The 60,948-nt window shown below is 42.8% G+C and overlaps 2 protein-coding genes and 1 long non-coding RNA gene across 7 annotated transcripts; 1 reads left to right on the forward strand and 2 right to left on the reverse strand.

Moving 5' to 3' along the window:
- Window positions 1–11,730: 11,730 nt before the first annotated feature.
- Window positions 11,731–13,941, reverse strand: LOC133886525 (protein FAR1-RELATED SEQUENCE 5-like). The gene is made up of 2 exons (XM_062326200.1): window positions 12,269–13,941; window positions 11,731–12,193 (listed from the first exon to the last, which is right to left on the reverse strand). Exons 1-2 carry the CDS (start codon window positions 13,939–13,941, stop codon window positions 11,731–11,733), a joined length of 2,136 nt encoding a protein of 711 aa, XP_062182184.1.
- Window positions 13,942–25,723: 11,782 nt separating this feature from the next.
- Window positions 25,724–54,094, forward strand: LOC133886898 (uncharacterized). Of its 5 annotated transcripts, none has more exons than XM_062326806.1 (12): window positions 25,724–25,863; window positions 25,980–26,121; window positions 26,288–26,394; window positions 26,725–26,785; window positions 26,894–26,985; window positions 28,546–28,717; window positions 28,827–28,918; window positions 30,313–30,484; window positions 30,591–30,682; window positions 50,366–50,436; window positions 50,676–50,752; window positions 53,164–54,094. In XM_062326806.1, the coding sequence occupies exons 2-12, from the start codon at window positions 26,044–26,046 to the stop codon at window positions 53,971–53,973; spliced, it is 1,824 nt and encodes a 607-aa protein (XP_062182790.1). In that variant the 5' UTR covers window positions 25,724–25,863; window positions 25,980–26,043; the 3' UTR covers window positions 53,974–54,094. The 5 variants fall into 5 exon arrangements, with proteins under 5 accessions (XP_062182790.1, XP_062182793.1, XP_062182795.1 ...); XM_062326809.1 differs by having other exon boundaries at window positions 53,167–54,094; XM_062326811.1 differs by lacking the exon at window positions 53,164–54,094 and adding an exon at window positions 50,879–50,974.
- Window positions 54,095–56,607: 2,513 nt separating this feature from the next.
- Window positions 56,608–59,416, reverse strand: LOC133887405 (uncharacterized). The gene is made up of 2 exons (XR_009903552.1): window positions 58,954–59,416; window positions 56,608–56,849 (listed from the first exon to the last, which is right to left on the reverse strand). It is a non-coding gene; the product is annotated as an uncharacterized LOC133887405 (long non-coding RNA).
- Window positions 59,417–60,948: the final 1,532 nt, after the last annotated feature.

Genomic DNA, 60,948 nt, shown 5'->3' on the forward strand with positions numbered 1-60,948 from the left:
GTCATTCATGTTATGTAATTTAATTTCTAATGTGATTATTGATTCCCAAAAGTGACAAAAAATGACATATTGTGTTGTGTTATTTTACTCGAAATATATCCACAGTCAAGGACCGCCTCAAACATCGTTAGAAAGCTAATTGAATATTGTATCAAAATATTCCAATGTGATTATTGATCTCCAAAAGTGACAAAAATGACATTGATTAGTAGATTTGTCAAAAATATTTTTTTAAAATGATTTCCACAGGCGGTTCGCTAAGACAACCGCATGTGGAAATGCATTTCCACATGCGGTTTGTTACGTCAGCCTCCTGTGGAAATCAAGGTTTATATATAGCACGCGTGAGCCCCTTGGAACCCTAGACCCCATTGACTGCCTCTCCTCTACGCCTCCTCCAAGCCCGGCCTCCTCGTCACCGAGCCCGACCTCCTCTTCCCAAGCCCGACCTCCTCCTCGTCCCCGAGCCCGGCCTCCTCCCATCACGGATCCATGCTGCCATGAGCCCGGCCTCCCCGTCCCCGAGCACCGCCACCACTGACCCCGTCTGCCACCGCCGACGCGGATGGCCTCTCCCTCCGACCCCGTCCGCCACTGCTGACGCTGACGGCCTCTCCCTCCGACCCCGTCCGCCACCGCCGACGCCAATGGCCTCTCCCTTCGACACCATCTGCCACCATCGACATCGACGCCCTCTCCCTCCGACCCCGTCCACCTCACCGCCGACGCCCCGGAGTGGTGAGTAGCCATCCCCCCTTTATACCCGGCCGAGCCGTCGTAGCCGGTGCTCCGGCCGAGCCTTGGTCCTTTCTTCTGCTCTGTGTGACGCCCGGCCATCATGTCTCCGTGCTCTGTGTGATGCCCGGCCATCGTGCTGCTGAGGGAAAACTGGTGTGGGTGTTTGTGCCGCTGAGCAAGTTTTACATTGTGCCTATGGGGTGTTTGTACAGATGCGGTTTACATGTTGCCAAATCACAAGCTATGATGTGGGTGTTTGGGGAAACATAAGTATAGCCAAGAACATGGATGGCCAAATCAGTATCCAATAACTCTACTTTTGTGTACAAACTTAACTTAGATTTTTCATTGGTCCAAACATAGTATGGAATGGGGGCTTTTCTGTCACCGGACTCTGTCCAGTCGAAACTTAGATTAACTTAGATGTATGTTATAACTTTTTTGGCAGTGGAATACAAGCACAATTTGGCACGTGCATTGGTATGTTCATTTGTCTGGTCTGGTGCGTTATGAATGACAAGAGCCATGCATGTGCGTTGTATTTTCTCGTATTTGTAACATGCATGCTATATATATATATGGTAGTAGTTCACGTTCATGTTCTTGTTCATGTCTAGAGAGAGTATCTGATCTGCGACTCTCCGATCCCGTCGATGGATCTATGGGTCTGGATGGATCTAGCAGTCGTGATGCCATGCCGCTCATGCTATGTATTCTCTCGATCTCTGTCAAAGCTAAGTGCATGTCACGGAAAGTATTGCCTGCCTTTTCCTCCCCTGCTGCACCTTATCTAGCTGCAGGTACACGAATACATATACTAGCACGGTTCAATTCATGTTACAGCTAGGCCAAGGCTAGATCAAGGTTCTAGCTACTAGTCTTAATTAGTAGTAATTACATGTTACGTGGGGATATTGTGTACAGTATTTTCCATATATAGGTGGTCTCTCAATTAATTTTTTGTTAGCTAAAGCTAACCATGCCCCCATTCCAACTCTGTCCAGCAGGCTACTGTCATCATCGGGTTGATCCTATACAACTAGGCACTGTCACTACTAGAGAAAAGGTTTGTACAGACGGTTCGTAACCCCGGTGCGGGACACTTTTTCGAACCGTTTGTGGAAAAGAGTGTACAAATCAGATTTGTACAGACGGGTTTTTGTACCGTCTGTACAAGAAACCCGTCTGTACAAAAACTTGTACAGACAGCTCCAATCTCGAGCCGTCTGTGATATATTAACAGTACAGACGGCTCCAATCAAGAGCCGTCTGTACTCCTTAATATCACAGACGGCTCGGACATACAAGCCGTCTGTGATATAGTAATAGTACCGACGGCTCCAATCAAGAGCCGTCTGTACTGTGTAATATCACAGACGGCTCGTAGCTCCAAACCGTCTGTGATATAGTAACAGTACAGACGGCTCGTTATTTCTCCACTGGGGAGAATCGTGTCGAAGCAAACCTTATATTCCTTGGTTCTACACCAAAGTTATCAAAGATCGTGTCGATATTTCTCCACTGGGGAGAATCGGCAGGGTGCCTTAGCTTTCCATCTTGCTTGTGGCCCTCCGAGTGCCAGCTCAAAAATTTGGCCTCTTTTCGATTCTCAAACAGACGCTTAAGACGCGGAATTATTGGCAGATACCACACCACCTTAGCAGGAATCCCTTTCTGCACCTCGTCGTCGTCTGATTGACTCTTACGCTTGTATCGGGATGCTTTGCACACTGGACATGACTGCAAGTCTGATAGATCTTTACGATAGAGGATACAGTCGTTCGGACATGCATGTATCCTTTCTACATCCATCCCCAATGGACAAAGAACCTGCTTTGCTTCGTATGTGCTTTTGGGCAGCTTGTTTCCATCTGGAAGCATGTCCGATAAGAGTACTAATAGCGCCGTGAAACTCTTGTCCGACCAACCATTGCTTGCTTTCAATTTAAGCAGTTCAAGCACGGATGACAACTTTGTGTATTCCGGTTTGCATCCAGGGAACAACGGCTTCTCCGAGTCCTCGACCAACCACATGAATCTGTTAAAGTCTCTCTGAGTCCTCAAGTTCACGTCTGCATTGGCCAGCATCTGATCCAACCTATCATCGTCGCCTGCAGCACCATAGTCATCATCATCTGCACCAAATTCCTCGTCATCTTCTCTTCTTACGTCGACTTCAGATTCTACGACGATACCAACGTCTTCATGTAACACATTCTGCTCTTCACCATGTTTGTGTTGGGGAACGGGTAGGCTACGCTAGCACAAAATAAATTTTCTCTACCGCATTCAACCAGGAAGCCATGCGAGTAGGGGATCATGGATCGTTACCACTTGACGAGCAGTGCAGCGAAAGAAGAGTTGGAGCAGACCAATCCAACGTCTTGCGCGTCAAGTAGTTGAACGTCAACCTCGTCCCGAGCACGTCCTGAGCACCTTCCGAGTACTCGCGAGTACGTCCTGAGTACTCCCGAGCACAACCCGAGTACCTCCGAGCACGTCCCGAGTACCCCCGAGCAGGATCCGAGCACCTCCGAGCATGTCCCGAGTACGCCCCGAGTACACCCGAGCACGACCCGAGTACGCCCGAGCACGTCCCGAGTACGCCCGAGCACGTCCCGAGTAGATCAGCACCGCAATAGTAGCAGTGCCTCTACGGTATCCACACGTACAGGGATGGAATCGTCGTACACCGGTGTGCTAGCACCGCGCGCTCGGCTAGGGTTTTGAAGGGAGTTCGGGAATAGGAGGCGGCCAGGGTTTTGGTGGCGAGATTTGTTCCAGAAAAACTCTATGCGCCCTTGGCCCTTGCCTATTCTTATATAGAGCACGCTAATGGGCCTTTAATCAACATTAAAGCCCATTATGACTCTAAACCCTAATGGACCTTTAATCAATATTAAAGCCCATTAGCAGATCCAATCCGCAAACTCGATCGCCTCTAGGGCATACACCAACAGTTTGGTCCAACATGTGTAGTCCGGTTTGAAGCCCCTGATAATCAAGTGTGCTTGGATCTGTAGGGCTGGGTTCTGTCTAAGAAAGGATCTTTCATTTCTACAATCGCAGCAAAGGACAATATATAAATTCAACACCCTTCTCCAATTGATCCTCCTCGGCAGCTTCCAGAAAAGCTGTCACACCATCAAGGTACCCTTGGTTCGTACGGGAACTGTACATCCAGCCACGATCCATCTACAATGTACGAAGTAAATTAATATCAAATCAACCTAATAAAATAGAGCGACCAATATTTTCGTCAAAAAAATGGAGTTGCCAATAACCTAATAAACAAATGCATGCATTAATGTACGAACTAAATTAATGCATGCATGAATCAACCATACAAATGACAATTAATTTGAAAATAATTAATGATTATTTTTATGTTTATATACCAAAAATCCAAAATTTATCTACATTAAATCTAGCCATTTATACTATCACGTAATTAAACCCTTCATCTATACTTTGAGCTTCATATATACCTAGAACAACTAATATATTTTAGATCATCATGAAAAAAAATCTAAGTCTAGATGTACATATAGTTGATCTCTAAAGACTAAATTAGAACACAAATCTAATATGGAAAAAATCTAGATCTAAATCTAGATCTATATATATCTAGCTAGCTCTCCAAACCAAAATCTAGACCATCTAAATCAAAATAGAGCATATATAATGCTTACCTTGGAGTAACAAATGCCAATGAATCTTCAAGTTTCCACCGTAATCTAACAAATTTTTTTGGTCAAAATCACTGTCTGGGCGCCATTGGTCTGCTTCGAACAAACAGTACTTCACTGTCCGGGCGCTACTGGTCTGCTTCGATCCAGAGGTTGAAGATGATGTACTGGTAATAATACAGACAACTTTAAGTTTGGAGCCGTCTGTACTAAAAAGTGTCCCAACTCCCCCAGCTATTTTCTCAGACGGCTCCAAATATGAGTCGTCTGTAATATTAATACGGACGGCTCATGTTTGAAGCCGTCTGTGCTATTCTTTTTAGTACAGACGGCTCCAAATATGAGCCGTCTGTATTAATATTACAGACGGCTCATATTTCGAGCCGTCTGTGATATTTGTTTTTCTACAGACGGCTCTAAATATGAGCCATCTGTAATATTAATACAGATGGTTACCAACAGGAACAGTCTGTAATAAAAGTGTCCCACCACTCCCGGAGGGGTCTCCTCATTATCACAGATGGTTACTTTTAGAGTCGTCTGAGATTATCTTTTCACGGATGGCTCCAAGGAAACCGTCTGTACATGGGCGTCCCACCAAATCGTTTTTGTAGTAGTGTGTGTGAAAGTTAAAAGCCCCCATTATACTTATTCAGTGTCTTTTTTTTTTGTTCTTTTTTGCTCATAACTCAGTGACTTTTGTTACATACACAGTAACAGGATAGCCTTTTGAAGCCTTTGAATGTATTTGCTGTTGTTAGATATCAGGTGTTTCAATGTAATCTAGTATTTGAATTGGTGGAAAATTAACATATTCTACATGGTAGAAAATCAAAGTTTTGTTCTATTAGTTGAAACTTATCATTTAATTCATCGGGTCCCTATTTACATGGCACTGTCGATCTTAATTTTTTCTAGGCAACAATAATCTAGTGGTCGATTAAGTATAATGGGGCAGAAGAAGACAGTAACCCCTAAGAAACACAGAGGATCCTCACAATAGAGGGCGCCCAGGCACAGAGGCCGCTCACAATAGAGGGCGCCCCAGCATAGAGGACGCTCACAATAGAGGGCGCCCCAGCATAGAGGACGCTCGCAATAGAGGTGCCCCAGCACAGAGGGTGCTCACAATAGAGGGCGCCCTGGCACAAGATGGGGCAGATGCAAGTAGGAGGTTGGATAGGAGCCCAAACCCGCACCGGCCGTCCTCCTTCAACAGTAGCGGAAGCTCGCGGGTTCGTATCACAGCCCGAGCCATGTTCTGTGTGAGCGGGAGAGCCGACGTTGGGAAAGTAGCCCCGAATACGATCCCGCCGAAGAGGTATTTAGTTGAGTCAATACACGCAAGTCAATGTTGAAGGGGAGCCTATTGCACCTCATGAGGCCCGTGCCGAATTCCGCAACAGTTGCGAATTTCTTGTCAAGGAGTACGTCCCAATCACAATAACTGATTGGCGGTTGCTGCCAGCTGAGACGAAGGAGTTCCTGTGGGAAACATTGCAGAGAACCATCCGATTCCCCTCGGGAACAGAGGAAGCCGCCAATTAGAATGCATTGAAAACTATGGGAAAGAGCTTTCGAGGCTGGAAGAGTGAGCTGAATAAGGACTTCGTGAAGAAGAACTTGGTACGCTTTAATAAATACGGAAAGATTACGCCAAACCAATGGACGGAGTTTGTTAGGCAGAAGACCACACCTGAGGCCATCAAACTGGGTGAATCGTTCAAGCACCTTGCGAAGAAGAACAAGTACCACCATCACCTGGGCTCTTCTGGGTACGCCCCCAAAATTTCTGACTGGAGGGGGAAAGAAGAAGAGGCTGCCCAAGCTGGGAAACCCAACCCTTTAGAAAATTGTGACGAGCGAAGCAGGAACTGGGTCTACGCTCGGTCAGAACGAACTGAGTCTGGGGACTTAGCCTTCAAAAGCCTTGAGACCATGGAGGTGACCCAGACCATTCAAGGGATTGCTAACGAAGGGTCTCTAGAGCCAAACAGGGAGAATGACCTGCTTACCAAGGCCCTAGAGAACAAGGAACACGCGGGTCGCACTCGAGGCATCGGATCAAAAGTGGGCTGGAAGCATGGGTTCCCAGATGCCGCGGGCGAGTACAAGACCCGTAATAGATATAAGAAGACCCTAGCGAAAGAGATACAAGAACAAGTTAATGAAAATGTGGAATGAAAAGGAGAAGGAAAGAGCAGCATTAATGATGATAGAGCAACCAACCAGCCCAGGCTTTCGGAGCAGCGTCGGAACCACATAGGTCGATAACCAGGGATATCATGTGGATGATATCACAGAGGCTACCCCTTGCATGCTACATGTTCTGGTCGGCAAGGGAGACTTCACTGTCGAGGCTGCCACGGGCTAGGCCATTCCAGACCGTGTGTTTCACAATCAAGACATTCCGGCCGGTTACGCCAAGGTACAAGTGGACTCAGTACAACCACTTTTCATGAAGTATAAGCTAGACATCAGCACACCTGAGGGTATCGAGATTCTTGATGAGGCTGTTGGTAACTTCATTCTGTGGCCCAGAAGGGATATCATATTTAGCCGTCAGCAGTCATAATCGCCCGCGTCATGGCCACCCCCGCACCCAACATCTCTGCCTTAGGCACTTCCGCCCCAGTGTCAAGCCTCTCCGCCTCAGGAAACTTCGCCCCTACGCCCAGTATCTCTGCCTCAGGAATCTTTGCATCGTGCTTCACCGTCTGCGACTCTGGCACCTCTGCCTCCAGCTTCTACGACTCCGGCATCTCCGCCTCCAGCATCTGCGCCTCCGGCGCATTCACTTGAGCATCGGAGAGTCCCTATCATGGTTACCCCATACGAAAAGACTCTAACATCTCCGGTGAAGAGGTGGATTATGTCCTCAAAAGCAAAGGCATCATCCGCTCAGGAATCTCAAGCAAAGGGCGATCTAGCGAAAGAGACCGGCAAAACATTAAGTACCCCTCAGTTGGAATTCTTGCCTACACTAGATGTTCCTAAGAAATATGAGAATGGCAAGCCATTTCTGCCATTGTTTCAACTCCAAGAAGGTCAATGGGAGATGAGGAGATTTCATGAATGGTACATAAGGGCATGTCACACAGGGTTCTCCATAATCAAAGCTTTTGTCCCCGCTAACATTTTTCTAAGCGGAGACTCCTATCTCATGGTGGATTTAAGGACAAGCACGCTTTGTTTCGCCACGACAAACTCGATATCAATCTCATAAGCGTGTGGTGCCTTTAAGTGCCTACAATCTACCCCTATGTTCATATATCTACCAATGTATGCTATAGAAGCTAATGACTAGTGACTTGTTCTGTAGGATACAATTTAACGATGCGGAAAACTTGAAGTTATCGGTCGGATTCATTAATCCGCAATGAATTTCCCAGCCCAACTTGGTCGTGAAGTTGAGGACTGATGACCCCCAGATTAAGGGGAGGAGTAACAAGGAGAAAGCAAGGGTCATAAGAGAAATGACCAAATCACGCAGGCTTGAAATGTCAACCTACATAGGAAGGGCTATGCTAGAAATGCAAGACAAGGACTACATCATAGCTCCCTACAACTTTAAGTAAGTGTGATACGTCAAGAACCTAACATAAGTATTCAACTTAATTGGTCGATCAAGAACCTAACATAAAAATTCATGTAGCGACCACTTTATTTGTATAATGTTGATGCCGAAGTCGAGCAGACTCGTGATCCTTGACTCAGCCGATCTCCTCCAAAAATCCTACCAAGGTCTCATCGACGTTATACAGAGGTAAAGAAAATACCTATACATAAAATTCTTATAAATCATTTATGAATTGATAATTACTTATTGGCATTCGAATATGGCATACAAGTGGTACGTAACGAAAGGTGGGATACACGATACGGCCAAGCCGGATGTGATTGCGGTCCGTACACACTTTCCAGTAACAACACACCTCTAATGCTTGTATCTCACTATTTATGATGAATAGCCTTATTGAACTAACGAATATGTTGTGTTTTTATTTGAAGTACCACAAGCAAGGTTTCGATACCGTTCTTTGTGGATATTATGTTTGTCAGTTTATTAGGGTAAACGGGAGGTACAAAACAAACCCCGAGGACGTAAGTCATCATTGCGCTTGCACATTCTTATTTGGTTATATTTCCATTGTCAGTAGTGTTTTAACTCTTTTAGTTGTGTTTTCATTTCAGGCATGGACGATCGAATGTACCCACACCTCGCTCAAAGACGAAGATATCCAAAACGTCCAACGTGACATGTGCCGGTTCATCCTTCACAAAGTCATTCACAAGAGTGGCAGATTCTTTGACATCGGAGGTGAATTAGCTAGCCATCCGAGGCTTTGTGAGTGGGAGAGGAAAAACTTTTAGCAATGTTAGCTTGTGATGTAAATTGACTTGTGATGTAAAAATATTGTACTTGTGTTAAATATTGGACTTGTGTTGATGCAAATGCTGTTGAAATCTTTGATGTTGAAATCAATCTTGAAAATATGTTAAATCTGGAGGGAATAAAATATATGCTAATTATTAGTTTTTGAATGAAATACATACCATAGGCGGGTCCTTATGTCAGTCGTCTGTGGAAATCTATCTATCTAAAGGCGAATGCTAAAGTGCGTCGCCTGTGAAAAATATTTTCACAGGTGGTTCACTTAAGGAACCACCTGTGGAAATAGTTTTCCACAGGCGGTTCCTTAAGAGAACAGCCTGTGAAAACCATTTTCACATGTGGTTCCTTAAGTGAACCGCATGTGGAAATAGATTTTCACAGACAGCCTATATTGCGCATGTGGAAATCGTTCATTCATTTCCACATGCCTTCAATCACAGACGGTTATGCTAAACGCCTGTGAAAACGGGTTACGAACCGCCTTTGAAAATAGTTTCTGTAGTAGTGTCTATATCTATCACATGCATGGAACACATGCAAAGACGGTGTTCTTATTTGATACTATTATTGACTGATTAATTAAAGTCGAGCGATTTTTGAAAAAATGGAGGTTGAATTATATTGCAAAAAGAAAAGTGTTCTTATTTGATACTATTATTGACTGATTAATTAAAGTCGAGCGATTTTTGAAAAAATGGAGGTTGAATTATATTGCAAAAAGAAAAGTGTTCTTATTTGATACTATTATTGACTGATTAATTAAAGTCGAGCGATTTTTGAAAAAATGGAGGTTGAATTATATTGCAAAAAGAAAAGGCCTAAACATGGAGATTAATTATTGGGTCACTTAATTACTGCGTAAGCTAGGCCATGTTCGATGCAGTTGGGAATGTCAAAAGTATCATCGGAATCGGTGCTACTTAAGGGCAACATATCCTGTGAATCCGGGGAGACCGCTGCATCCCTGCATCCGTTGGGCGTGAGCGCTCCGATGGAAATCCAACGTACCGGCAGCGCTGTGGTGTTTCCCGAGCCCCTCACGCCCGAGCGCGCACGCCCTAGGCTCACGCCGTCAGCCAAACGGAGCGCCCAACCGGCCCCGTCACGCGCAGTAGCTCTCACGCCCAGACCCCAACCGGTGCTGCCCTCGTCGGCGCCGCTTCCGACGCTGCCTCCGCCTCCCCCGCCGCCGCCGCCGCTTAGCCCCACCCCGACCACAAGGTCCTGGACGACCAACTCCTCCTCGATCTCTGCGTCCGCGTTCTTGCCCCCTCCGCCCTTCGTCGCCGCCTCCAATGTCGTCGAGCTGGGACTTCTGGGACCCCTTTGCGCCCTCCTTTTCTCGCTCTGCCAATGAGGATGCCGACTGGGACGCCGCCGCCAGCAGCGTCGTCGACGCCCCCAACGCGCCTCTCTCTTCTCCCCTCGTCTCATGGTTTTTGCTTGGTTGATGGATGTGTGAGCTCACATTTCTGCCAATGGATGCATGTTCAGACAAAGAAAATGTGGACCGGCGATGGTAGACTTGTTTTCGTCCATTTAAAGTGTTGAATTCAATTCTGTGTTAGTGAAGATTCATTGACTTATTTGTTGAACTGCAGATTTGAAGATGTAATTTGTCTGGTTCAGATTGTTGGCAATGGCCAAGTGGTTTCTACTGCATTGCCTGAGAGCAAGATCTCTGAGCAAGTGTCTGCTGCTGTTAAGGCTTTCATGACAGCTAACCTTCCTCATGAACTGATCGAGCTTCTCTTGGATAACATCTGAAGCATATATAGAAAGAGCTGAAGAGTTTGCATTCCGTGTTGAAGAAGATGCTGTTTAGAGCCAGGTTGCTAAGGCCCTGTTACGTGAAGGTTTAGTCAGTGAAGCAATTGAGTCCTTCATTCGCACAGATGATGCAGCACATTTCCTTGATGTCATTTGTGCTGCTGAGGAAGCCAATATGTACAATGATTTAGTTAAGTACCTTCTGATGGTAAGGCAAAAGGCAAGAGAGCCCAAATCTTGTAGAGTGAAGTGTCGAGGGAGAAACTGCTTGATGTAGCTGATAGCCGAAATGTTGTGTCTGTTTGCTGTCTGTAGCCTTCATAATATTTGTATGCTCATGTCATGTATCCGAATAACTATTGCTATCTTTGTATGTTAAATTTCCGTGATGTTGTGTTGAAATAAGAAAAAGGATATTGAATCATCTGGGTGTCGATAATGTTTTGATTTGTTGTATCAGTTTCTCTGGAGCCCGGAGTTCCTTTTTGTGATTTAATTCTAGTTGCAAGATATAAGCATGGAGGCTGTTGCAAGATATAAACTGAACATATAACAGAGAAAGCAGTGTTTGAAGTTGTCTAATGGACATCTTGTCCTTAATGCCAAGAAGAATGGAAATGGAACTATTAAAGCCAAGTATCCAGTTTTGTCATCGTATATTTACAATCAAGTTGTGTAATCCTTTTAGAGAAAATGAAAAACTTGGTTTAAATTGGTTTCAGAAATATTTTATGGAGATCATGACAACCTTATTCTACACCATGTTTCAAACATGCCTTCAGATTTTGTAAAAGAGCTTTTCTGACCCAAACACACTCGAGGTTATAAATTTGCAAATCAGAGCAGCTCACATCATTCTGACCCAAACAAATATGTGTGTTTCAGATTTTGTAAAAGAGCAGCTGAGAGCTGCCCCCTTGTACTGGTGTACTATAAGCTTATAGTATAAAATATTGGATTGAAGTACCAACCATGTACATCATAATAAAACTCAAAATAGGACTGCAGCTTCTAGTCACAGCTTCTACTCATCATTTCATACAAAAGCTTTCAAACGCACTAGTAAAGACACTTCCACCACATCAAAATTAACCTAGCCAAAAGCGCAAAATGGCAGGTATCATGAAACCCCAATTATCATTCTTGTTTTTCTTTGCTTGGACAGGTGCGGGTATCATGAAACCCCACTTGCTTGCATGTCTTGCATTGGCGTGCCACTCTTTTGTTAGCTTCTTTCTTCTTATTTCTTTGAACACCTTGATTCATCTCCTTCGCCCTCTTAATTCTCTTGCTTCTCCCCCTCGAATTAATATCATTTGGTGGGTGTATGTTGACTTCGGTAGGAATGTTGCATCCAATAAAAGCCTCGTATTCCTCTTGCCTAGTTTGCTTAATAGCCGGAACCATATGTTGTAGAGGTGCCTCAAGGTTGAACACACTCGAGGTTAAGAACTCAATTCCTTCAATTGAGTGCCTAGCCATTTGAATGAGATCTTCGAACTTATTGCGAACAGTCGAAATCTTCTTTCTCATTGCCGCATCCAATGGATCAGTGGGCTTCTCTTCTAGTGGATTGCCTTGGTCATCATAAATACTCTCCCTACAAAGGAAATAAGTGCCATCAGTCAAATTAATTTCAGATGTCTATGCAACAATTTGTTAAGCTTATTTGTACCTTTTACACCTTTTTCCCCATCTTTTCATAATGTAGTACGCGGGAAGCTCGTTTTGATTTTCACCTCTCAGTACTAGAATAATATGGCGACATGGGATACCTTTTGACTGAAATAACTTGCATGAACAATCAGCTAGCATGGTTTCCTTTTCGTAACGGACCTCCCTAACCTTAGTAGGGCCATCTCTAAGGGACACAACTTTTACATTGTCATCATGTGAAATACCTTGAACACAACAGCTGTCTCTTGCGGCAATAACTTCACGCTGAAATTGCTCAAACACTGCATATGTGAATACTACACTTCCTTGTTTCTCAATTGCCCACGGTGTTATAAGTTGAGGTGTCGTATGAATGCTAGTGTTATCCGCCATCAACTCCTCCTGTCGTTGGCATTCTAAAGCTGTATCAAATCTAAGCCAGAACTCAACAAAAGCAAGCTTGCGATGAATGAAACGGTTAAAAAACGAATTTGCACTTTCCGACCGTGACGTGGTTCGGAGAATGCCTGCCAAAGATATGTCCATAAAATAAGCTGGTATCCATGACTCTCGAATGTCAAATCTATTAGCAAACCACTCGTTCCCCTCTAGCCCAAATTCTGAAATGATAGAACTCCACTGTGACTCAAACTCAGCCGGGGTTTCTGATCCCCAAACACACAAGTTTATCCTATTCCAAAACTCAGGGTCTTCTCTAACTGCCGGACCAACCTTTTCGGGCACTTTTTCCATGATATGCCACATGCATAACCTATGAACCGTGCTTGGAAGAACTGCAACAATAGCATTTGCTATGCTCTTAGCTTCATCGGTGATTATGAGTCTAGGTGCTACCCCTCCCATTGCTCTAAGGAATGTCTCAAACAACCAAATGTATGAATCAGTCTGCTCATTTGCTAAGAATGCAGCACCAAAAAACACACTTTGCAAGTGGTGGTTGACTCCCGTAAATGGTGCAAAAATCATGTTGTACTGATTAGTGGTGTATGTAGAATCAAAGGATAATATATTACCGAAGTGACTGTAGTTTTTCCTACTTGTTGCATCTGCCCAGAACACATGCACCAACTTACCCTGATCATCTACGACAAAGTCATAGAAAAAAGCTGGATTGACTTCTTGCTTTCTAGCTAGCTGGGCCACAAACATTTGAGCATCTGCGTTCTTAATTTTATACCTTAAGTCACGGTAATAATTCTGTAAGTCCCTCTTTGTGCATCCGACATTCTCGAACCCACCCTCGCTGACTTGAAGGAGCCTGTATGCCTGGGAGGTGCCTATGCTTGCTTTGTGGCATGTGTATAGTGTATTCTTTGCCCTCTCACTGACTTCACGATTTGATCTAATCAAATGAAGTTTATCGGGAGACACAAGACCATGGTTATGCTGTTCAACCCATGAGTCTATCTTGTAAGTGTTATCACCGCACAACCTGACGAAGATATGCGCTTGACATCCACATCTACTGGACTTCATCTTATGCCTTTTCTTCGAGGGATCAACATTCTCATTACCCTTTTCTTTGAATCCTTCCCTATTGCACAAGAAGCGCTTGGTTCGTACCACTGCATTTTGTAACTTCTTTTGCTGCCCAACACGGACTCCAAAACCCACACGGTGTGCATAGGACTTGTAGAATTCCTCCACAGCCTCAATACCTTCAAATGCCATACCTACTTTAGGCTTAAATTCCTCGTCACATTCGGGTACATAAGATGAACACTGCAACATAACAAATGAATTGCAATAAGCACATCTTGCATAATTCACTAAATCAAAGAACATATGAAAAATCATAACACTTACACAAAGAGGAATGCTCCCTGTCTTTTTGGGTGAACTTAATCCATCCTCATTCATTAGATGCATTTGCAAGGATTCGACTGATTCCATCACTACACATTTAGGCACACGATAAGCGATTTAAAACGGCAACCACGGAGTATCTTTCACACTTACAAATACCTTTGTGAAAAAATTTGATATGTACAAACTGTCACTGAATTAGGGCATGCCCAGAATTAGAATTACCTCTAATGGCTCACTGAATTAGAAACTTGAATAGGTAGAAACAAAGAGGCTCCTTTTGCCGTCCGATCGCCAGCACCACCAGCCGCTGTAGGGTTTCCCGCTTCGGGTCCTCGAACGACCAGCACCACCGGGCGATCGCCTTGACGCTGTGCGCCGAGGCTCCGATGCCGCTCGTTGATCGCAGTCCCCAATCACCACTAATCGCGCGCCAATCTCCGTCCCCAATCGGCGCCGAACGCCCAGCGCCGGTCAGGAACGAAAGGGCGCCCTCGGGAAGAGTACGAGGCCAGGGACTCGAGCGCGTCTGGGCGTGAGCGCTCGTCCGTTTGGCTGATGGCTGCACCGGTTGGGGGCTCCGTTTGGCATTGGCTGACGGCGTGAGCACCGAGCGCTCGGGCGTGAGGGGCTCGGGAAACACCACAACGCTGCCGGTACGTTGGATTTCCATCGGAGCGCTCACGCCCAACGGATGCAGGGATGCAGCGGTCTCCCCGGATTCACAGGATATGTTGCCCTACTTAAGCTATTTGATGCAGTTGCACACTTGCACCGTAGCTAATTAAGCTACCCGTTAAAAGCTCGCTTGGAACACATGAACTCCATGAAACTTTACAGCTGCAGATCTAAAGCTACAGGCGCACTTGCCATTGATCCCCCACTAGAGGTTGTTTGTACTAGCACTATCTCTCTCTCTCTCTCTCTGAATCGTACGAGCGCTACAGCTGATCACACAAACGGGCCTTTTGCAGTTATTTTTTTTCAATTTTCCTAAAAGAGGAGAATGCATGGGAGGCTCTATCTAGTAAACGTAGCGAACACCCACTACCAGATTTTGAGATTTTGCCGTGTGCTAAAGCCTAAAAACACTCGGCAAAGTGTTTACCGAGTGTAACACTCGGCAAAGCACTGTCGGTATATACAGTGCCGACAAACAGCTGTTTGCCGAGTGTTTTATATCGCGCACTCGGCAAATATGAGCCAAATACGACACTCGGCAAAAAAAGCGACCTAACGGTGCCAGGGCCTTAACGGCCTCTTTGCCGAGTGTCTAAGGGATACACTCGGCAAACACGAGGACACGTGGTGCTCGCACATCGTCCCTTTTTTGAGCAGTTTGTCGACATTGCCGAGTGTCCGTGGAATACACTCGGCAAATCACGGCACGTTTGCCGAGTGTATTGGAGGGTACTCGGCAAAGTGAGCACAGAATAGCACCCAGATAGCACAGTTTGGCGACACGTGGCACTCTTTGCCGAGTGTATTGGAGCACACTCGGCAAACTGGCATCCAAAATGCCAGATTGAACAGCCTTGCGACACGTGTCACGTTTGCCGAGTGTTACACTCGGCATAGCCTTGTTTACCGAGTGTTACACTCGGCAAACTGTTATATACCAGATTGCCAATTGATCCATACCAGATTCAAAACTGTCGCTGCAATTCAAAACAATTTATATATATTTCACAGATTAGCACCTTCACATAAACATCGCATATTACACAAACATCACATAAACCGTCGTATAAACATCACATATGCCACAAACATCGCATAAACTATCGCAAGTGACACAAACATCACAAATTGTCGTGACAAGATAGCAAAACATAGTCCAAACAAAAAGAAAATGTAGCAGGCCGTATGGATATGGGGTTACAAAAGTAAGTTTTCAAAGTGAGGAGAACAAACCAAAGTGAGGTGGAGTACCAAAGTGCGAACCTCCAACTCCAGGCGTATTCGATCCCTCTGATGGATACTGCACAAAGGAGGAGATAGTTAGCACAACACTCTATGGATGTAGGAATGGCAATAATGGTGATTACAAGGTTATAAACTAACTCACAGGAGTGTGTGGAGCCTGTGGAGCAAGTGGACGAGAAGGGGTTGGTATCGGTGGCGGAGTTTGGCCCATTGCAGCATAAAGGGGCGTCATCATCGCATACCACTGGGATCGTTCTGCCGCCATCCTCTCCTCGAACGATCTCTCTAATTCCTGCCGGAGCCTCCTTTCTTCATCCAGCTGGGCCTACAGTATGTCATCGCAATCTCATCATCGTTCCAATGCAAAGCATGTAAAGATCGTGGAGGATGAATGAAATAGAACTAACCTGGATTTCGTTCATCGCAATCCGTGTAGCCTCTGGGCGTATACCCGGACCTGAGCTCGTGCTCTGAGCTCTAAGATGAGAGAGAGAGGGGGTGGTGGCCGTATCGAGTGTGCCATGGCCAATCTAGAACCGGCCATGTTTCTTGCCTCCTCCCGCCCTCATAACCACTTCCCCATCAAGATCAGGCTCGCTCGGATCAAAGTCTGGGTCGTGGACCTCCTTTGCCATCGATGTGTATCCATCCAGGCGAGCCTTGACGTTCTCATTGGTGTACGCTGAGGTCGGGTCATTCGGGTCATAAGCAACCCTGTGCACCGCCTTTGACTTATCAGCCAAAGCATAAGCCTTGAACTGGGAGAGAGGCTGACCATCATTTTTTGCCGACTGCAATAGAAAAGCAATAACATTCACAAAGGGGGCGCCCGCACAGAAATTAAGGAGAACTGAGCTTGGGAACAACAGATGCTATTGCATACCCATCTAGCCGCGAAACCAGTCGGCTGAGGTTGCCTTGATGGTGTGGCGTGCCAGGCATCAACAATCGCCTTTCCCGGCAAGCATTGTGACTCTCCTCCCACTCGGGAGCATACCACTTGTCCACGATCACCGTCCAGCACGGAAGGTCTCCGACGCACCACCCCGGAGGCACCTAAATAATCAAGTACATGATATATAAGAAGAAGAAATTAAGTGTTAGTAATCTAAGGAATAATAAGCTTTAATGTACTTTACCTGCAAGTATTGCTCTCGGGTCAGAGATATGGTCCCAGCGTCTTTTTTTGTCACCTTCGCTCCAAGGTGTTCCGCGTGAAATTTGATCACGGCCTGGACGCGCGCCTCATAGTGCATATCCTTAACAAGCTTCTTGGCAGCTTTGTCGACGACAGCAGCTACCCTAGCCTCCAAGCCCGGCTCGCATCTAAAAAAATCCTGCATATAGAAGCGACGGATCCACTCATTAGTTAAATAATTTCCATGCGATTAGTATTGACTAATGTAGTGCGAAAGAAACTTACCCACAGCTCGGCCTTCACCCGCTCGGCTCTATTGGGAAACACCCTTCCCTCCCGGTCACGGGCGTCCGGCGTGGCTGCATAGTGGGCCCATGTGTATGCCGGCTCGGTTACTCCGCCCAAAGTAACCATGCCAGGGAACTTCTCCTTGATCAAAAGTCCAAGGTGCCGTTTACATGGTGTGAGTGGTCACCCTCTCCAACCTTCAGCCAGTTCCTGCACAAGTGTAAAGGCAAATTATTAGTATGTGTTGAAATATTGAAGATACAAAAGCAAACAAATAGTGAGAGTAGAGAGAGCCATTTACTTCTCTCCATCTGGTCGAATGAGCGGGCATCTAGCCATTGGCACCGGTCACCTCGGGAGGCTAGAAGGACCACGCAGCCACACACGAAAAGAAGTAGAGCTAGAGCTACCCCCCTGGTCTACCTGCTCCTCCTCTACCTGCTCCTCCTCATCCCCAGACTGAGTCGCAGCCGTAGGTATAGGCGAGTCAGACTCAGACTCAGCCGCACCTAGAGGTGGCTCAGTCTCCTCCTCAACAGCAGGTATAGAAGCACCTCCTCCACCCTTGCCTCCGCCTCTCGGCCTTCCTGGAGGTCTTCCCCAAGGTCTCTTTCCGGACCCGTCACCTGCATCCGTGGCTTTCCCCGTTGCATTTTTGTATAGCGACGTTAACTTCCTCATACCGCCCACCATGCTTCAAGCACCTGCTATGAGAAAGAGTAAACCAATTAATACGGATGATACAACTTGATCTAAATAGATGAAGCATACTAAAAAACCCATGCTATGAGAACGAGTAAACCAATTAGTACGGATGTTACAACTTGATGTAAATAAATGAAGCATACTAAAAAAAACATGCTATGAGAAAGAATAATTCAATTAGTACGGATCATACAGTTGTTAGAAATAAACATACAGTTATTAGAAATAATCATCATCATTGGGATTAGCTGGATCATAAGTCTCATCATCACTATTGGGATCATCATCATGGGCCGTTTCCATGCTCTACTCCAATCCGAGACAGAATTTCGGCAGCACCTCCCTGCTGTTCTCCAAATACACGTCTCGACAACAAGCCAAGAGAATGTGTATCCGGAGAACAACGGGGAGACGCTGCCGAAACTCTGTCTCGGATCGGAGTAGAGCATTGAAACGAACCCAATCTACACATCCTCGGGCTGTCCAAAAAACGTGGACAATTTGAAACAGTTACGGTTATAGATATGCAAAGACTTGCATATTTATAACCATAACTCTTTCGAACAGGAGACGCATAGGTTACGCGACATGCACATCCTAAAGCCTAAATTAGCCAAAATTCAAAATTTCGGCGGCACCTCCTTTGTAATAAATAGCAAAACTGGCATAACAACACAGGCATAACAACACAAGCATGACAAATATGGAGGATACAACCATCTAAAGACTAATTAGAGGACAACCCAGACTGAAATCTGAATCAACTTTCATAACCCATTCCCTGAATAGTATTGCCACGAGGACTCCATATGATCTACTTCATGTGCTACCAGCAACACATGCCCACAATGACATGAGTCACATATGAAGTCCTCATGGCAATACTGTCCGGAGGAGGGGGGTGACCGGAGGAGGGAGGAGCACATGGCTTCAACGGCGCATGGCATGTGGCGGTACCTTGTACCCCGGGCGTCGGAGGGGGGCGGCGTGGGGCGGCGCTGGCCGGCGCGGGGCGAGGCGGCGTCGGGCAGCGCGGGGCGGCAAGGGTCGGCGTCGGAGGGGTGGCGTCGGAGCGGGGCGGCGCGGGGTGAGGCGGCGTCGGGTAGCGCGGGGCGGCGCGGGGTGGTGTCGGAGGGGGGCGGCGCTGGTCGGCGCGGGGCGAGGTGGCGTCGGGCGGCGCGGGGCGGCGTCTGGATCCGGGCGACGCTGGGCGGGGCGGCGGCGGCGGAGGCGGAGGTGGGAGGAGGGGGAGGGGGCGCTGGCGGCGGCGGCAGAGGGGGGGCGCGGGAGGCGGCGGCGGCAGCCAGGGAGAAGGCAGGAGGGGAGAGGCACGCGGGATAGTTTTAAATCTGTCCCCGCACACGGTGTGGGGAAACCCTATATTCGGTAAATTGCTGAGTGTCGTTTTTTGCCGAGTTTCAAATCTAGAACACTCGGCAAAGCCCAGGTTTGCCCAGTGCCAAATTACGGACACTCGGCAAAGCACTTGTTTGCCGAGTGTGAAAGCAAGAACACTCGGCAAAGCACTTGTTTGTCGAGTGTGAAAGCAAGAACACTCGGCAAACACCTGAATTTTTTTTTTGCTACAAATGCACTTAATGAATTAAAAATAGCAAACGGACCCACAAAAATGCCAAATTTTAACATCGAATATGCTATATTGTATGTTGAGTGTAGAAAAAGTTTCAAGGTCAAACGACGATTCAACCGTCACTTCAGCTTCAAACCTGATCCGTTCCCTCTCGAAACCACGATTCTTTCTCGGAGATGCTTCGGTTTCTAAGCATCGTACGTGATAGCTTTTGCGAAACCTTCTCAAATTTTTACCACAGCCTCTACGTATCATATCATGACACCATGGCAAGTCTCATGTTTTTCTACCCATTTTTGTTCGTTATTTTATGTACTTGCAGATCAAATTTGACTTATATCCATCAAATCATTTCTTATGCAAAAGAGTTGTCCATAAAGTTGGATTTCAATGGAACATAGCAAACATTTATCCATCCAAGAATCGCCAAATGAAGTCGCTTTTTTGTTCCACCACTTCTCACTATGCTACCAGCTACCTTCTCTGATGCACTTAACGATGAACCAAGCAAAACCCATAGATCAGAAGGGCAGCTTGGTGTGTCAAGCTGATCTGCTTTTGCTTCTTCCACTTGGCAAGCATTGAAAATTCCTTATTTGTCTGGATGACAGCTGGAATGATAGTATATAGCAGAGAAATTCCTTTTTTAAGGCAAGGAAGAAGAATTGTCATTCTCCTTTGTTTGTAAGCTCAGCTCATCACACGGTAGCATCTTTGACACATGTTCAGAGCACAACTGATTCCAAGGGCCGCTCCCAGGAGTCCACATCTGCTGCATCTCAATCTTGAAGCACGACTAAATTCTAACTCCAAGTTCATAACAATATCATCCTTAAACCATACTGCAGTAGTACCGGAATCGATGTGTGGCGGCCCTTGGTTGGTTGTTATTATGAGAAAGAAAAGAGAACAAAAGGAAACCCAAAAGGAAACCAAAAAGAAAATAAAGAAAAAATAATAATTTGCCAAGTGCTTAATATCGGGCACTCGGCAAACATTTATGTTAGACTACACTCGGCAAAGGGGCGACTCGCCGTCAGCCGCCGAACGGAGGGACACGTGGCACGTTGTTTGCCGAGTGCCTGAATTCGCCGAGTGTTTTTTCTCTATTTTGCCGAGTGCTATTGTTTACCGAGTGTTTTTTGAGGTATTTATCGAGTGCCTAATTGTTTGCCGAGTGCTTTCGTCGGGCACTCAGCGTAGGTGGTTGTTTGCCGAGTGCCCGATATAATACACTCGGCATACACGTAGGCACTCGGCATACACATCGATTCCGGTAGTGACCCTTCCCTTCCCTTCAGATTACTTGTGGTGATTTGTGGGGTGGTAAATTATTGCAAGAACAAACAATTCATGTTTCAGGGAGGTGATAATTATTGGTTGCTGGGCAATATGGAGTGGCCAAAATTAATCATATCATCTTCATTCTTCAATGCTGGTGACCTCTCCTTTCGGAAATGGAAGCAAGAGTTCACGACTGGATTCTCTTTGGGTATCCATATGTCACGTTCCCAAATCGTAACCTAGTCTTTAGGCATGCACAATCATCCTGACATCATGTTTCGTATTTTTGGTTTTAGTTAAGTATTTAAACTTAGAGTAAATTTCAAAAACCTACAACTATTTTGACATAGGTTGCAGAAAACTACAACTTTTGAGGCTTATTGCAGAAACCTATAACTATTTTGACATAAATTGCAAAAAACTATAACTTTCTGTTGACATCACGTTGCAAAAAACTACTAATTTTTTTTGCAAAATAGTTGTAGTTTTTTGAAACGTGATGTCAAAATAGTTGTAGGTTTTTGCAATAGGTCACAAAAGTTGTAGTTTTCTGCAACCTATGTCAAAATAGTTGTAGGTTTTTAAAATTTACTCTTAAACTTATTTCCAAAAGCGGTACATTATTAAGTAACATGTGTTCCCACCATATGTATATGTGTGTGTGTGTGTGTGTGTGTATATATTCATGAGTGGACATAGTTTAGAGCTACTTAGGAAGACCCAAAGCCATTTAGGAAGGGGGAGAAAAAGAAAAGAAAGAAAGCGTGGGCAAATGCTTCCCGCAGTCTGATCGGTGCTAGCCGCGGTCTGATCGCCAGAGCGCAGAGCGCCCACTTAAAGAGATCGACCAACTCTCACTCGGCTCCCTCTCACTTTTCACTCACTCACTCTTCCTCACCCAAACCGAGGGAGAGAAGGGAGAGGACGACCTCGACGACCGGAGATCGATGTAGAAGACTTCCTCAAGCTCCCCGAAGGCTTCCCCGAGCTCATCCCCCCTCATCTTATTCGCCAGAGACGTTTCTACGCGGGTTCTTCCACCTTGAGCCCATTAACCACCCCGGAGCCCAATCTACAAATCGAAGCTTCCCCGGAGTGGTCTAATCTGATAGAAAGCTTCCACATGACGATGTGAGACATCCCCTACCGTTTCCCCGTTGTTCCCGAGCTCTAATCGATCTCCATTTAATTTAGACCCAAGTTCAACCCTAGCCTAGATCTCGTTCGTGGAGTTTTTTGAGTTTGGCTCGGTGCATGTTGTTCAAACTACCCTGAAACATTCCCCTAGACTCCTAGAGTGTTTTGGTACCCTTCGTGATCAAAGGCATCACCGGAGCCTTCGCCAGTGACCTCGCCGAGATGGCGTCGGTAGGGCCCGACGGTCTGACCGCCGAGATGAACTTGGCCAGTTTTAGACCCAAATCAGACTCCATAGTTAGGAGTCATATCGCCACTAGGGCCGGTCTGACCACCATGGGTCCGGTCTGACTGCCAAGATCACTTAGTACCATTTTTGCTCTTTGTCCAATCCCGGTCTAACCGCCACCTTCCTCCGGTCTGACCGCCAGCTGCATAGTGCACTGTAGTTTTCGATTATCTTATGCGAGTTCAAATCCTTTCTAACCCCATTCATTTGGTAATCTTTTGCAAATGTTTTCAAAATACAGCGCTTTTCATATCCTTTACGATTCATGCATCATAATCATACATTTCGTCATTTGTTTGTTTATGCGATGCATTTTGAATTGTCTAGAGAGTGACCCGTTGACGGTTCAAGCGGTCGAGGGAGACGCCGAACCGGATTCGTACGTGAGTGAAGTGCCGGAGCAACAAGGCAAGCATCTAAGCATATTCTACCTAGTACTTTGGATCTTGTGGTGTCTAAATGGTAAATTATCGCTTTCTGTATGTTGTGCATGTTAGCGAGTCTGTGTCGGGAATTGCGGGTAGCTCCTATGTTGATGCATTGTCCCTACTGTGGTTTATTGATGTTTCCTATCCCTGTAACCTAGGTTTAACTATGCCGTTGTCTAACTTAAAAGTCATACGAGAAGCTTAGCAATGCATAGGTCCTTGGTAGAAGTCGAGTGGTGGTTCGACCATCGTTCGTGAGCTATATAGCTTAATTGTTGCTTCACTATGAAATTGATGTTGGGATGTATGAGATCGTGAGGATGAGGCGAGATTTGGGCGGGCAATAGGGATGGCTCGAGAAGGCAGTCTCGAAGGCTATAGGCCCGCTTGAATGGATTAAGCACCGACCGTTGGTGCCGTTGGCTTTAGCACTTGTTCGTACTTACCGCATACCTAGATATGGGACGGGTGAGTTGAATACCTTCTGTAGCTGTGACCCTTTGGCTTGAACGTCTCGGGTGTTGTCGGCATAATAGGCTTGTAAGAAGTATCTAGTTTGCTCGGGAGTAGTTCTAGATGACCTCTGCACCACGAGGCGCATGTCCCAATCTGTCGGGCCTTATTTGGGAAAGGTTGTCACGAGTACCCCCTTGTGTGGACCTGTGTGGTTGCGCAAGCCGAATGGTCCTCGAGTCGTGTGGGTAAAAATGTAAACCCTGCAGGGTGTAAGATCAATTCGAATTGCTGCGCTCTCGGTTATCAACACGCTTCTATCCATCAGCATCAGTCATAGAGTTCTGATGATGGGATGTTATGGTATGTTGGGAAAGTGGTTCGTGTTGGTTGATGATGAGTTGAGAGGGTTCAGGTTACAGTTATGTTATGCTTGATGATCTGTGGATAGGAGGGTACATATGGTTAGGTGTAGTCGCTCGCGCTTGAGTCGGATACTGCTTTTGCATATAAACTCACTTAGCTTAGCAAATTCCTTGCTAATTCATCCAAATGCATAATCCTTGAAGTCGGTTATTATATGTACCCAATATGGATTAAATCTTGTGAGTACTTTCGTACTCACGCTGCTTTTACAGGTTTTGCAGGCGAGGAAGAGTTAGTGTTCGGCTATTTCACGCCTGCCGATGTTGGTGACGGGCAAGAATAGTGCTATCTACTCGATGTTGTTGTTTTGGAGTGGTGCCTATGGGCAAACGGCACTACTTATCTTTTGTTGTTTATATATCTTATTTCCGCTGCATAGTAACACTAACCAACTAGGAGTTGAAACTGTCTTTTGTCCTCCTAGTGTTCGTGCTATGTAAATTATTGTGAAATTATAATCACTAAAAGACTTGTATATAATTTCATTACTCACTCCTTATTATATCTTCATGTGATGAAGGATGTTGGAAATGCGTGTGTTCCGATCTTGGGCATAAAACACATACCGAGACTACCGGGATTGGATTCTAGTTAATTATTGTGATTGTGATTACATAGATGATCATCATAATGATTAATTAGAATACAATTTGGACGTTCCCCACACTACCATAGAGCTAAGCAATCACTGGGATTGGACAACAAGTTTTTTATTTTTTAAGGGCTCTTTTATGGTACACCTCTTACCCTAGAGAGTTAAGATGAGTAATGAATCCTAGCCATTGATTAATCAAGGTCATTTTAGAGAAAAGGAAGGTTAGTTTGCTATATGTGGTCAAAGCAAAAAATGGAATGTCTTAAATCAGTGCAACAGTATTAATCAACAATCAATTACGTATGCAGATTTCTATTTAAGGTACCATATGTATGTACACATATGTCACTGTATTCAACATATGGAGTTTTATTAGACAAAGTCTAGATGACCATATGTGGTGGGTAACTTGGTGTTTAAATAAGACATGTAAGGTTCCACTATAGATTAAATTAAAAAAAAATCAGATGTATTTTCTTTGTAGTCTCAATATTGAGATTTCAAATTTGAATTCAAAATTTTATTAGAAGAATTTAATAGTTTATTGTACTATTAAATTTGAAATACTCATTATTGAGGACGTAGATGTGTATGACAGTATAATGTAGAAATCACTTAAAAAAAATAGATGAGTACGGTGTATAATACTATAGCAAGTGGTATTATTGTTGTCACTAACTACTATACTAAGAGACACGCTATTAATAACATACTCATAAAATATTCTTCTTTCCTTATTTACTGTATGGTAATTGACATTAATAGCATTTGCATGGTACTCCCTCCGTCCATATATGTAAGACGTATTTTGAAATGGAAAAGTCTTCGAGAGTAAATTTTGATCATCAATTTCTCATACGATATATTATTAATTGCTACAAAATTAACATCATATCTAAAACACTTTGAAAAATAAATCTATCGATGTAACTTTTATACTCTAAACATGCATATACTTTGACTAATTGTTGGTCAAAGTTTATAAAATTTGACTTTTTCAAATAAAAATACGTCTTATATAAATGGACTGAGGGAGTACTGCATAGCCTATTACTCTATCTCACAATAGGGTAAGAGAAATATCAACCATTAGATCAAACTAAAATGGACGGTTCATATCAACTTAGGTGTACCTTAAAAAAATCTTTTTTTTTTTAAGAGAGAGAGGGTGTACAAGGTGGCGCCGACCGTCGTTGAATGCCGCCGGCAAGCACAAGTGGTGGTAGTTGGGCAATGGGCGCGTGCTAATTTTAAGACCTTGAGGTCCTTGCTTTCTCCCTTCTTTTCCGGCTTTCCCACCTGAGCCAGTACGCCCATTTTCTCCTCGAAGTCATTCTCTATTATTTAACCCTAACTACTGCTCCCTCCACTTAAGCGAAAAAGTGATGTTTATTATATATAGTAACATACTAACAACTCGTCGGAGCAGAGTTGCTGCTGCCGAAAGAGAACACAAGACCGGCAAAGGTCGATCTCTCGGAGGAAGAGGGTGATAAGGAAATTGATTTGGAGCTGGCTCATAAGCAGGTCGGTGCGCCCTTGCTTGCTTGTGCTATTACTTTGAATCTTATTCGATTGTTATGCTTGAGATCAAAGATTAGAAAAGGTTTCTCGATCTTTAATTTGCTAGCCCACCGTTTCAGTTCGATCGGTGCGTGTCTTCGATGATCTTGTAGACGGATCGATCGTGCTAGTACGGCGGCAGAGATGGGCTGTGTATTCGGTACCGGGCACGAGAAGGCAGAACGGAACGTGCAGGCCAGAACTTCCCTCCCAAGACGAGAGGTACCGTTGCTTTAGCTCACCACTACATATATGTCACAGTAGTAGTACCACACTGATTTTGATGGATGGCACGAAAAATTGATTTGGTCAGCATTAAGATTGTGTTTCACGCAAGCTTAGTCGTAATACCGTACAGGATTCTTTTTATTTTGTTTTGCTATTTCAGGCAGCAGTGCAGCACTCACGTACCAGCAATTCAACTAACGGTGCTAGTTCTTCTCGCAATGAAAACCAAAGGGAGACAAAGAACACAGTTGGTGCAAGCACTGACAGGTAAGAATAGATATGTAAGCCAGGTCTCCCGATGAAATGTGAGATTTGAATCACTAAGTGACTAGGATCAATTTTATTCATGGTATAAGTCGAAGTATAAGCAATTCATCACCTCAAAAATAAATTTGAGTTAATTAAGCTGCATCACTCTCATATTCGGCATGGATCAATCGCGGTGATCATCGGTCTAGAGCTTTTTCAAATGCGCCTATCTTATCTATATATTTTGATCGGTTATTGTCGTTGGATACAAAAGTCATGTGAACCAACATCTTGGATTGAGTTTTTTACTGATCATGTCGAGAGGCATTCCATTTTGCTGCATGGCAGTGGCACATCTGAAGCGATGGGTCAGAAAAATGAGGTGCCCAAAGAAAAAGATACCCCAAAGGTAAATCACGTAGGAAGTCACCAAATATTGTTTTGTTAAAACAAAGCTAAAAGAATTGTTTTTATGCAAGCTCTGTCTGCACATGATTTTTTTCTTTTGCTATTTCAGGAGGTACTTACCAGCAATTTAACTGGTGACGGTAGTTCTCAAAAGAAAAACAAAGGGAATGCAAGGAAACCAGATGGTGATAGCACTGCCAGGTAAGATATCTTCGCTGTAAATATGAAGGATGGAGCAAGCCGACTAGAGGGGGGTTAATATCAGCCTCACCAAAATTTTAATGGTCCTTCCTAATTATGACGCAACGCTCCTCTCTTTTAACTTAGACAAAATCATGTAGTTACTGGCAGGGGCGAAGCCATATAAAAAACAAGGGGGGTGCCCGCATGGTTACTGTTCATAAAACTATTGTTCATTTACAGTTCATCATGCCTATGTTTACCAACAATTTTGGGTGGGAGGGGGGTGCCTGTGCACCCACCTCCCACAACGTGGCTTCGCCACTGGTTACTGGATACCCACTGACCCTAGGAACCAAGATAGGAAAGCCTTGATGCAAAGCAGAAGTAAGAACGTAAGAGGAACAAACAAAGATGGACACTTTGAGCTCCAGCAGTCTGACCGAAGAAGCTCCAGGGTTTGACCTGAGTTGATCTGACCTGACTATGAGGGCATCAGGGAGATTTGAAATCTCTATCTCCTTAGCAGTCAGAACGTGGGTCTTGGTGGTCTAACTGCTACCCTTGGCATTCTGACTCCTGTTCTAGCGGTCATACTCCTGGCCACACAGAAAACACAACAGAAACCATCTCGAGCCAACGAGATCCAAAAGGTAAAATCTAATCAAACGACATCCAAATTCAATGAAATTCGAACCAACGGTACATCTAGGCATAGAGAATAACCACCAAAAAGATACATTCCAAAAGATCAAGAAATGATCACAAAGTCCACAATTTTCGGAGAAACCAAACTGAGGGATGAACAAGTGCAAGAACTCATAATTTGTGGTGCTTGTGAGATGTATTGATCCAAGATCATTTAAGAGGTGTTATCATGTGCACTAAACCCTTAGAGCCTCACAAGAACTCAACCAAAATCATAACACAAGGAGGAAAACGAAAATCACTCAAAAGAGGCGAAAACCAAGCAAACCGGATAAAACTCAACCAAGGCATTTTGAGCTTGTAAATCTACTGCAAGATCATCATTCACATCATGGCTCAACAAAGAGAATAACTTGAATCATGAAATCAAAGAAAACTTGCAACAAGATGCAAGGGACCCAATAGAGGGATTAAACTACAAAAAGGAGGTCAAGAGATTGAGACAAGCACTTCCATGAATTTTCTCTCTCATTACTTCAAGGTGAATCAAGATATATGATTATATAGGTAGGATTCACCCCATACCTCATCATAAATACCCAAAAAAGAATAAATATGTAAGTCAGGTCTGCCAATGAAATGTGAGATTTGAATCACTAAGTGACTAGGATCAATTTTATTCATGGTATACGCCAATGTATAAGCAATTCATTCCCTCAAAAATAAATTTGAGTCAATTAAGCTGCATCACTCTCATATTACACAGTGGATTGTTCATGGTGATCATCGGTCCTACGGCTTTCCCAAATGCGCCTATTTTATCTTTATATTTTGATGGTTACTGTCGTTGGATATGAAAGTCAATGAACTAACGTCTTGTATTGAGTTTTTTACAGATCAGGTCGAATGACATTCCATTTTGCTGTATGGCAGTGGCACATCTAAACCGAAGGGTCAGAAAAACGATGTGACGGCACGAAGCAAAGCACCTTCTCCTTCCTTCACACCAGCTAGTAAGCAGATCACATCTGATCAGGCAGGTCAGACCTCCATGCTGCGTGATGTTGATCTGGATGCTGAACAACAGGAAAAAGATACCCAAAAGGTAAATCATGTAGGAAGTCACCAAATATTGTTTTTTTTAAATAGAGCTAAAAGAATAGTTTTTATGCAAGCTCTATCTGTACATGTTTTTTTTTCTTTTGCTATTTCAGGAGGTACTTACGAGCAATTTAACTGGTGACGGTAGTTCTCAAAAGAAAAACAAAGGGAAGGCAAGGAAACCATATGGTGATAGCACTGCCAGGTAAGATATCTTCATTGTAAATATGAAGGATCGAGCAAGGCGGCTAGAGGGGGGGGTTAATATCAGCCTCCCCAAAATATTAATGGTCGTTCCTACTTATCACGCAACGCGCCTCTCTTTTAACTTAGACAAAATCATGTAGTTACTGGAAACCCACTCACCCTAGGAACCAAGCTAGGAAAGCCTTGATGCAAAGCAGAAGTGAGAACGTAAGAGGAACAAACAAAGATAGACACTTTGAGCTCCAGCAGTCTGACCGGAAAAGCTCCAGGGTCTGACGTGAGTTGATCTGGCTTGACCATAAGGGCATCAGGGAGATTTGAAATCTCTATCTCCTTAGCAGTCTGAACGTGGGTCTTGGTGGTCTCACTGCTACCCCCGGCATTCTGGCTCCTGTTCTGGCGGTCATACTCCTGGCCACACAGAAAACACAACAAAAACCCTCTCGAGCCAACGAGATCCAAAAGGTAAAATCTAATCAAACGACACCCAAATTCAATGAAATTTTAACCAGCGGTACATCTAGGCATAGAAAATCACCACCAAAAAGATACATTCCAAAAGATCAAGAAATGATCACAAAGTCCACAATTTTCAGAGAAACCGAAGTGAGGGATTAACAAGCTCAAGAACTCCAAATTTGTGGTGCTTGTGAGATGTATTGATCCAAGATCATTTAAGAGGTGTTATCATGTGCCCTAAAACCTTAGAGCCTCACAAGAACTCAACTAAAATCATAACACAAGGAGGAAAACGAAAATCACTCAAAAGAGGCCAAAACCAAGCAAACTGGATAAAACTCAACCAAGGCATTTTGAGCTTGTAAATCTACTGCAAGATCATCATTCACATCATGGCTCAACAAAGAGAATAACTTGAATCATGAAATCAAAGAAAACTTGCAACAAGATGCAAGGGACCCAATAGAGGGATTAAACTACAAAAAGGAGGTCAAGAGATTGAGACAAGCACTTCCATGAATTTGCTCTCTCATTACTTCAAGGTGAATCAAGATATATGATTATATAGGTAGGATTCACCCCATACCTCATCGTAAACACCCGAAAAGAATACATATGTAAGCCAGGACTGCCAATAAAATGTGAGATTTGAATCACTAAGTGACTAGGATCAATTTAATTCATGGTATAAGCCAATGTATAAGCAATCCATTCCCTCAAAAATAAATTTGAGTCAATTAAGCTGCATCACTCTCATATTACACCGTGGATTGTTCGTGCTGACCATCGGTCCTAGAGCTTTCCCAAATGCACCTATTTTATCTTTATATTTTGATGGTTACTGTCGTTGGATATGAAAGTCAATGAACTAACGTCTTGTATTGAGTTTTTTACTGATCATGTTGAATGACATTCCATTTCGCTGGATGGCAGTGGCACATCTGAACCGAAGGGTCAGAAAAACGAGGTGACAGCACGAAGCGAGGCACCTTCTGCTTCCTTCACACCAGCTAGTAAGCAGATCACATCTGATCTGGCAGGCCAGACCTCCATGCCGCAAGATGTTGATCTGGATGTTGAACAACAGGAAAAAGGTACCCAAAAGGTAAATCAAGTAGGAAGTCACCAAATGTTGTTTTTTAAATGGAGCTAAAAGATTAGTTTTTATGCAAGCTCTGTCTGTACGTGATTTTTTTCTTTTGCTATTTCAGGAGGTACTTATCAGCAATTTAACTGGTGACGGTAGTTCTCAAAAGAAAAACAAAGGGAAGGCAAGGAAACCAGATGGTGATAGCACTACCAGGTAAGATATCTTCTCTGTAAATATGAAGGATCGAGCAAGGCGGCTAGACGGGGGTTAATATCAGCCTCACCAAAATTTTCATGGTCCCTCCTAATTATCATGCAACACGCCTCTCTTTTAACTTAGACAAAATCATGTAGTTACAGGAAACCCACCCACCCTAGGAACTATGCTAGGAAAGCCTTGATGCAAAGCAGAAGTGAGAACGTAAGAGGAACAAACAAAGATAGACACTTTGAGCTCCAGCAGTCTGACCGAAAAAGCTCCAGGGTCTGACGTGAGTTGATCTGGCTTGACCATAAGGGCATCAGGGAGATTTGAAATCTCTATCTCCTTAGCAGTCTGAACGTGGGTCTTGGTGGTCTCACTGCTACCCCCGGCATTCTGGCTCCTGTTCTGGCGGTCATACTCCTGGCCACACAGAAAACACAACAAAAACCCTCTCGAGCCAACGAGATCCAAAAGGTAAAATCTAATCAAACGACACCCAAATTCAATGAAATTTTAACCAGCGGTACATCTAGGCATAGAAAATCACCACCAAAAAGATACATTCCAAAAGATCAAGAAATGATCACAAAGTCCACAATTTTCAGAGAAACCGAAGTGAGGGATTAACAAGCTCAAGAACTCCAAATTTGTGGTGCTTGTGAGATGTATTGATCCAAGATCATTTAAGAGGTGTTATCATGTGCCCTAAAACCTTAGAGCCTCACAAGAACTCAACTAAAATCATAACACAAGGAGGAAAACGAAAATCACTCAAAAGAGGCCAAAACCAAGCAAACTGGATAAAACTCAACCAAGGCATTTTGAGCTTGTAAATCTACTGCAAGATCATCATTCACATCATGGCTCAACAAAGAGAATAACTTGAATCATGAAATCAAAGAAATCTTGCAACAAGATGCAAGGGACCCAATAGAGGGATTAAACTACAAAAAGGAGGTCAAGAGATTGAGACAAGCACTTCCATGAATTTGCTCTCTCATTACTTCAAGGTGAATCAAGATATATGATTATATAGCCAGGTCTGCCAATGAAATGTGAGATTTGAATCACTAAGTGACTAGGATCAATTTTATTCATGGTATAAGCCAATGTATAAGCAATCCATTCCCTCAAAAATAAATTTGAGTCAATTAAGCTGCATCACTCTCTTATTACACCATGGATTGTTCGTGCTGACCATCGGTCCTAGAGCTTTCCCAAATGCACCTATTTTATCTTTATATTTTGATGGTTACTGTCGTTGGATATGAAAGTCAATGAACTAACGTCTTGTATTGAGTTTTCCCTTCTGTTCTGGCGCGGTCAGACCGGGCCAAGACACTGGTCAGACCGGAACTCGTGATCTGGGCAACTTTGAAACATTTTATACAGCGGTCAGACTGCCTGCACTTCTCCGGTAAGACCGCCACACTAGAACTTTGAGAAAAACCACCCTTTCTATATAGCGTTCAGACCGCCACTGCCTGCGGTCAGACCGCCACTATGCAGGAAGCCCAAAAGATGGTTTTCTTTGGTTCCTCTCATACTAAATTACCCATTCTATATGAGATGAAAGTTTGAACAGTTGTGGCACTATAGATATGTCAAGTAAACGCACATCAACCCCTCTTAATAGTATGGCACTTATCCTATTAATCTGGTCAATTTTTTTCTTCTCTGATCTCCTTTGACCGGCAAAAGAAAATGCCCTACAATTATACATTTGCCTTGAGCTAACCATTTTCATGTATTCCACACACTTTTCTTCTAGCTCCGCAACGCTTTTGTGACTAACTTTTTCATAACTCAAATAAACATTGTAGTCCATGAATTACATATTATCATTAATTACCAAAACACGAATTAGGGGCCTAGATGCTTCAATCTCCCCCTTTTTGGTAATTGATGACAATAACACTAAGAAGTGGTGTGATTTATGTTTTGAGCTCACTTTTAGCACAAAACATAAAGAAGACTCTAAGGTGAGTTTCAATAGCAATAATTTCAAGAATATGAAATTAAGTAGAAATAATTGCTATAAAAAACTCATATCAAGGTAAGCTCCCCCTACACATATGCCCATGAGATTAAGAGTAAGACAGATGGCACAAGATAAAGATTTGAATATAATTTTGACGGAGTTTACCTTGTATATTTGGATCTGAGGATGAAGATATGATCAATATAATCAATTCAAATATATCACTTAAGAACATTTTCCTCAAGGCATCCAACAAAAATTATTAGAACACGACGATAGAGATGAACATATTAAGACAAGCAAATTAAACAAGGTTCATCACATTACAATACTTAAGGTTCTTAACACAATAGTATCACAACCAAACATAGTTCATCACATATTACAACCATAAGAATAAAAGATGCAATGCAAACAAGGATAAAGTCTTATATGCAATGCAAGATAGGTAGATAGATAGAGTCTTCATAGAACATCTTCTCCTCACTTCTTCCCACTTCTTCTCCCCCTTTGGCATCAAATACCAAAAAGATCTAGTCATCCTAAGGAGGAGGCGGAGGAGGCCTGGGATAGATACTGTAGAAGTGATCAGAGAAGGTAGAGAACCGATCCTCAAGCTGTTGTTGTCCAAGAGAGAAGTTGTGAAACATTTCATTCAATTCTTGGTTCTGAGTATTGAGAGCGGCAATGTCTTCTCTAGCAAGGGAGATGGACAGACGAGTGGACTGGAACTCTGTCATCATAGGCTGATAGAAGTTCTGCTGAAAGGAGTCCAAGTTCTGCTAAAAACCCTGCTGAATAGAGGCCACATAAGGATCAAAGAAACCGGCTGGAGGTGCCCACTGAGGAGGAACTAACTCTGGAGCTGGCGCTGCCTGAGGAGGGATATCATCCTAAGGCTCCTCATGCTGACCTCCCTGAGTTGCAGGTATACCCTGATCTCTCTGACCTCTGCGAAGAAAACTGGGATTCACCTTGAAAGGCCTATATCCCATATGCTTACTCTCACAAGATGTTGTCCGAAAGTTTGATTTCATAAGAATGGGTCACATGATATATGGAGCAAAGTGGAGATTTGGAGTTATGCTCACTGTGATATCATCAATAGCCTTCAACATATACTTGGTCACATCAATTTTCCTTCTGTTTATAATATGATTGATCATATTCCAATAGTGATCCCGAATAGCATCACTGTTTCCACTTTTTGGAGCAAAAGTGTCTCTCACAATTTTGTTGATAGTAGCAGGTAGCACCTTCAATCCAGTCACTGTTCCAAGTGTGACTCTAGGAACAACTCCCTGTGGCTCATAGAAGGCACTCCACACAGTTTCATCCAAACATTCTTCATCATTGATATCAATAGATCCAAAAACAAGATCAAAAGGGATTCTCACAGTACCTGCAAAATCCCTAAAGGAAGCTTCATATTTTTTGGATCCTGTCATCCACTCAATTTTCTGAGACTCATGAGAAATCTCAACTGTTGCATAGAATTGTCTGATGACAGTGGCATTCTAATTACATCTGAAACTCACAAACTCATAAAGATCTAGCTCTTGAAAGATATCAGCTAAACCATCCATGCTAGGTTGGCTTCTCACATAAGCCCAATCGATCCACTTTTGTTCAAAGATTTTCTTATTCAGCATATGACCATAGAAAGCATCTTGTTGAACCATAGTGTAAAAATGTGGTTGAGTAGCATCATTATCTAGAGCATACTTATAAGTGTTTCTAGCTCTAGTATACTCAGTTGAAGTCCAAGATTTTCTATATCCAACATAAGCTTGATAATTAATCTCATAATCTTCATCACTAGCATCTTCCATGTCATGATCAATATTATCAGCAAAAGATGAAGTTTCCTCACCAATATCCTGAGGGGGCATTCAATCGGTGTCCTGAGGATCATTATCAGAATCGGAGTCCACCAATCTTCTCTTTGATTTTCCCCGACCAGCCACCATATTTTTCAATTTTCGTCCAAGTCCACTTCCACCTCCACTGACCATATAAGATGTCACAAAGTATTAGATCAAGGAAAAAGAATGATATATGATGAAACAGTGAAAGATCCAGAGTCTGTTGCTACTGGCAGTCAGATCGGGACAGCTGGCGGTCTAACTGCGAGCGCGCAGACAGATCCAAATCGGTGGATTTTGATGAAATTTGAAGTTCCAACTGATCAAACTTTGAGCATAGCCTACTAGAGATGATAGCAACTCATTCCAACTTGTTTCGCCTTGAATCCATGCCTCAAAAGATACATCATACTCCTCAAACCCTAAGCACGAATATACTTGAAATCCATGGTAAAGAGGGAAGGAATCGAGGGAATACCGAGAAGACATGTCAGAGGAATCCGCGGTTGGACCGGGGATGGTCTCGGATCGACCGGGGATGAAGGATTGTGGATTTCCTTGAGTTGTCACCGGGAGCACGTGTTCTTGAGAGAGAGAGGAGAGAGGGCACGGTTTGGATTTTGATAGACGGGGACCGGAGGAGAACGAGAAGAAGAAAAAAATGATTCGGTCGACTCAAGCACTGGCTGTCAGACCGCGGTTAGGGGTGGTCAGACCGCGGGGGCGTAGAGAGGAAAACCCTCTGGCGGTTAGACCAAGACAGCCGGCGGTCTGACCGCTAGAACCAAAAACACAGGAAAAGCTTAGGATTGAACTTGGAAGCGAGATATTTGAGATGATTGATGATTTTTAGAGATAAGATATGAGATAGGACCATATGCAACATAATTCAACCATGAACTTAGATATAAGAAACTTGAATTGAAATATTGCAACATTTTAGCATGTTCAAGAGGTAAATAACCATAAGCAATGTGAACATATAAAGCAATGTATGATGCTAGAACATATAAATGTGCAAACATCATGTGCCCATTGTTTCAAGCAATATTTGAGAAGTCAATGACGTTAAGCTCATTTCTCAATTTGCAAAAATGACTCTCATCTAAAGGTTTGGTAAAGATGTCCGCCAATTGGTCTTCGGTCCTCACACTATCTATTGGGATATCACCTTTGCTTACATGATCTCTAAGAAAATGATGGCGAATATCAATATGCTTGGTTCTAGAGTGTTAGACCGGATTTGTGGCTATTTTCACGGCACTTTCATTGTCACACAAAAGAGGCACGATTTTGAACTTAACTCCATAATCTAACAAGGTTTCCCTCATCCATAGCAATTGAGCACAACAACTACCCGCGGAAACATATTCCACTTCGGCGGTAGATAATGCTACGGAGTTTTGTTTCTTGGATGACCATGAAACTAGTGATCTACCTAGAAATTGGCAACTTCCGGAGGTGCTTTTTCTATCTACTTTACAACCCGCATAATCGGAATCCGAAAATCCGATTAGCTCAAACTTAGGACCTTTTGGATACCTAAGCCCTATACTAGGAGAGTATTTCAAATATCTTAAAATGCGCTTAACGGCCATCAAATGACATTCTTTAGGTGATGCTTGAAACCTTGCACACATGCACACACTAAATATGATATCGAGCCTAGATGCGGTAAGGTAAAGCAAAGTACCTATCATTGATCTATAAAGCTTTAAATCTATCGGTTTACCTCGTTCATCAAGATCAAGGTGACCATTTGTCGCCATGGGAGTCTTGATAGGCTTTGCATCATCCATACCAAACTTTTTCAATAGATCCTTCAAATATTTTGTTTGTCTAATAAAAGTCTCATCTTTGAGTTGCTTGATTTGAAGTCCAAGAAAGAAACTCAATTCTCCAATCATAGACATTTCAAATTTCATATACATCATTTCTCCAAATTCCTCACAAAAAGCTTTGTTAGTAGATCCAAAAATGATGTCATCAACATAAATTTGACAAACAAAAAAATCATTTGTAATAGATTTAGTGAACAAAGTGGTATCAACTTTCCCAACTTTAAAGCCCTTTGAAACAAGAAAATCTGTAAGTCTCTTATACTACACACGTGGAGCTTGTTTAAGGCTATAGAGAGCTTTAGAGAGTTTATACACATGATTAGGCTTTTAGGATCTTCAAAACCGGAAGGTTGTTCAACAAAGACAAGTTCACTAATTTTACCATTCAAAAAGGCACTTTTCATATCTATTTGGTATAACTTGATATTATGAGATGAAGCAAAAGCAAGTAAAATTCTAATAGCCTCAAGTCTAGCTACGGGGGCAAAAGTTTTACCGAAATCCAAACCTTCGACTTGAGTATATCATTGTGCAATCAATCTTGCTTTGTTTCTCACAACAATTCCTTCTTCATCTTGCTTATTCCGAAAAACTCATTTTGTGCCAATCACATTATGATCTCTTGGTCTTTCTACCAATTCCCATACATCATTGCGGGTGAAATTGTTTAACTCTTCATGCATAGCATTCACCCAATCCAGATCATTTAGAGCTTCTTCTATATGGTTAGACTCAATAGAAGATACAAAAGAATAGTGTTCACAAAATGAAGCAATACGAGAACGAGTTTGAACACCCTTACTAAAGTCACCAACAATTTGATCAATAGGATGATCCTTGGCAATGGCATGGTGAATTTTTGGATGAGCTACCGGCACTTGTGATGGAGTTGATGAAGTTGTAGCTTGTTGTACTTGATCATCCATGTCTTCCACATTATGAGGTTGAACTTGATCATTTGTGATGGAAGTAGATGGAATAGCCCGAATTGAGGTTGATGGATCATCCTCTTGTTCTTCTTTCTCTTTTGGCTTGATGTCGCCTATTGACATATTCTTGATAGCACTTCTCAAGCCTTCATTGCCTACATCATCCAAATTATCTTGCTCTTCTTGAGAGCCATTAGTCTCATCAAATTCAACATCATACGTCTCTTCAACCAAACCAGAATTTTGGTTGTAGACACGATAAGCTTTACTATGAGAGAAATAACCAAGTAAGAAACATTCATCTCATTTTCTTTGGAATTTAGATAAACAAGTGCATTTCTTTATAATGTAGCATTTGCATCCAAATACTCGAAAATATGAGATGTTTGGTTTTCTTCCAATAAGGAGCTCATATGGAGTCTTCTTCAATAATCAGTGACAATACAATCTATTTAATGAATAGCAAGCGGTATTGATAACTTCGGCCCAAAAATTATCCGAAACATCATATTCCGAAAGCATTAATCTTGTCATATCAATAAGAGTTTGATTCTTCCTTTCAACTACTCTATTTTGCTCCGGAGTGTATTTGGCCGAGAATTCATGTTTGATACCCTTTTCTTCACAAAAATTCTCAACCTTTGTGTTCTTGAATTCGGAGCCATTATCACTTCTCACATTCTTGACCTTGAACTCAAATTCATTTTTGACCCTTTTAACAAAGCTTTTGAATGTGTTAAATACAATAGTCTTATCATGTAAAAAGAATACCCAAATATATCTAGAAAAATCATCAACACTGACAAAACAATAGCTATTACCTCCAATACTTACATATGTAGTAGGACCAAATAAATTCATGTATAATAATTTCAAAGGTCTTGAAGTTGACATGGAGCTTTTGTAAGAATGTGAGTTTCCCACTTGCTTTCCGGCTTGACAAGCGCTACATAGCTTGTTCTTCTCAAATTTCACATCCTTTAACCCTACAACTAGATCATGCTTCAACAAATAATTTAGTTGATTCATACCAACATGACCAAACCTTCTATGCCAAAACCAACCTTTTGATGATTTTGTAAACAAGCATGTGCTAAGACTTGCATCATTAGAAGAGAAATCAACTAGATAAAGATTATCATATCTAAAACCTTTGAAAACTACACTATTATCCTTCATGCTAGATATTATCACATTATTTTGAGAAAATGTGCATGAGAGATCAAGATCACATAATTGAGCAACGGATAACAAATTGAAATTTAGAGATTCAACTAGTAAGACATTTGAGATAGACAAATCATTTGAGATAGAAATTTTACCTAATCCTTTTACCTTTCCTTTGCTATTATCTCCAAATGTGATTTTGTCATATTCCAATCCATCATTGCTCATAGAAGAGAACATCCTTTGATTTCCGCTCATGTGTTGAGTGCACCCACTATCTAGCACCCAATGTCTCCCACCGGACTTGTAGTTTACCTACAAAACAAGGTTAAGCTCTTTTAGGTACCCAAACTTATTTGGGTCCTTAGATGTTAGTCACCAAGGCTTTAGGCACCCAAATGGCATTCTTTTTAGCACCAATTATAGGAGTCCCAACAAATCTAGCTTTAACACTACCATTAGTGCATCTCTTAAGAACATAGCATGAATCAAAAAAAAGCATATGAATTATCCTTGACATTTTCGCAATCTTTCTCAACATGCCCGGTTTTCTTGCACTTCATGCAATAACCATTACCTTTCACAAAAATAGTTTTGTGATGAATAAATGATTTCTTACCCTTCTTGGGAACATACCCAAGGTCTTCCTTCTTGATGGAGAACCTTTGACTATCCAGAACTTGTCTAATTTTGGATTCTCCAACACAGCATCTTGCAAGATCATTGGTTAGTTTTTCAACCTTTTCTTTTAACATGATATTTTCATCAATAATCAAGACATCATTGCAAGATATGACTTTAGGCAAAGTAAGCAAATCATCATGCATGGTAGATGAACTCATAAGAGATGAAGTAGATACATCATCAAGAATATTGCAAGATATACGCATATTTGTTTTGTTGGTTTCATGAGCAATAAGAGAGTCATGAGCTTCCTTAAGCATCTCATGAGTTTCTTTTAGACCCTCATGAGCCGTCTTTAGATCCTCATAGGATTCTTGAAGAGAGGTGTGCTTTCTCTTCAATTCTTTAAACTTTGCTCTTTCTTTGCTCATGAAGTCATCAAAACCGTTTATTAGCTCAACAAGATCATCATATGAATATTCATCTTAATCATTTAATATCTTAGAGTCACCTTTTGTCATAAGATAATGAGGTGTGGAGAAGAGTGAAGGTGCTTCCTTGATGGCTACACCGGCAAGATCCTTTTGAGATGGTTTCTCATCATCGGAGTCGGAGCTTGAGCTTGCATCCGAATCCCACTCAACATAGCATGCTTGACCATCTTTCTTCTTCTTGTAGTAATTCTTGAATGTCTTCTTTCCATCACTCTCCTTCTTCTTCTTGGTATGTTTTCATTCCTTGTTCTTGCAATTTGTGGCAATGTGTCCTTTTTGCCACATTCAAAGCATCTTCTTTCTTCAAAGGGATTTCCTTTGGAAGATTGTCCCTTCTTGCTATATCCACTTTGATATCTCTTCTTCTTCATGAATTTCTTGAATCTTCTCACAAAGAGAGCCATTTCTTCATCATCTTCATCACTATCATCACTATCTTCATGATCATCTTTGTCTCTTGATGCTTGATCTTTGAATGCAATATTCTTCTTTTTTACATCAATAGCATCATCATAAAGATCTTCTTGTGACTTCTTGAATATGTCATGAGTGAGAATTTCACTCAAGATTTGCATTGGAGTTGTATCCTTCAAATTTGACCTCACAAGCAAAGTCACAATAGTATCATATTTGCTAGGCAAAGCTCTAAGTAATTTATGAGAGAAATCAACATCAGATATATCCATACCAAGCCCCTTGAGCTCATTTATTATGTTGTTTAAACGATTGAACATTTCTTCAATGCTTTCGTTTGGCAACATAGTAAATTTCTCAAGTTGCCCTTTGTAAACAAAAAGCTTAGCATCCTTAACCATGGTTGTGCCCTCATGAATTTCTTTGAGCCTTTCCCAAATCTCATGAGCAGTCTCAAGCTTGCAAATGCGATTAAACTCATTAAGATCTAAAGCACCATAAAGGACATTCATAGCTTGAGCATTTGCAAGAGTATTATCTCTATCTTCAATGGTAAGAGATTAGTAGGATCAAGAATTACATAATCCTTATCCACTATATCCCATAACTTGCCGCCCATAGCAAGATAAACGATCATTCTAGCCTTCCAATAGGCATAGTTTGACCCCTCAAAGAACGGAGGCTTCCCCACATTGACAGGAGCATCACTAGCCATTATCCTACTCCGGGATGGTTAAATTCACAATAGAAAGGAGTCCTAGGCTCTGAAACCACTTGTAGGATCTAGGATATCGACTAGAGGGGGGTGAATATGCGGTTTTAAAAACTAATTGCCTAGCAAACAATAAAACTTGCGGAAACAAACTAAAGATCACTAGAGCAATATGTAAACTACTAAGAGCTATGTCAAAGGTTTGTGATCCTAGGGTGACATGCAACAATTTATATTCTAGGAAGATAAATTGCATAAAGTAAATTGCATGAAAGTAAATAGCTCAAAGTATGACACACGAAATGTATCCCATGGTATCGGTGATTTGCCGATCACCCCTAATCCACGTTGAGGTGAGTTCAAGCTTCTACCCGCTTCTCTATCAAGTATCCAATTCTCACTTGAGAAAGGGCTCACATCGAGCAACTTGATCTTAAGCCGGAATAGAACAAGAACTACTAAATACCTCGATTTCACTAGAGTAGCACTTTGCCGCTCCGGCAAGGCGTGCTCCAAGCCTCTCACAATCACCACTGTGGCTCCTTCACAATCTTCTTGAAGGGCTCAACGACGCAACAATCTCCAAGCCATCTAGGAGGTGACAACCTCCAAGAGGAACAAGTTGACGATACTTGCTTGAAGGTTCACTAGTGCCTCAATGCTCAAACTCAACGATGCAATGCACTAGAAGCTCTCACACTCTCAAATGGGTAACCACTAAGCCAAGAGAGGGAGAGTAAGAGGGCAAGTGCTCAAGAGTATGTAGTGAAGTGCTAGAGACCCCTCTTGAACCAGCCAAGCAACTATATATAGCCCATACTCATAAATGTGACCGTTGCTGTTGATCTGCCAATTCTATGACTCTGGCGGTCTGACTGCAGGTCACCTGGCGATTAGACCGCCGCCTTTACAACGGCTACAGAAAGTGTCATAATGACCTCTGACACAGACTGGCGGTCAGACCGTAGACATTCTCAGTCAGACTGTTTGCCCTTTGACGGTCAGACCGGCTGACCCCGCGGTCAGACCGCTTGAAGCCAAAACCTACTGTTTTGGCGCGGTCAAACCAGGCCAAGACACCGGTCAGACCGAAACTCGTGATCTGGGCAACTTCGAAACATTTTATACAGCGGTCAGACTGCCTGCACTTCTCCGGTCAGACCGCCACACTAGAACTTAGAGAAAACCCACCCTTTCTATACAGCGGTCAGACCGCCACTGCCTGCGGTCAGATCGCCACTATGCAGGAAGCCCAAAAGATCGTTTTCTTTGGTTCCTCTCAAACTAAATTACCCATTCTATATGAGATGCAAATTTGAGCAATTGTGGCACTATAGATATGTCAAGTAAACGCACATCAACCCCTCTTAATAGTACGACACTTATCCTATTAATCCGGTCAATTTTTTTCTTCTCTAATCTCCTTTGACCGGCAAAAGAAAATGTCCTACAATTATATCTTTGTCTTGAGCTAACCATTTTCATGTATTCCACAAATGCTTCTTCTAGCTCTGCAACCATTTTCATAACTCAAATAAACATGTTAATCCATAAATTATATATTTTCATTAATTACCAAAACACAAATTAGGGGCCTAGATGTTTCATCCTTGGCTATCTGACAGGGGGTCTTGGTGGTCTAACCACTACCCTTAGCGTTGTGACTCCTAGCCATGAAGAAAACACATCAGAGATCGTCTTGAGCGGACAAGATCCAAAAGATGAAATCCAATTAAATGATCTCTAAATTCAATGAAATCTGAACCGGAAGTACATCTAAGCATGGAAAATCACCACCCAAAAGACACATTTCAAAATATCAATAAATCATCACCAAGTCCATGATTTTCGGAGAAACTGAGGCAAGGGATGAACAAGTGCAAGAACTCCAAATTTGTGGTGCTTGTGATATGGATTGATCCAGGATCATTCAAGAGGTATTCTCTAGGGGTGCAAACGGAACGAATATTTCTTGACCGACCGACTGATCGAAGGGGTTCGGACGCTATTCGAACAAAAAACTCGGATATCCGAGATATTTTTTGGATATCGGATGCTATATCAGATGGTTGGTTCGGATACTGGATTTGAATATAGGGAGGCTGATATATGTTGGATATTGGATATCTGAGAATAAAATCGGATATATCCGAAAACTATCCGAGTCTATCTTCCGGAGCTTGTAACTATTTAATACGGAGTCGGATGGAGACGATTCTTATATGAAAAATGTAGCTCTCGATGAGATCTATAAATTTAAAGGTGAGACATTTTAATTTGAAGTCATTAATATGTTGAGAAAATTAAAGGAAGTTTCAGCCAGTATATTGGGCACTTGTAACTTCTCGAAATTTGCTCTAACATGACTGCTTCCATGGGAGTATATTGTTAAATTACATGTTGAACCGCTAATGTATTTGAGTTTTGGACACGTGGAATGGTCGAACGATCATAACATATGCGATATATATTCTTGTCGCTTTTACTCAATATCCGAAGAAATATCTGTAACAGACATTGTTTGCATCCGACTCGTTAGTTCCAATCCATATTCATGATTGAGACTATTCGCAGTTATATTTATATCAGAGACTATCCATGTCCAACTTCGAGGAAAAAATGTGGGATAAGATATAGGATTAGCGATATCCATCCATATCTGATCCGATTGCACCTCTATTGTTCTCACATGTCCTAGAACCTTTGAGACTCACAGGAATTCATCCAAAAGGGAGACGATGAAAATACTTGGTGCTAGCACGGCCAGGTAAGATATCTACGCTTCAAATCTGAAGGACCGTACAAGGCGCCTAGAGGGAGGTGGATAGCAGTCTCGCCAAAATTTGGGTGGCCTTTCCTAATTATCAGGCAACACACCTCTCTTCTAACATGGACAAGATCACGTAGTTACAGAGAACCCACTGACCATAGGAACCAAGCTACAAAAGCCTTGATACAATGCGGAACTAAGAACACAAGAGGAACAAACAAAGATGGACACTCTAAGCTCTAGTAGTCTGACCGAAGAAGCTTTATCGGTCTGACTGTGAGTTGATCCGGTAAGAACTCCAAATTTGTGGTGCTTGTGAGATGGATTGATATAAGATCATTTAAGAGGTGTTCTTACATGTCCTAGAACCTTGGAGACTCACAAGAATTCAACAAAAATCACTTAAAAGAGGCCAAAACCGACCAAACCGGGAAAAACTAAACCAAAGCATTTTGAGCTCGTGGATTGCCTTTCCTACTTATCAGCCAACACACCTCTCTTCTAACTTGGACATGATCACGTAGTTACGGAGGACCTACTGGCCCTAGGAACCAAGATAGGAAAGCCTTGATGCAAAATGGAAGCAAGAATAGAAGATGAACAAACAAAGACTGACACTCTGAGTTGCAGCGGTCTGACCAAAGAAGCTATAGCGGTCTGACCATTAGTTGGTCTGGTTTGACCATGAGGGGAACAAAGATATTTGAAATTTGTATCTCCTTGGTGGTATAACCGTTATTGTTAGCAATCTGAATCTTGTTTTGGCGGTTTGACTCCTGGCCACGCAGAAAGCAGAACATAAACCCTCACGAGCCAACAAGATACAAAAGGTGAAATCCAATCAAACGACCTCCAAATTAAATAATATTTTGATCGGAGGTACATATATACATGGAGAATCACTACAAAAAGATCCATTCCAAAAGATCAAGAAATCATCACAAATTAAACAATTTTCATAGAATCTGAGGTGAGGGATGAACAATTGCAAGAACTTCAAATTTGTGGTGCTCGAGAGATGGATTGATCCAAAATCATTTGAGAGGTGTTCTCACATATCCTAGAACCTTGGAGACTCACAAGAATTCATCTAAAATCACAGCACAAGGAGGAAAACGAAAATCACTACCGAGGCAAAAAACCGGGCAAAAACTCAACCAAGGAATTTTGAGCTCGTGGATCTATTGCAAGATCATCAAAATATCATCATCCACATCATGGCTCCACAATGGGAACAACTTGAATCACAAAAGCTACAGAAATCCAAGAAAACTTGCAACAAGATGCAAGGGAGTCAATAGAGAGATTAAACTAGAAAAGGAGGCACATGAGATTGAGACAAGCACTTACATGAATTGGCTCCTCCATTACTTCAAGGTGAATCAAGATGTATGATTACATAGGTAGGATTCACTCCAAAACTCATTATGAACACCCCAAAAGTAACTCAATACCTAGCCTAATCGTACATCTCTATTCTCTCTTCCTCGGCAAATTTGGGATTTTAGACAACAGACACCGCCGTATTTGAGAAAATAGACAACATGTTGGCGTATTTACAAATTTAGCATCCGTATTCGGAACCTCAAACGCCAAAAACTGACTTTCGGTAACTCAGAATCCGAAAACAGCCCGGTCCCACAATTTTCGGCAACTCAGTTACCGAATACGGCACTGTTCACCGTATTCGGCAACTCAGTTGCCGAAAACACTGTAAACAGTGCCGTATTCGGCAACTGAGTTACCGAATACGGCCTCTGCATCCATACGCCGGCGCCCGGAAGCTACAGTAAAAAGCTAGCAAGCAAAAGTGTATAGAAGTGTATGTTTTTTATTTAATTCACGATTTTTTTTGAAAATACAAAAGTAGTCCAAAAATTCTAAATGTTTTCATGATCAAACTAGAGATCACCAGCAACCCATTTTAATTAGTTTGGTCCAAAAAGCCTGAGCCAATATTTAATTAAAATTCTCCAAATAAGTCAACTTTTATAAATTCTAGCAATATTTAATGCCTCAAATAATTTCTAAAAATCTAGAAAAAATCAGTAATATTGTTATAATGTGATATACTAATTTATAAAAATATTTCCATCCCTATGTTATTTGGTGAAAAAGTGAGTTCCTTTGTAATGCTTCGTTTATATGCATTTTTATCATTTCATGTGATATTCTCTTTTTAATTCAATTTGAATAAAAATAATGCAACAAAAAAATACATATAAATAGAGCATTACAAAGGCTTTAATATTAATCTGAGAACCAAAGTTTTGTGCATGTTTGAATTTTTTATTCAAATTGAATTAAAAAGATAATTTGGCATGAAATGATAAAAAATATATATAAATGGAGCATTACAAAGGCTTAATATTAATATGAGAACCAAAATTTTGTGCATGTTGCATTATTTTTATTCAAATTGAATTAAAAAGAGAATATCACATGAAATGATAAAAATGCATATAAACGAAGTATTACAAAGGAACTCATTTTTTCACCAAATAACATAGGGATGGAAATATTTTTATAAATTAGTATATCACATTATAACAATATTAGTGAATTTTTCTAGATTTTTAGAAATTATTTGAGGCATTAAATATTGCTAGAATTTATAAAAGTTGACTTATTTGGAGAATTCTAATTAAATATTGGCTCAGGCTTTTTGGACCAAACTAATTAAAATGGGTTGCTGGTGATCTCTAGTTTTATCATGAAAACATTTAGAATTTTTGGACTATTTTTGTATTTTCAAAAAAAATCGTGAATTAAATAAAAAACATGCACTTTTATACACTTTTGCTTGCTAGCTTTTTACTGTAGCTTCCGGGCGCCGGCGCATGCATGCAGAGGCCGTATTCGGTAACTCAGTTGCCGAGCACTGTTTACAGTGTTTTCGGCAACTGAGTTGCCGAATACGGTGAACAGTGCCGTATTCGGTAACTGAGTTGCCGAAAATTGTGGGATCGGGCTGTTTTCGGATTCTGAGTTACCGAAAGTCAGTTTTCGGCGTTTGAGGTTCCGAATACGGATGCTAAATTTGTAAATACGCCAACATGTTGTCTATTTTATCAAATACGACGGTGTCTGTTGTCTAAAATCCCAAATTTGCCCTCTTCCTCTCCTCTCTCCACCTCTCTCCCATATCTGAACCAAATGACTCTCTAGGGCCCTAGCACCAGCCCTCTCTATTTATAGGTCATTTTGGGACATCTTTTCCAAAATGTTCTTCTCTACCAACACATCCTACCAACTACTAGGGGTATTTTTGTCCAAATATTTCTTCTTCTATCCAACGCTCCTGACGTATTCATCACTTTGTTTTGCCTCGACACAAACTTCGAGATAGTGCCACATGCACATCCATCATTCCTATGGTTTTGAAACCAAACCGCAAAACCGGCTTACATGCTCCTCAAAGCATGACTCCCCGTCGTTTACTTACATCCTAAGCAAATCTTCCAATCTCGACGCATGTGACCTTGTCCCGTGATCCTGTTCGCACTGAAATGTGGAGCCTCAGCGCATGACACACGCGACCCAGCGACTACCGGAGCCTCTAGGATCGAATTTGCGTTGACCGGGCGTGCCAGTTGATTTGACCTGAAAAATCAACAAGGACAGAGTAGACGATCCTATCGTCTAATTAGCCGATACGTAGATTAATATAGAACACAAGATAGATCTAACGGCAATGAAGCCGATAGGAAAGGATAAACAGACCCAAACAAGATGGGTTCAAACTAGTAGAACGTGATAACCAGACTAATAGATCTACTGCCAGCTATTCTGGGCTCAATCTATTAGAACGAAGCAAGTAGAAGATCAACGAGAAGATCAAATCTGATCGGGACATAACTCGTCGAGATCAGCTTACGGGTAATTAGATCTACTCGGTTTAGCGAAGCGACCAGCCGAGAAGATATAAATTACGAAGAACTAATTAATAGCTTCTCCTAGTACGATGAACAGTAGCTGAGAAAAGTAGAGTTGTATTGATTGGATGTTGGATGTCTTACATGGTACTCGCAGCCATGTATTTATAGCCGGGGTTTATCTCTAGTCGTAACTCGTAACAGACTCGAATTCTAGCTCCTAACCGACTTTGTTGAAACTTGAAAATAAGCTACTCTTAGAGATAGACTATGATCTCTTACTGTAAACAGACTCGGCTTAAATCCTATTACAAACTACTACTTTCCTATCTAATCACGAGCCTTACTATGTCTGTACTACTAGTCTACTTGTAGTAGATCTGGACTCTTTCCTTCTGATCCAGACCCTTCGTGGTATGCTCCAGACTTTCCAGAGTAGTATTTGACTCAAACTCCATAAACAGCCGATCGTGTTTCTCCAGGACTGCAGCCAATTTACAAGCTCTGGTGCTAATAGCCGATCCAAGCACCTTTTGGTAAAATGACCATAATTTTTACATACAAACTCCAATTGTGACATTCTTGGTCTCGTTGAAAAGCTAACGAAAAGTTCAATTTAAAAAAAAAGTTCAATTTGAAAATCCATAAGAGTCAGAGGGACACATTAGACATATCACGCGAGGGAACGAAAAAATCGTCAAATCCCAAAATATCGTTTAGGGTCTCAAAATAGCCTCTGAAGTTTTCGCCGATTCGGTGTTGCCAAATTTTGATGGCAACAGATCCCAACCGCCAGCAAGTCTCTCCTACTCCCGCTGCCGAGCTACCTTGTTATCTGCACTAGCATCTTGCTTACTTTGACTTGGTCAACACACTGTCTTCATCAACCTTCATGTGCTTCTTGTTCTCTTCACCTGTACGGTGTCGATCACCTTTGACTTCATCCGGCATCCCGACCATCCGGCCTCAAGCTTCCCGCTCAGTCTCGGTCCTCTCGTTGTTGGCCGCCAAGTTGACTCTAGTGACCTACACATCATGAGATGAGAAAACACATTTTCTTCTCCTCCAATAATTTCCACCATGTTCACCAACTCCGGTTAGTAACAAATAATAATCATGCATTGTGGTAACTAGACATGCTCATGCAATCACTAAAATCCCAAATTTCAACTTAACTTGAAATTGACTTGTCATTTACTCATCACAAATGCTAAGTCATAGCACGTCTCAACAATGCTTCTCAAAATCTATATATAAGCCACATTTGTTCCAATATGGGATGTAAGATTTGAATATATGCCATTCATCAAGCTTTGAGCTAATTAAGCCACGGCACTCATATTGCGACATGAGTTATTCGTGTTGATTATCCACATAAGCAATACGATGAATTAATTATTCGTGGAACACTACTAAAAAACTATTTTTAGAGGCGGGTGAAAAACCTATTAGTACAGGCGTTTAGTCAACCCATCTGTGATCGAAGGCCTATGAAAATGGACAATTTTCACAGACGCAAAAGAGACCACCTGTGAAAACCTATTTCTACATACGGTTTACTTAAGGAATCCCTGTGAAAATGGTTTTCACAGGCGGTTCTCTTAAGGAACCGCCAATGAAAACCGATGTTCACAGGCGATTCCTTAAGTGTACCGCCTGTGATAATCAGTTTCCGAATCGATATTTTTTTGCTCGAAAAAAGCGGAAAAAAATTTCACCCGAGGAACTCCCGCGGCCACGCTGTCGCAAGTTACAAGCCACACTATTTTTTCAAATTGTTTTCAGTCTTTGGGTTCCATGGGAATCGAACCCATGACCTCCCTCCCCACTCCCCTCGCGCGCGAATCCCCTTACCACCTCACCTATCAAGTAGCTATGATAGAAATATGATATTTTATCATTTTAATATTTTCGGCCGAATTCACAGGTGGTTCCTTAAGTAAACCGCATGTGAAAACCTTCGACCGAAAAGGTTAAAATGATAAAATATCCCATCTTCGTTAAAACGGGCATAACTTTTGCATATGGATTCCGATTTGGATATTTTTTGACTCTACAGACATCTACAGAAAAAGTTACATCCAATTCTACCTAATGTTATTGGGTTCGGTGAATTTTTCAAGGCCAAAAATGGCTTGAAAGATTGAGTTCTCGTCCCCGAAAGTTTCTGTACCGTTTTCAGAACACGTGTTTGCATCCATAGCCGTCACTCCTTACATCAAACTTGAGCAAAAATATACATTGGTTCTTATTCTAGTGCTGCTGAGGTGAGAAAAAATAAGAGAAAAATAAAATAAAAATAAAAAATATTTGTGGCCGTCCTAACACTTGATGACACTTGATGTTCTTGTTATCACTAGTACTTCTGTAAGTCAAGTCTTGTTTTTGATAGTGGGGTTTTTGATCTTCATCTTGTTGATCTTATTGGAGATGTTAAAGTTGGTAGTATTTTTTTTCTTCTCCTTGTTCTTGAGTTTACTTGCATTAATAGGACTTGTGGTAACAATAGCATATGTGTGATCATGTGTAAAACTTTAACTGATTATTTGGATAAATAATTGACTTCAAATCAAAAAGTTTCCAAGTACAAAGTTGTAGATCTCATTTAGGGCTACAATTTTCATATAAAGTTTGTCCCCATCCGAGTTTGTATGAAAAAGTTATGATTTTTTTAAGATAAGTTTTTATCTATTTTCACAGGCGGTTCCTTACGTGAATCGCGTGTGAAAATCGTACCATTTTCACATGTGATTCACATAAGGAATCACCTGTGAAAATAATCATTTTCACATAAGGAACCGTCTATAAAAATAACATTTAGACAAGTTTCTTTTGTTGACCGTCTTTGAAAATCATCTAGATAATTTGCCATGTGACCCACCTATGGAAAGACACCTTAGGTGTCTCGAAAAAACGTTTTTGTAGTAGTGGGAGCTATGCACACTTGGAATGCCCTGGAAGTTTTCCAGATGCGCCTCTTCTATCTCTTTTGATGCATTCTATTTGCATGGCGATGGCAGATCTGAACTGATGGGTGATAACAAAAAATTTCAAGCAGAAACCGAGGCATCCTTTCCTCGCTTACCAGATGGTAAGATCCCATCATCTTCTGTTGTCTTCTACAGTACTAGTAGCCTTTCTCCATAATAATCCTCGTCGATCCAATTACTGGTTCGGCAGGCAGGCTAGCTAGTTCCATATCATTACCATTGTTTACCACTTGCATTGCTCCTTCAAATTAAATACTACAACTTATTCACAAGTCATATGGTGCTCTTACAGTATATATCGCGTTGGGGTAACATATATTATGTGTTTTTCTTGTGACAGGGTTAAAAGAGAACAGTTTGTCTGAGGTCGAGGAGGAAATGAAAAACCGTTCATCGCAAACCTCCGACACAAACGAGGTACTCCATGGGCTAGGCTCTTACTGCTTTCGTTTTGAGCTTTTCAAATTATCGATATCATCACTGGGTTGATCTTCTATTAATTAAGGATGCCTCATGCTAATATGTACTTTTTTTTCTTCCTAGTAATCTTGCTCGTGCAACTCACGTTTTACGAAATACATACTAGGTAAAAGTACAATTGTATCGAAATTAAGAAACTGTATGTATATATTGTTGGACAATATATGAGCTCAATGAAATAGACGGCGTAGCTTCTCTGTCAAACTATCAAACCAATTGTATCGAACAAAACATCATAATGGAAGCACCCTCTTGGTGTGGCGGCTGTTGGTTGCTCTGCACCACTGTGCTCAGGGACACATATTTGCTGTCTTTTTAATTATGTGTGCTGTCTTGCAAAATGTTATGGCAGAAAATAAACTGGTTAGACACCACTGCACAAATCAAATATAAACCATTTCAAGTTTACCAGAAAGTGATACTAAGTCATCGGTTATTTTTTAAACATTACTTCTGCAAATTCTAGGATCATCCAGGTTAGACCAAACAGAAGTATATATATCATTTTATTGAGAATGTTGCCAAAATAAACAGAACAGTGGGTGCAGAAACAATATATATTTATTTCAGCTTTGCATTCCCCACTTGAATTTCAGGTTAGCAAGTGAAAGTTCGTCTAGATAGGTCAACGCAATGCACTTTGCCTTCATCCCAAAATCATCCATGATAATGCTTCTACAATCCATGTTGCTAATTAAAAAAGCAAAACAGAGTATGCCCGTGCCCGTGCAGCGTAGATTTCAGGATGGCAGGTTTTCTAACAAAACGTAATCATTCCATTAGACAGTGCAACAGTATCGCTAGTCGGCAAATCTTCTATAATGTTTCATGTTGTAACATTGAGCCTCAGGCTGCATACAAAGCCCACGAATAGTTAGTCAAGGAACACTTTTATTATTATTTACAAAGGCTTGAGAAAAAAAAGAAAAACAACTTCCTGAAAAACAACTTATCAACACATTATTAGCTTTATCTTATCAGCATTGGACCCAGTGAAGATCATACGCTTTCGAGATTTGAACAGCATCAATGCCAACGAGCAATGTGCCCAGTTTGAAGACACAATGATTAGCCTGAACAAAATATTAATCTACTTCAGAATGCATGGAACCATTCAAATCGCTCAGCTCAATAGAAGGCTCCAACTCCTGTATTTTGAACATATCACGCCATTTTTTTTTATAAACTTCTGTTATTTTATATCATTTAAGATTGCTAACCCGTGCAGGTGCATGAGTTGATGGCTAATAGATAAGGAGTTTTTCTAGCACACAAGTTTTTTTTCTCTCAAATACGGAGAAGGACTACACATCTTTGTATTAGAGAATAAATAAAGAGTGAAATATTACAACACGGAGTGTTGCCGTACTCACTCACACGCCTCACATAAACGAATTTACACGAGGCGAAACAACCCACATAATAGGAATCGTACTACTCAGGATATAGATAACCAAGGGCCGAAACATAAGAACCCGCCCTTGGGAGGGGAACAACAACTGGAAACGGTTGCTAATACCCCGTAGGCTGAGGAGCAAAAGGAGAAATCCGCCCAAGGAGGGGCTCGCGTCTGATTAGCTAGTTGGTGAGGCAATAGCTTACCAAGGCGATGATCAGTAGCTGGTCCGAGAGGATGATCAGCCACACTGGGACTGAGACACGGCCCAGACTCCTACGGGAGGCAGCAGTGAGGAATTTTTCGCAATGGGCGAAAGCCTGACGGAGCAATGCCGCGTGGAGGTGGAAGGCCTACGGGTCGTCAACTTCTTTTCTCGGAGAAGAAACAATGACGGTATCTGAGGAATAAGCATCGGCTAACTCTGTGCCAGCAGCCGCGGTAAGACAGAGGATGCAAGTGTTATCCGGAATGATTGGGCGTAAAGCGTCTGTAGGTGGCTTTTTACTCAGGATATAGATAACCAAGGGCTGAAACACCGGTCAGGGTCCAAAGATCTGCCTCTTGTCTAATCTTCGAGAAGCACACAGGTTTCTTCCGAAATGGATATGAATATTCTTCTAAGGTACTCTAAGTTAGTGTGGGCCGTCCATTGTGACCTGATCCAAAGGTTGGTATTTCTGTTGCCTCGCATGATGTAATAGATACAAAATCAACTATGAGTAGCAAATGAGGAAACTAATAAGTCTTAGCACCTGTTATTTAAAGAACAATGGTTAATACGGTATAACTTGTGAAAGGATTTGACTTGTGGTATCAGTATTCTCATTAATTAAGCATTTAGGTTTCAAAAATAAGGAATTATAAAATTCTGGTAATAACATTTTGAAATTGCGATGATCGACATCTTTGATTTAATCGGCTTGTCTCTAAAATGTGCCTTTTCCTGCAGCAGCCTCCGCTTCACGCCGCGCCCCAGTCAACTCCTCCACCAGCGCCGCAAGGCACAGCTCCTCTGGCTCCGACTCCGGCACCACCTACTACAGCGTCGGCTTGCGGCCAGACATCCTCCAGGCCAATCCCTCCGACCGACGCCACTTCTCTCCCGGCAGCGTCGACTCGAAGCTTAGACGCTCAGGAAGCCGTGGATCTCCTGAAGACCCCGAGGATCCAGCAGACTCTCAAGGCTATCTTAGACCTGCTGAAAGGGCCATCGGATAGGCTGCTGGACAACGCGCAGGAGCTCCGCGATCTCATCCAAATGATCTGCCACATCCTCCCGAGGTCAAAAATGGAGGTCCTCCAAGCCGCCGCCCAAATTGATTATATGAAGACCAAAGTAGAGGAGGCATCGGCTCGGCTGGCCAGGCGCAAGGCCCAGAAGGAGGACCAGGTCCTCTCCAACGCCTATGCCGCCGTCGCCAAGACTACTCAGAAGGCCAAAGCTGACAAAATGGAGGCGAAGGAGGTGGTGGCCAAGCGCGCAGTTGACGGCATAAAGGCGGAGATTCAGCTCCGCGAGGAGGAGCTACGTAAGCTTAAGGAGCAGCTGACCGGGGCGCAGGAGCGATCGGCTCAGGCCACATCGGCTTTCGTCATGCAGAAGTCTATGGTTGAGAATGCGGTGAAATCCATCGAGGCACAAGAGGTACAGCTGACTTCGGTCCCGGACACCGATGAGGAAGACGTTGATATCATCAAGTCGGTGAAGCGGACACTGGATAGAGCGGCGGATGTGATAATCGTAGTGATCTTCGAATAATTTTATTTTGTTTCTCCCTCCGGTTAGATTTGAACAATTGGAACTATTGTAATAAGTCACTTTAATATCGACTGTATAGCCGATACACTTTCTCCATTTCATTACCAACTCTTTGCTTTGACTCTTTTCTTTGATTCAGATGAGTTTCTACGCGCTACTCAATGCTCTCAACCGATGCTCCGGCAAATCATCCAAGTTATCAATCATCAAGCCATTGTACTCATCGACTGTCAACTCATCTTGGTTCTGAATCCTTCGTGAGCTGATGTTAGTCTCAACAAGCAACACAGCTTCTTGTCCATAAACTAACTAGTAAGGAGAAACCTTGGTGGCTCAATGGCATGAAATCCGATACGTCCACAACAAATCGGCTAATGTGGAATGCCACCTTCTCGGCTGTTGAGCAATCTTCCTTTTAATCAGCTTAATCAAGCTCTTGTTTGAAGCCTCTTCCTGCCCATTGGCTTGAGCGCAGTATGGCGATGAATTTAGCAGACCCAAGACTATCGACAAACCTTTTGAACGCATCCGACATGAATATTGTACCTTGATCGGTTGTAATAGTTTGTGGAATCCTAAAACCGATGGATGGTATGTTATTTAACAAAGTTGATAGCCTCTGTTGCCGTAACCCTCCTTAAAGGTATAGCCTCAACCCACTTTGTAAAATAGTCTGTGGCAACCAATACAAACATGTGCCCTTTCCCTGATGAAGGATTAATTTGGCCGATCATATCTATACCCTATCCTCTAAACTGCCAAGGTTTTTGTAACGCCCCAGGTATCCCTATACCTAGACGTTACACAACATCACCCCTAAATCCTACTAAGACTAGAAATTCTTAAAAATTTCGACAGTCTCTCATGTACCAGAAGCAATCTGGACAATTCAACACACAGATATCACATATATAATTATCATATCAACAATAAATGCCATCACAGCCAATAAAAAAACCCAATGTTCCCATCAACCCATCCACCGGACCATCCCAATCAGACACTACTACAGAAATAGATTTATATGCCGATCCATCACTGCCGATTTCTTACGAGCCGACAGTGATATAGTATCACTGCCGGTTTGTATCAAGGACCGGCACTAAAATATCATTCGAAAAGAACCGGCAGTGAAACTTAACTATCACTGCCCACTCTAGCCACGAGCCAACAGTGATAGTCAAGGTTTCACTGCCGGCTCGTGACTAGAGCTGGCAGTGATAATGGATGATAGTTTATTTTAAAAAGTTCATAACTTTTTCGTACGAAGTCGGATGGAGAAAACCTTTACATGAAAATTGTAGCTCTCGAAGATATCTACAACTTTGTAGTTCAAATTTTTTTAATTTGAGGTCATTCAAATGCCCAAATAATCTTAACAATGTTTCAGCCGTGGTCGATGACATCTCATCTTTAAAAAATTGATAATTTTTTCGTACTAAGTCGGATGAAGACAAACTTTATATGAAAATTCTAGCTACGACGAGATCTACAACTTTATAGTTGATTATTTTTTTATTTGAAACCATATAAATGTACAAATAAATCCATCCAAATAGTACAGAGGAAGCTACATACTTGACAACATACTTTTTGCCTGGATCTAGTGTAAAACTAGTAGAAATCATTGAAAAAGCCACCTTCAAGGCCACAAAGTTGAAAACCGTAAATGCAAAGATTTTTTTCGTGAGTTTGGTAACTCGGATTGATAAAACATCTGCACAGCACTAACTTTCAGATGTAGCACTATGTCTCAAAAAATTTCCAGGCAAATTAGAGAAGGTCAATTTTCGACGAAAAACTTCAGAGGTCCTGTCGAAGGTCTTCCGAGCCTTTTTTGGGGGTCAAGAAATATACAAGTCTAAAGACATGCATTTTTTTTATGCGCCTCCTCGTTAGCTTCGAAAGTATACGTCGAATGTCGAAATCGGACTCTGTATGCAAAAGTTATGATTGTTTTACTGAACACTGCACGGATTGGACATAAACTTTTTTCATACGGAGTCGGATAGAGATAAACTTTATATTAACATTGTAAAACTCGATGAGATGTACAACTCGATGAGGTCAAAAGGATTGATTTTGCTATTGTACTCAAGAACGAATGAGAGGTGGTATGGTTAGAGAGGTCACGCGCGCGGAGCTTCTGATCGAGGTTGTGAGTTCGAGTTCTGGAACTCGTGTGAAAAAATAGCGAGCGAGTAGTGATCGGTACTCGAGCTTCAGGTCGAGGGCGGGTGACCAGTAGTCGGTCGGGTGCCTCTGGTCGTGAAAAAAATATTTTTTGCTTTTTTCGACCACAAACACGTTGAATCGGGGACCAGCAATCACTGCCGGCTGAAGCCTTCAGCCTGCAGACCGGCAGTGATAGTCCCCTCGGGGACTGCATCTAACTAAATTAATTCCTAGCAAGCTAATATATGTAATAGAGAATGAGTGAAGGCATATGTGTTCATTGTGATGATGCTATTACCATCCCATGCATGCCGCATTCAATTCATACCTAATGTTTCGCGGATTCGAAACACGTTCAAATGAATGGTTGTATTTCGAATTGCGTATATCGTATAACTGTATATATATCGCGGGTGTGCCAGTATACTCAAAGTATACAAAAGAAACAGGAGACAAATGTAATTAAAACACATAACTTCATTCATTCATTATCGAAATCATAAAGTACAGTTTCATATTTACAATTCACTCCACACATACAAACGCACATGCTATCCGACTAAGTCTTCTCCGGTGAATGTTGTCCTGGTTCCTAGGGCCTCGTGAGGCTGCCGGTTAATTACGTCCGGCTCCCGGCCAGACAACCTCCGATTAAGCTGCTTTGCGCTGGTTGTCGTCAAATCGTCTCCGAGTCTGCAAGACTGTAATCACACCAATCACAGACAGAGCAGAGTAAGCATTAGTAATCAAAAGCGGTAGCAGAAACGGGACGAACAGTCTAACATGGACTGTCTATATATCCCGGGTCATCATCGGCTGAATAGCCTCAGAATGGTAGCCCCTGATCATCGACCGAATCCTCAGGTACTACAAAGGAATAGAGGGGGGGAGAGCCCGGCTACGCGATAGTTCACCAGCTACAACCTCTCGGGTGCCCGGTGAACTGCCACGTTTCCGAACTCCTATCTACGACCTCTATCCTTAACCCTCATCCGAATCTCAGCGGCAACCCCACAAAGACCTCACCAAGTTCATCGGCCAAATCTCCATGGACAAACGGTACTGCCACAGCCACGAAAGCAAAATCAGCCACACAGGGCAACAGGAAGCAATAACAGCAGAGGGCGAACAGCAGCAAACCCAAGTGATCATCAGCAGCCCCAACCAACCTAGCTCATCTCTAAAGCAGGGCAGGACCAGCATCAAAGCAAAGTCAAGCCACAGAATACCAGAGCCGCAAAGACCATAAGCACAGTAGCACAAGGTCACCATAAAGCTCAGAACGACAGATGGGAGGCAACATCAGAGTTCTCCTAAAAGGACTAGAGGAACCAGATACATCACCAGGCGCCCAAACAACAGAGGGGTAACATCACGCCATCACAGTGATGAGCAACAGGGAAGGGAATCACCACAACCCTTCACCATCAAGCAACCATGCTTCAGACTCCAAACCAAACTGAGATACTATAATGGATGCACACAGGCAGTGGATCTAAATATCAGCACACCCGAACTAGTGCCCAAACAACCCACGGGAGCACACTAGGACCAACAGACCCTCTTAATAATGGAAGGGGAAAAACTAACAGCACCATCCCACCTAGCTATCACCCTAAATAGCAGAAAAGGGTAGCGCATGTTAGATTGATCAATGGGACAAACTGACAGTGCCCACATTCAGAACTTATCACAGCGACGACAGAGGAAGATCAGTCCTCGATTCACCCGGGGGCAGAAGAACTAGCCACACCAACTCCTAAGCCACCATATGCACCTACTAGCAACGGGGAGGCTAAACGGCCACCATCAGCACAGAATGATCCTAATAGAGACCAAACACCAGCACTGCAGCCAGATGCCCACCAAAATACCAACCTGTCAGCTTAAGCTCACCATAGATCAACACGGCCAAGAAAGAAGCACAGGAGCCACGGATCAGCGCGACATCATTATTGACTACCGATCAAGCGGCACCACCCATGGGCGATACCAGCCAGCCGACGTCTCAGCAAAACAAAGTAGAAGCAGAAGAGACATTTGGGCCTCACAACTGATCATCGGCCACAAGACAAGAAATCTGTAACAGAGAGGAGGCAAAGCATCAAATGCACGGGCTGGCGCACACCCCAGGCCACGAAACAACGGATCACAGCATGCCTATCTCCAAAATGAACAACCGGCCGCCACACTGGACAGCCCGGCCATTATCACCACAGCCACCAAAACCACAGCACCGGCCAACATCAAAGAGAACAGAACCACCATCACCATGACACCACCTGCGCGGACGCGGCGACGAGCACCGGCCAGCTTCTCCAAAAAACCAAAGCACGGCCAAAATCACAGGGAAACAGAACCACCATCGCCACGGCACCACACGCGCGGACGCGGCGACAAAGCACCGGCCGGCTTCTCTAATAAACCACCCAAACAACAGATTGCCTCCAACACAGCACCATCGCCCTCAACACAGCACCATCGGGGCATCACCACAAACGCCGCCAAACAAATCACAGCAAAACAACAACATCAATGCCTGCCACGAACAACAGCATCGCCGCCGGCAAGCACCTCAGAACATCGAAGCCAACAGCCGGCCACCTGTATATGCTCGGCACGGGCACAAAGCCCGGCCGGCTACCTGTATGCGCACGGTGCGACGCGAGAACGCGGCTGCCCCTGTATGCGCACGGCACGGCACTGAAGCACCTGCCGGCGACCTGCTTGGCACGGGCCCGAAGGCCACGGCCACCTGTAGCATATATGGAGGAGGGGGGAAAAGAGATCACTGCCGAGACCCACCAGCTAAAGCGAGGCCGGCCATGGCACTCTGGCGAGCTCGAACAGCGACGGCAACAAAGATGGAGGCTCTCTTTATCTCCTCTCTCTCTCTCTCTTCTCTCTACCTCTCCTCTCTCTCTTGCTCTCGCAGATCCAATCGGCCTCCTCCCTCACGAGCGCCCCCTTCCCGGTTATATAACGGCGGCGGGGGTTCCCACGCGAGGGAATCGGATCGGAGGTTAGGGTTTTGGGGAAGAGATAAGCATGCGGGGAGAAGGAGCGGCTCGGGCAAGAGGCGACGCGGGGTGAGCGCGCTCGGCGCGATTAAGCTCAGCCGAGGTGGGCGCTCGGGTGCCGGCCCAGGCGGCAGAGGGAGAGGAGAGGGGAGAGCGAGGAGTGGCTCGGGCTCGAGCGGCCGAGCCGGCTGGCGAGCGCGGCGCGAGGGGCGAGAGGCGGCGACGTCCGTGTGTGGGGAAGAAGCACAGCGCCTGGGCTCGGGCGGCTAGGCCACGGCGGTGGGAGGAGATAAGGGAGAGGAGAATGGGCCGAGCCGGTTTGGGCCGACAGAGGAGAAGGGGGAGGAGAGGACCCGGGCCGGCCACAAATAAATGAGCCCGCCGGCCCTTCTTTCCTTCTCTCTTTTTTTATTTCTTTTTCATGTATATGAACGTGTATACGGGGATCGCACAAATATACGATAAAATACCGTCATACACCTAAAAATCAAATAAAACACAAGAGCGAATAAAAACACTCAGCAAGTATGACATGGAACTTAAAAAACATGAACATCATCGACACAATGAAAAACGAGAATAAACGGTTTTCCTTTTCTTGAAAACAAACAACTATGAAATAGTAGTTTCTGTCTGAAATGGACACACCTGAATATCCTTTGCATTTACCAGTAAAGCCGAGCAAGTAGGGCCAATCACTTGCTCACAAGATCCTGACTGAAAAACCAAATTTCACATCTGGTTTATCATAACTTGAACAACATCATGAAATCCTGAATAAGGAAATAGCATGAACACATCAATCATGAAAGTACTGGAAACGGAATGAGCAAGGAAACCAAACCATACGGCACACATCAATACAAGTTCATCATGCACTTGCCTTAACCTTGGCGAAAACCTGGCGATATACCATCCCACTCCAGAGTTTCCAAAACCTAAAGAGCAAAACTACACTTAGTTGGTATTCCGAAATATCAACAGGTCTATTTTTACAAATGCCTGAGCTAATCTCTCAACCAAACCCTAAAACCCCCATTCGCCTATTTTTGGTTTTTCGACTAAATCTCTGAGTAGCTCGTTGTTTGGTCCATAACTTTCAATCCTCTAACCAATAGTAGTAAATAAATACAGTTTGGACATCTAAAGAAAAATTCCTACAACTTTGCTTATATGACTTTGGGTGAAATATTGCTCTAATCAGGTCAAAAATAGATAAGCAAAATAATGCAGAGATTAAACCTAAGCGGACAACATCACTGTTTTGATGATTTATCCTAAACCGCTTATCCAAATTGAGCAATATCAGCACTATTGGAAAGATATCGATGAGACCTAGAATTCTTGTTTTAGGCTGATGGCCAAATTCGGTAATGATTAATCCAAGACTTCAGAACAAGCCGCGGGACAACTGTCAAACTACCGATATGACCTTTTGGCGGCGAATCCATCCATCCAATGTCCTCTATGATCATCTAAGGACTAGTTAGGGATTACCTCTGCAAAGGAGAACACAAGTTTGCGACAAATTTTGATAAATCCATGAAAATCCCCTTTTTCTACCTTCTCTTTTTCTCTTCTTCTTCTCCCTTGGACCGCTTGGGGGAAGGAACGGATGAGGAGGACGGGGACGGGGACGGACACTCTGAGCTCCAGCAGTCTGATAAATGAAGCTCTAGTGGTCTGACCATGAGTTGATCTGGTCTGACTGCGAGGGCAACATGCACTACGACAGAACATCACATTAGTGACAGGTGATAACCGTCATTAGTGACGGTTA

Source organism: Phragmites australis, chromosome 12 (assembly GCF_958298935.1).
Source record: "Phragmites australis chromosome 12, lpPhrAust1.1, whole genome shotgun sequence".
Classification (NCBI taxonomy): Eukaryota; Viridiplantae; Streptophyta; class Magnoliopsida; order Poales; family Poaceae; genus Phragmites; species Phragmites australis.

What these genes read in the sequence shown, in the direction of transcription:
- LOC133886898 (XM_062326806.1), top strand. Translation starts at nt 26,044, where the DNA reads ATGGGCTGTGTATTCGGTACCGGGCACGAGAAGGCAGAACGGAACGTG. An exon ending in CTTCCCTCCCAAGACGAGAG is followed by an intron (nt 26,122 to 26,287) that starts GTACCGTTGCTT and finishes TTGCTATTTCAG; the next exon opens with GCAGCAGTGCAGCACTCACG. An exon ending in AAGAAAAAGATACCCCAAAG is followed by an intron (nt 26,786 to 26,893) that starts GTAAATCACGTA and finishes TTGCTATTTCAG; the next exon opens with GAGGTACTTACCAGCAATTT.
- LOC133886525 (XM_062326200.1), bottom strand. Translation starts at nt 13,941, where the DNA reads ATGGCATTTGAAGGTATTGAGGCTGTGGAGGAATTCTACAAGTCCTAT. An exon ending in TGGGGAAAAAGGTGTAAAAG is followed by an intron (nt 12,194 to 12,268) that starts GTACAAATAAGC and finishes TTTCCTTTGTAG; the next exon opens with GGAGAGTATTTATGATGACC.